At 39.3% G+C, this 72,089-nt stretch overlaps 1 protein-coding gene across 1 annotated transcript; it reads right to left on the reverse strand.

The window, feature by feature from the left end:
* Nucleotides 1–31,315: 31,315 nt before the first annotated feature.
* On the reverse strand, nucleotides 31,316–32,927 carry LOC104103512 (endochitinase EP3-like). Its single transcript, XM_009611423.3, has 2 exons — nucleotides 32,610–32,927; nucleotides 31,316–31,925 (listed from the first exon to the last, which is right to left on the reverse strand). The coding sequence occupies exons 1-2, from the start codon at nucleotides 32,899–32,901 to the stop codon at nucleotides 31,513–31,515; spliced, it is 705 nt and encodes a 234-aa protein (XP_009609718.3). The 5' UTR covers nucleotides 32,902–32,927; the 3' UTR covers nucleotides 31,316–31,512.
* Between the last annotated feature and the right edge of the window lie 39,162 nt (nucleotides 32,928–72,089).

Raw genomic sequence — 72,089 nt, forward strand, 5'->3', positions numbered from 1 at the left:
CAACCTTACCAACTTAAGTTAAAAACCTTGGAACTAAGTGTTTCAAATCATTCCAAAACCTCACCGGAGCCGAACCAATTACCCTGAAAAGTCATATAAAAACTGTAAAGCACAAATTGAGCAGTAAATGGGGGAACAGGGTTGCAATACTCAAAATGACCGGCCGGGTCGTTACATTCTCCCCCACTTAAACATACATTCGTCCTAGAACGTGCCAAGGGTTGTTTCCAAGCAATCAAATCACAATTTCGTCTTACCAAGCACGTACTTGAGGGTGATCCCACGTCACCCTATTCTATATAGGCCTGACAACACAACATAATTGAAAGTCATTAATTTAACCTTATCCTATAAACTATGGATTTAAATTCCCAACCTTCCGAATTTCTTTTCAAGACACGAATCTTACTTTTACTCACTGTATGAGTCTGAACAAACGGTATCAAGCCATAACCATAACCCTAGCTATAATCACATAACGTACTACATAGCTCGCATGCTCGCAACACCATTCCCGATCACAGTAACTACTCAAACCAATCTGGTACTGGTATTAAACCCCATATCAAACAAAACTCGTACACTGCTGAAAATGAAAAACACACACGGAATCTCATAACCCTTTATCAGATCAACAAGTCATGGAGCTCTCTCACCCCAACCAGAACCATAATTACTTTCTAAGCTGACTTTCAGTGTCATCCTCCCAAATATACCGTAATCAAACCTGATAGTACCCATTATAGGTCCAATGACCATATATTATTAAACACAACTATCCCACAGACATGCCACACCAATATAACTCAAGCCACGATTGCACAATTCATGTACCCAAAAATAGAAAATGTCTCAATAAAGAGAACCGTATTGCAAGTTCAACAAGCACCACCCCAACTGCAATGCTATAAGCTTATCATATATAATAGAACCAAGACATACGAATCTAACAATGGTGACTAGTGTTTCTATAGCTCACATTAACATCACTCGCACGGACAACTCACATGCTATAGTATCAATATCTGGACTTGCACGGACAACTCACGTGCCAATAATTTCAGTACATGGATCCGTACGGACAACTCACATGCCAATAATATAATCCACCTAGAATGGTCACAGGCCTCCAGTCCAAGCATATCATATAGGAGCAATCAAATTAGTACAGATGTATATGATAAACTAATTACTATTCTCATGCGCCTGGACTTGTATAAATAACATGCCACAGAGTAGACAGGTGCAAAGTGTGCTATCATTGCTCAAATCGGTAAGTTAACGCAGAAATAGTAACTACCCAATTTATTTAGGGAATTAGCCTCTTTGTAACCTCAAGTGTAGCCCAGATAGTTCTCGACAAAGGTACGAACACGAAAAACGTTATAACTTTATGCTTAATAGGCAACTCTAGGCATATCTTTGCCTAAGAATTCTTCCGAGTATGAATACTTACCCTGATACCCGTACATGGCTCAAACCTCACATATATACGCACTCATAGCGCGCAACTATCACAAATAATTAACGCAATTAGTGCTTCCACTGAGTTTAAATAAAATACTCACCTCAAACAAGCCACAACCCTGAAATAATTTGCTTGTGAGAACTCCCAGTCCCCCGAATTCATTGAACACATGAATCATTATAACTGATCCCAATTCTAGCATTCGAATAACTAACACATCTTTCATGCACGATCATCCCACGAGGAATACATCCATAATTCTTCCGTGCCGCATAGCAATAATTTGAATATCAGCAGTCTATCAACCATGTGAGTACTGCAATACCGTAGAACACCCGTAAGTCAAAACACAATGCCCTTTCTGAAATGTGCGCCCTTCTCATACAATACCAAGTAGTAATAGTATTCATCTAGTCATTTGGAACCGCCCATATTGTGTAAAAATTCATGATCATCCCTTCAAAACTGAACCGTATACTTGCACATGCAAATCTCAGTCTCCCTCCACGCGCCGCCTCTATTAGGCCATTACACGAAAACACAAGAACCTCATTAACACTCTGGGTCACCAGCAAATTACATATCCAGTCAGTTAGAATCCTTCCTTTTGCTTTCTTCTAGGAGGAAATCACAATACACAACATGTTCCCCACACCGGTAGAAAATATCCGGTTCAAACCATGGTAGAAACCATCAAGAACACTTTGAAATCCATTTTCACATAACCAAGCTATCATAACTGAACTCCTCTAACTCGACCAACCCACGCAGGTCACCATCCCAAGAATATTTCCACTAAAACATCCGTAGAGCCTCACCACTTAATAGGTACCCAAAGAACCGATCATACCATACTGGTCCAGCCTACTACCCAGTCGTCCTATATTTTTCGAGTTTCTTATGAATTACCCTCAAGTTAATATTTCTTCTTGTCAGAACACTACGATCTTTACCCAAAGTTCACAATAAGATACCCTAACATAAAACCACACTGCCCTATGGCCCATGAGTCATTGTATTCTTCTTAAGCACCCCATAAATACCACAACCGAGACATCCACTCTGAAAGACCTTATGTGAAAATTAAAATTGTTCCTCGTCCCTTTCTTATAATGAAATATATAATCCATAGTCATACAGAATTACCGCAAGTCCCGACATCATCCAATGTAAATAACCGATTCTAGTGATATACGAATTCGAAAAAATTTCAATTGCCACTTATACATTTTTGAATCCATTAGCACCTTCTCGAGAGTCACCCACTTTGCTCAAAACCATAGAACAAAATATTACATAACTCACAATACCCATACTCTATTACTTCCATAGTACCGCAGTCAGTTCAATAAAAAATATTCTTAAGCTCAGGCAACACCAACCATTAAATATCTCAATCATCCGCTAAACTCGCATTTATTCTCTTGACAATCAAGTCAACTTTCTCAATCGGATTCAAATCCAAATCTCAACACATACAGCCCACTGGTAGATAAGAAACTCTCCACTCAACATTATAAGGAACACACCTACATAGATTACTCCACAGGGGATAACCCATTTGCTTATCCTCGAATTGGTATCTTGTTATACCCTTTCGCAGTCACAATTACCATGCAATCACTTAAATATTTCTGAGTCCAAACTCATTAACAAGACATGAGAATTTAATTTGTCCCAAAATTTAACGTGAAAGGTACTTCAAAACACTCATACTCGAGACTGTACGTCACGTCAAAACGAAAATCAAGCACCCAATGGCCCTTTTTACATTTCAAGGAAATACTTCTCGTCACATTGAAATCGTTTTAACACATCCCGCAGTCACATCATACTCATCTCAGAGCCATTCCACCGCTCATCGAGTCACAAATTCCACTCGTAGGGACATTATCGGACATATGAGTCCAAATGTACAAGTTACAACTGAACCACCAAGCTTAAGATGTGATCTAACCCTGGCCTCAAGTCCTCCAGACTGGACCATCACCAAAACATATAATACTTATCTCGAACCTCGTTCATGAAATCATAAGAAGGCGATGCACAACTGATACCGAGCGCTCACATGCGCACACGAATGCGTGAAAGGAATTCAAAGAGTTATGTTTCAAGCTGAATCAATTCCGCACGATAAGGAAAGAAAGATGGGAAATTATCCTAAATGACTTGTAGCCCCTTGAAGATAAGTATGGACGTCATCATACCGATCTGCAAGAATCTACTAGACACTTGCTCATGACTTGTAGAACCTAAGAACCTAGAGCTCTGATACCACCTTGTCACGACCCAAACTCCAACTAGTCGTGATGGCACCTAACCTCACCCGCTAGGTAAGCCAAATAACAATAATCCAATTCAATTAATATTTAACCGACTCTAATTCACTCCCCAATGACTGGTAGTATAAATCATGAGCTTTTAAAATTAGAAATTACAAACCTGATATGAAATAGATACATCATTTATTCAAAATGTACATAAACAGAATTTTATACATCTAAGGCTACCATGAAGAAGAGGCAGCTACAACCAGAACGCAGGTACGTTTTCAAATCTAGCTCCCGTCGATCAAAACAACATCAACATCCAATATCTGCACGCAAGGTGCAGAAGTGTAGTATGAGTATAACCGACCCATGTACTCAATAAGTAACAAATCTAACCTTAGGTCAAAAGTAGTGACAAGCTAGAACAAAGGTCAGAGTCCAACTCCAATAACCAACAACAGTTCATAACAACATAAAGCAAGGAATAAATGAAGTAACTCACATATAAAAATGCTCAGCTTAATCATGATATCTGAAAAATAGTTATGCCTGACTTCCAAATAAAATTCTGATCACGCTCCTAAGTCCAAAATCACCATACGGAGCTGTTGGAATCATCAAAATTCTATTCAGGGGTTGTTTGCACATAATTCGACATCCGGCCACTCTTTGAACTTAAACTTTTAATTTTTCATCAAAATTCCATATCTTGGGCTAGGGACCTCGAAATTTGATTCCGGGCATACGCCCAAGTCCTAAATCATGATACGGACCTACCGGAACTGTCAAAACACTGATCCGACTCCGTTTACTCAAAATATTGACCAAAGTCAACTCAATTGAGTTTTAAAGCTCTAATTCACATTTTAATCCATTTTTCACATAAAAACTTTCTGGAAAATTTTACGGACTGCGCATGCAAGTCGGGTAATGATAAATTATGTTTTTTGAGGTTTTAGAACACATGATTAATTATTAACTTTAATGATGACATTTTGGGTCATCACATTCTCCACCTCTAAAACAAATGTTCGTCCTCGAACGAAGTTAGAAAAAGTACCTGAGCTGGTGAATAAGTGTGGATAACAGCTGCGCATATCATGCTCGCTTTCCCAAGTCGCCTCCTCGACCGGATGACCCCTCCACTGAACCTTCACGGAAGCAATGTTCTTTGACCTTAGCTTTCGATCCTGCTTATCTAAAATAGCCACTATTTTCTCAACATAAGATAGATCCTTATCCAACTGAACCGAACTGAAGTCTAACACACGAGACGGATAGCCGTGATATTTCCGAAGCATAGAAACATGGAATAGCGGATGAACTGCAGAGAGACTAGGTGGTAGTGCAAGTCTATAAGCCACCTCTTCAACTCTCTCAAGAATCTCAAAAGGTCCAATATACCTTGGGCTCAACTTTCCCTTCTTCCAGAACCTCATCACCCCCTTCATAGGCGAAACCTAGAGCATGGCTCGCTCATCAACCATGAATGCAACATCATGAACCTTCCGATCTGCATAACTCTTCTTTCTAGATTGGGTTGTGCGAAGTCGATCCTGAATCAACTTAACCTTTTCCAAGGCATCCTGAACTAAGTTTGTACCCAATAGTCTAGCCTTGCCCGGTTCGAACCAACCCACTGGGTAACGGCACCGCCTACCATACAAGGCCTCATACGGAGCCATATGAATGCTTGACTGGTAACTGTTGTTGTAAGCAAACTCCGCACGTGGTAAGAACTGATCCCAAGCACCCCTAAAATCTATCACACACGCAGGGAGCATATCCTCCAGTATCTGAATAGTGTGTTCGGACTGTTCGTCCGTCTGAGGGTGAAATGTTATACTCAACTCCACACGAGTACCCAACTCTCACTGTACAGCCCTCCAAAACCGTGAGGTAAACTGTGTACCCCGGTCAGAGATGATAGATATCGATACACCGTGAAGTCTGACAATCTCGCGAATATATACCTGAGCCAGCTGCTCTGAAGAGTAAGTAGTAATCATAAGAATGAAATGAGCTGACTTGGTCAATCTATCCACAATCACCCAAACTGCATCGAATTTCCCCTGAGTCCGTGGGAGTCCAACAACAAAATCCATAGTGATCCGCTCCCATTTCCATTCTGGAATTTCCAACTTCTGAAGCAATCCACCCAGTCGTTGATGCTCATACTTCACCTACTGGCAATTTAGGCACCGAGCTACATATTCCACTATGTCTTTCTTCATCCTCCTCCACTAATAGTGATGACTCAAGTCTCAATACATCTTCGCAGTACCTGGATGAATAGAGTACCGTGAACCGTGAGCCTCCTGGAGAATCAACTCACACAAGCCATCTACATTGGGCATACATAGCCTGCCCAGGGTCCATAATACACCATCATCTCCAATAATGACTTCCTTGGCATCACCATTTTCAACTGTATCCCTAAGGACAAGCAGATGGGGGTCATCATACTGATGCTCCCTGATACGATCATAATGAGAAGACTGAGAAACCACACAAGCCAAAACTTGGCTCGGCTCGGAAATATCCAACCTGACAAACTGGTTGTCTAAGGTCTGAACATCCAAGGCTAAAGGCCTCTCTGATACCGGTAAATATGCTAAGCTGCCCAAACTCTCCGCCTTACGACTCAAGGCATCGGCCACTATATTGGCCTTCCGAGGATGATAGATAATGGTGATCTCATAATCCTTAAGCAACTCCAACCATCTTCACTTCCGCAAATTAAGATCCTTATGTGTAAGCAGATGTTGTAGACTACGATGATTGGTGTAGACCTCACAATGGACACCGTATAAATAATGCCGCTAAATCTTTAAGGCATGAACAATAACTCCAACCAACTCAAGGTCGTGGACTGGATAATTCTTCTCATGTACCTTTAACTGCCTATATGCGTAGGCAATCACCCTACCGTCTTGCATCAACACTGCACCAAGACCAATACGCAACACGTCATAATACACAGTATAAGACCCTGAACCTGTAGGTAATGCCAATACTGGGGCTGCAGTCAAAGTTGTCTTGAGCTTTTGGAAGCTCTCCTCACATTCCTCGGTCCACCTGAATGGAGCACCCTTCTGGGTCAATTTGGTCATAGATCCAGCAATAGAAGAGAAACCCTTTACAAAACGGCAATAATAACCTGCCAAACCAAGGAAACTACGGATTTTCATAACTGAGGACGGTCTGGACCAACTCTGCACTGCTTTAATATTCTTCGTATCTACCTTGATTCCCTAGCACAAAACTATATGACCCAAAAACCCACTGAATCAAGCCAGAATTCACACTTTGAAAATTTGGCATATAACTTCTCTTCTCTCAATGTTTGAAGCACAGTCCTCAAGTGTTGTTCATGATCTTCCTGACTCCGGGAATACACCAGAATATTGTCAATAAATACAATGATGAAAGAATCAAGATAGGGCTGAAATACACTATTCATTAAGTGCATAAATGTTGTTGGGGCGTTGGTTAGCCCAAATGACATTACAAGGAACTCATAATGACCATACCGAGTCCTAAAAGCAGTCTTCAGGTTATCTGGCTCCCGAATCTTCCACTGATGATAGCCTGAACGCAAGTCGATCTTAGAAAATACTCTGGCACCCTGAAGCTGATCAAATAGGTCATCAATACGTGGCAATGGATACCTGTTCTTCACTGTAGCCTTGGTAAGCTGGCGGTAATCAATACACATCCATATAGAACCATCCTTCTTCTTCACAAATAAGGCAGGAGCAACCCAAGGCGATACATTGGGCCGAATGAAGCCCTTATCAAGCAATTCCCGCAACTGTTCTTTTAATTCTTTCAACTTTGCTGGGGCCATTTTTTAAATAAGAGATTAAGGGGAAGAAAATAAATAATAAATAGTTAAACAAATTCTATCTATGCAACTTAATACTTTAAAATGATAGTGGAAGATTATAAAAAATGTAGAAACTTATTTTGACATTGAATAAAATGACAAATGCAATAATGTTGTAAAATATAGGCTATTATTGTAAGGTTGTGCAAATAGCCTAAAATACTAGTGTAAAAAATGAAGTAAAACATTTGAAACAATGTGTTATGGATGCAAATAATGATTTTAGATAATTAAGTCATCACAAAATGATTTGAAGGAGTAAGGCTATACTGTAGCTCATATTAGGGTGGAGACCCTCAATAAATCTGCGAACACGCTCTCGAACAGTAGCAACTAAGGCTGGTGCATGCCTCGCCAAATCACTGAATCGGACCGCATACTCTGACACGGTCATACAACCCTGGCACAACTGCTCAAACTCTGTGCGCCATGCATCTCTAAGATTCTGAGGAACATACTCCCTTAAGAACATATCTTAAAATTGAGTTGAAGTGAGTGAAGATGCCTCAACGGGACTATCCAACTCATATGCCCCCACCACTAGTAGGCTGCTCCTCTAAACTGGAATGTCGTGAAAGAAACCCCATTTGAATCCACAATACCCATAGTACAAAGGATACAGTGACATTCCTCCAGAAAACCCTGAGCATCCTCTGAAGCTAAGCCGCTGAAAGTGGGAGGGTGGTACTTCTTGTACCTGACGAGCCTGAGCTGCTCCCTCTCTGAAACTGTTGTCCTAATCTCAGCCCGAACTGGGACAACTGGTTGCACTGGTATACCTTTGGGGCATGGTCAACTTGGGCCCGTGGTTCTGGAGTACGGGTGGCGGGAGTCTGTGCTCCTCCCCCAGCTTGAGATGTGGCAGGAGCAAGTGGAATTAACCCTGCCTGAGCTAGAGTGCCAAACATGCTCAAAACCTAGGCAAGAGTATCCTGAAGTGCAGGAGTAGTAACAGGCATATCAGGTGCCTGCTCTCCAATTGGAGCTACTGGTGGCTCTGGTGCAGTAGCTCATGCAGGCGCTCTGGCTACACCACGTGGTCTTCCTCGGCCTCTGCCCCGACCCCTGCCTCCTGCGATTCCAATATGGGGTGCGGGTGTGTCATCATCGAATCCAGTTGTGCGTGTCCTCACTATCTGTGAGAGAATAGAAATACAATGGTTTAGAACTTTGAAATCAACAAATGCGCACGATAAGGAATCAAAGAAGTGAATATTTTTCTAACAGTTCCATAGCCTCTCAAAGATAAGTACAGACGTCTCCGTACCGATCTGCCTGACTCTACTAAACCTGCTTGTTACTCATGACACCTATGAACCTAGAGCTCTGATACCAACTTGTCACGGTCCCAAATTCCCTCCGTAGGATATTGTGATGGCACCTAGTCTCTAGGACTAGGTAAGCCTATCAATGCAGAATAAAAATAGAAATTTGAAACTTTAAATAATTGCAACTCCCAAAACCTGGTAGAAATAAGTCACAAGCTTCTAAGATTTTTATTCTCAATGTCTCTATATATATCAAGGTCTAAAGAAAATAAGGAAGCAACATAATAATGATAGAAGGGGACTCCGGAGTCTGCTGACGCTGGCAGATATACCTCGAAGTCTCTGTGTACAGGTAACTCACTGATGTCGGGGCTGGTAAGGAGTACCTGGATATGCACAAAAATATGTGAAGAAGCGTAGTATGAGTACATCACAACGGTACCCAGTAAGTGCCAAGCCTAACCTCGGTAGAGTAGTGACGAGGTCAGGTCAGGCCCTACAAGAAAATAATAAATGCACGGTAAAATATTTAACAATATAATAAAATAAACGGAAAAGGGTCAAAATGCCATTGAGCTATCTGAAATAGCTCAAAAATGCCCTCCATTTATTTTTGGTACCAAAAATATCCTTGCCATCTATTTTTTGGATCACAAATGCCCTTAAATTATTAGTCTTGTCATTGAAGGTGACATGGCAGTCCAACTAGGTTAGATTTGCTTACATGGCCATCTACCTAAGCAATCCATCATGGCAAAAATATTTTTTGGGAATTTTGTTTTTCCGGAAATTATTTTAAAATACAAAATCAACACTTATTCCGAAAAAAATTAAAAAAAATAAATCTAGAAAAATTATTTTTAGAAAAAAACAAATTCCAAAAAAAATATTTTTCTGGAATTTTAAAAAAAATACAAAATCAATACTTATTCCGAAAAAAGTAAAAACAAAATTCGAAAAAATAATTTTCCGAAAAAATATTTTTTCCGTAAATATTTTACTTTTTTTCATACTAAGTGTTGATTTTGTATTTTAATAAAAATTTCTGAAATAAATAATTTTCCGGAAAGTGTTGAATTTTTGGTCCAAATGCCATTAACCCGTTATTTTTCCAGAAATAAGTTTTCCTAAAATAATTTTTCTGGAATTTGTTTTACTTTTTTCGGAATAAGTGTTGATTTTTTATTTTTTTTAAAAATCGAAAAAATAATTTTCTAGATTGTTTTTTTTACTTTTTTCGGGATAAGTGTTGATTTTGTATTTTAAAAAAAAATTCCGAAAAAATAATGTTTTCCCAAAAAATAATTTTGCCATGTTGGATTGCTTAGGTGGACTGCCATGTCACCTTCAATGACAAGACTAACAGTTTAAGGGCATTTGTGGTCCAAAAAATAGACGGCAAGGATATTTTTGGTACCAAAAACAAACGGAGGGCATTTTTGACCCTTTTCCGTAAAATAAAATGACAATGAAAATGAATCAAGTAGCATGCCACCATTTAATTACACAAAGTAATGGCAAATAATATTTCATAGAGTCAAACATAATTTCCTTTCAACTTTTAAGAAAATCACAACAAGTAATCAAAGGCAACTGCGGCCATAAATCAATATCAACAAGGGCACTCCCGAGGTACCTCCTCGTAGTCCCAAATCATAAATAAATTAATAATATCTTATTTTCTTATCTCACCGCGGGAGCCTTCACAATTTATTTTAAAGAAAATATTTTTCCCGAAATAGCATCCCTTGTTTTAGCCATCCATATCACACCGCATGACTTCTAGTAGTTTTCCCTACTAGCCACACATATCAAGCCATCCTTATCTCACCGCATGCGTTTCAACACCCAAACCTTATACCACCACATGCGTACCAATATCACAATATATCACAATTTTCACCACAAGTGCCCAAAATAATTCAACAACAATATTTTTTACAATAAATAGCTCACGGATCATGCCAAATAAATCAACAATAATATTTTCTTTCCACAAATAAGAGCTCACAGCTCCATCACAATGAGTACAAAAATCTTACAAAAATATTCAGGAATAAATAATTCAACAAAATAATATTTCAAAATCTTTAATATGTTGCTTAAATACCAAATTTAAAAATGTCAAATACTTTGCATTAATAATATTTAATTTAAAGAAAATCAACCTTCAAATAATGCACAGAATAAAAGAAAACAAGTTCCAACTAAACATGTAACAGTTAGCAGGAAAAGGTCAAGCAATTTAAATTATAAACATTTAAATAAATGATGAAGAATATAACAATGTAAAATTATTTAATTAATATGCAACAATGATCTATACAATTTAAATATATAATCTTTCACATTTAACCCGTGTACACACTCGTCACCTCGTGTACACGACTTTCAACACATTTCAATTTATCACTTCAATACCAATCCTAGGAAAAATTTCCCCCACACAAGGTTAGACAAGTCACTTACCTCGACTTGCTCCAATTTAACCAAGTAGTATGCCTTTTCCTCAATTTTCCAATTCCGATCGACTCATATCTAGTCATAATTAATTCGATACAGTCAAATAAAATTATAGGAATCAATTTCATAAGAAAATATTATATTTTTCAATAAAATTTGAAATTAGTTAATAAAATCGCCTCTGGGGACCATGTCTCGGAATCTGGCGAAACTTACAAAATCCGACAACCCATTCAATTACGAGTCCAACCATACCAGTTTCACTCAAATCCGACTCCGAATTGACACAGAAATCTCAAAAAATCGTTTTTATGAGATTTCTAAAATTTTCCCAAATTTCCATCTCAATACACTAATAAAATGGTGAAAGTAATGATATATTCGTGTATATTGACCAAATCCGAGTTAGAATCACTTACTCAAATATTTTTTCGTGAAAATTTGTCGAAAATCGCTTCTGCTCAAGCTCAAGTTCGTAAAAAATGGCAAATGGGACGATCATGGCCCTTGATCATTGCCCTCGATCATGGACCTCGGTCATGGCCTTCGATCATGGCCCTCGACCCTGGGGCTCGATCACAGCCATCGATTCTGGCTATCGATCATGGATTCGATCTTTATGGCCTTCGATCACTATGCTCGGTCATAGCCCTCGATCCTGGGCCTTCGATCATGGCCCTCAAGCCTTGCCTTCGATCATGGCTCTCGAGCCTGCCTTCGATTATGGCTCTCGAGCCTTGCCTTCGATCCTCGACTCAATTTCTGGGCTCGATTTCTAGCCTTTGATTTTTGAACTCGACTTCTAGCCTTCCATTTTTGGGATCGACTTCTGGGCTCGATTGCTCAGTAGAAGAAAATTTGCAGCAGCTTTTTGCAACAACTGTTTAAGTCAAACTTTTGATCCGTTAACCAACCAAAACTCACCTGAGGCCCTCGGAACCTCAACCAAATACACCAACAAGTACTAAAATATCATACGAACTTATTTGAAATCTCAAATCACATCAAACAACGCTAAAATCACAAATCACACCCCAATTCAAGCTTAATAAAACTTAAGAATTTCCAACATCTACATTCGATATCGAAACCTATCAAATCAAGTCCGATTGACCTAAAATTTTGCACACAAGTCATAAATGACATAACGGAGCTATGAAAATTTTTAGAACTGGATTCCGACCCCGATATCAAAAAGTCAACTCCCCGATCAAACTTCCAAACTTTAAATACCTATTTTAGCCATTTCAAGCCTAATTTCACTACGGACTTCTAAATAAAATTCCGATCACGCACCTAAGTCCAAAATAACCATACGGAGCTGTTGGAATCATCAAAATTCTATTCTAGGGATTGTTTGCACATAATTCGACATCCGGTCACTATTTGAACTTAAACTTATAATTTTTTATCAAAATTCCATATCTCGGGCTAGGGACCTCGGAATTTGATTCCGGGCATACGCCCAAGTCCCAAATCACGATACAGACCTACTGGAACTGTCAACACACTGATCTGAGTCCGTTTGCACAAAATATTGACCAAAGTCAACTCAGTTGAGTTTTAAAGCTCTAATTCATATTTTAATCGATTTTTCACACAAAAACTTTCCGAAAAATTTTACGGACTGCGCACACAAGTCGGGTAATGATAAATAGTACTTTTTGATGTCTTAGAACAGAGAATTAATTATTAACTTTAAAGATGATATTTTGGGTCATCATATGCAGCTTGTAGCCCGATCCCATAAATATCCTCACAATCAGGCGCTCGGCCTCACTCAGTCATCAATCTCCCCAGTCTCTCGAACTCTCAATAATCATAATAAACAACCGAAACAGCGATGATATAATGTATCAATGTAGAACAACAGAGACTGAGATATAATATGCAAGTAAAAACTGTGATTGAGTACAAAGTGGTAATTTTGCAGATAATTCAATATGTAACACGACCTCTGTGGGTCCCTACAATATCAACACATAGCCTACGCATGATCTCTAACATGATTTGGAACTTAATTTCTATAACACAGAGAATATACAGATACTAACAGATTATACAACTATACAGTTCCGTGGAATTGACCAAGTCACAATAACTATGGTGCACGCCCACATGCCCGTCACCTAGAATGTGCGTCACCTCAACACCAATCACATGACACAAAATTCTGGGTTTCATACCCTTAGAACCAAGTTTAGAACTATTACTTATCTCAAACCGTGAAAATCTCTACTCCAACACGCCCTAGCTTCGCGAATCGGCCTCCAAATGCCTTAAATATAGCCATAAATAGTTCGATAAAATTAACACGGGCTAAAATAATTAATTACATAAGAAAATAATAAGTTATTAATCAAAAGTTAAAAAGTTGACTCAAAAGTTGGCCCCCGGGCCCACGTCTCGGAAACTAATAAAATCACAAAATCCGGAAGCTCATTTAACCACGAGTCCAACCATACCAAATTTACCAAAATCCAACACCTAATTGACACCCCCAAATTCCCAATTTAAACTCTCCAAATCCCTAGACTCAACTCCCAAAATTACACCTCAAAACCACACAATCTAGGTAGGTAATTCAACGGGGAAACAAAATTATTGAATAATTTAACCACAAGTGACTTACCTCAAGAAACCCCTCGAAAATCCTCTCAAATATCGCCTTAGACCGAGTTTGCAAAGTCCTAAATGAGAGAAATCACCAAACCCTTCGGATTTAAACACTGCCCAGTGCTTTCACACCTGCGGGCCAAATATCCCCACTTTCGGAATCGCTTTTGCGATAGAATTTCCGCTTTTGCGGAAGCCACTTAAGTTCACAGGGTCCGCAACTGCGGAAGCATTTCTGCGGCCTATGATCCGCTTCTGCGAAGACAGCCTACGCCCCATTCTCCGCATATGTGGAGCCTTGCTCGCACCTATGGGCTTGTAGATGTGGATGACCCCTCACTCTTGCGTCCTTCCACAGGCCAGGCCAGCTCTGCACCTGCGCAACATTAGCCGCACCTATGTCCAAGAGCCTCATAGGTGCGATCACACCAGAAGGCTCCCAGCTTCAGCAATGCTCTAAGTCTCATTTTCGATCCGATAACCATCTGAAATCAACCTGAGGCCCCATGACCTCAACCAAACATACCAACAAGTTCCAAAACACGATACGAACTTAGTCTAGCCCTCATATTACATCAAACAACATCAAAGACATGAATCACACCCCAATTCAAGCATATTGAAACTAAGGAATTCCAACTTCTACAAACGACACTGAAACCTATCAAATCATGTCCAATTGACCTCATATTTTGCACACAAGTGACAAATGACACCATAGAGCTATTCCAACTCCCAGAACCCCATTCCGAGCCCGGTATCCACAAAATCCACTCACGATCAAACTTCTAAATTTCTAACTTTTGCCATTTCAAGCCTAATTCAAATACGGACCTCTAATTCACAATCCGGACATACTCCTAGGTCCAAAATCACCTAACGGAGATAACACGAACAATCAAATATCTATTCTGGAATAGATTACACATAAGTCAACATCCGATCAACCTTTTCAACTTAAGCTTTTAGCCTTGAGACTATGTCTCAATTCATTCCAAAACCTCTCCGGACCCGAACCAACTACCCCAGCAAGTAACATAACAACAATTAAGTATGGAATGAAAGGTAAATGGGGGAACGGGGCAACAACACTCAAAAAGACCGACTGGGTCGTTACATCCTCCCCCTCTTTAACAAATATTCATCCTCGAACGAGTCTAGAAACGTACCTGGAGTCTCAAATAGGCATGGATATCGGCTCCACATCTACCGCTCGATCTCCCAAGTAGCCTCCTCAACTGGCTGACCTCTCCAATGCACCTTCGCTGAGGCTATGTCCTTTGACCTCAACTTTCAAAACTGCCGATCCAAAATGGCCATCGACCCTACATCATAAGTCAAATCACCATCCAACTGAACCGTGCTGAAATCCAAAACATAAGACAGATCGCCGACATACTTCTGGAGCATAGAAACATGAAACACTGGATGCACACTCTACAAACTAGGTGGCAAGGCATGCTTGTAAGCCACCTCTCCAATCCTCTGAAGTACCTCAAGCGACCCAATATACCGAGGGCTCAACTTGCCCTTCTTCCCAAACCTCATAACAGCCATAATGGGTGACACCTTAAGCAGTCACTTCTCCCCAATCATAAATGCAACATTACGAACCTTCCTATCTGTGTAACTCTTATGTCTAGACTGCGTCGTGCGAAGCCGATCCTGAATCAATTTAACATTGTCCAAAGCATCCTGAACCAAGTCAGTACCCAATTGCCTAGCCTCATCCAGATCGAACTAACCCACCGGGGATCGATATCGTCTCCCATATAAAGCATCATACGTAGCCATTTGAAAGCTCGACTGGTAGTTGTTGTTGTAGGCAAACTCCGCGAGCGGCAGAAACTGATCCCAAAACCCCCTGAAATCTATGACACAAGCGCGTAGCATGTATTCCTATATCTGAATACTGAGATCTGACTGTCCACCCGTCTTAGGGTGAAATATGATGCTCAACTCAACCTGGGTCCCCAACTCTCGCCGTACTGCTCTCTAAACCGGTGATGTAAACTGTGTGCCCCGATCTGAAATGATCGACACTAGCACACAGTGAAGTCGAACAATCTCGCGAATTTAAATCTCAGCCAACCGCTCCAAAGAACAAGTTGTCCCAACTGGAATGAAGTGCGCGGACTTAGTCAGCCCATTCATAATCACCCAAATAGTATCAAACTTCCTCGAAGTCTGTGGGAGCCCAATTTCAAAATCCATAGTGATACGCTCCCATTTCCACTATGGAATCTTAAGCCTCTAAAGCAATCCACCCGGTCTCTGATGCTCATACTTCACATGCAATTTAGGCACCGAGCTACAAACCCCACTATATCCTTCTTCATTCTCCTCCACTAATAGTGCTTCCTCAAGTTCTGGTACATCTTTACGGCACCTGAATGAATGAAATACCGCAAAGTGTGGGCCTCCTCAAGAGTCAACTCACGCAACCCATCTACATTAGGTACACAAATCCGACCCTGCATCCTCAACACCCCATCATCCCCAATAGTAACATCTATGGTATCACCGTGTTGAACCGTGTCCTTAAGGACAATCAAATGAGGATCATCATATTGGTGCTCTCTGATGCGATCATATAAGGAAGACGAGAAACCACACAAGCTAGAACCCAGCTGGGCTCCGAAACATCTAATCTCACGAACTGGTTTCCCAAGGCCTGAACATCAACTACAAGAGGTCTCTCACCCACAAGAATGAATGCAAGGCTACACATAGGCACCACCTTTCTATTCAAGGCACCGACCACTATATTGGCCTTCCTGGGATGATACAGAACGGTAATATCATAGTCCTTTAGCAACTCCAATCATCTTTGTTACCTCAAATTTAGATCCTTTTGTTTGAAAAAGTGTTGGAGACCCCGATGATCGGTAAATAACTCACAAGACACACCGTTGAGACAATGCCTACAAATCTTCAATGCATGAACGATGGCAGCCAACTCCAAATCATGAACATGGTAGTTCTTCTCATGAAGCTTCAACTGAAGTGAAGCATAAGTAATCACTCTACCCTCCTACATCAAGACACACCCAATACCGATCTAAGAAGCATCACAATACATTGTATAAGAGCCTAAAGCTAAAGGCAAAACTAGAACTGGAGCTATGGTCAAGGCATTCTTGAGCTTCTTGAAACTCTCTTCAAACTCATCCGACCACCTGAAAGTATCACCCTTCTAGGTCAATTTGGTCAAAGTCGATGCAATAGACCAAAAACCCTCCACGAAGCGACGATAATAACCGGCCAAGCCGAGAAAGCTCTGAATCTCTGGCCAAGCCAAGGACGGTGTGGTCTAACTCTGAACCGCCTCAATCTTCTTTGGATCCACCTAAATCCCTTCAAAAGACACCACGTGCTTTAAGAACACCACCAAACTAAGCCAAAACTCACACTTGGAGAACTTGGCATAAGGTTTCTCCTCCCTCAACCGCTGCAACACAATCCTCAAATGCTGGGCATGCTCCTCCTGGATACGAGAGTATACCAGGATATCATCAATAAATACTATGACAAACAAGTCGAGATAAGGCTGAAATACACCATTCATCAGATGCATGAATGTTGATGGGGCGTTGGTCATCCCAATGGATATCACAAGGAACACATAATGTCCATAATGGGTCCTGAATGTTGTCTTTAGAATATCCTAGTCCCGAATCTTCAACTGGTGATACCCAGACCTCAAATCAATTTTAGAGAACACCCTCTCTCCCTGAAGCTCGCCAAATAGATCATCAATGCGCGGCAAAGGATACTTGTTCTTGATTGTTACTTTGTGCAACTACCTATAGTCGATGCACATCCGCATAGTACCATCCTTCTTCTTCACAAACAAAACCGGTGCACCCTAAGGCAATACACTAGGCCTAATAAATCCCTTATCAAGAAGTTTCTGAAGCGGTTCTTTCAATTCCTTTAACTTATCTGGTGCCATACGATACAGAGGAATAGAAATGGGTTGAGTGCCTGACACCAAGTCGATACCAAAGTCAATATTCCTGTCGAGCGGCATGCCCAGCAGGTCTGCAGGAAACACATCCAAAAAGTCTCGCACCACCAGAACAGAATCAATAGTAGTAGTATCAGCACCAACATCCCTCATAAAGGCCAAATAAGATAAACAACCCTTCCCAACCATCCGTTGGGCCTTCAGATATGAAATCACTTTGCTGGGAGCATAATCTAGAGAACCTCCCCATTCGATCCTTGGCAACCCCGGCATCGCAAACGCCACGGTCATAGCGTGACAATCCAGCATAGCATGACATGGAGATAACCAATCCATACCCAAGATCACATCGAAATCCACCATACTAAGCAATAAGAGATCAACTCCAGTCTCCAATCCCCTAATAGTCACTACACATGACCAATATACACGGTCCACAACAATAGTATCGCCCACCGGCATGGATACATTAACAGGTGAGACTAAGGACTCACAAGGAATAACTAGATTATGAGCAAAATATGATGATACATACGAATAAGTGGAACCAAGGTCAAATAATACAGAAGCATCCCTGACTGCCACCTGATCGGCCTCGCCCTCTAGGGCGACCCATAGCTTCCTGGGCTCCACCCTAAAATGGCTGGGCGGGTGGTGAAGTAACTAGTGGGGAAGTCATAGCCTGACTCCTCTGCTACAATGGACCTCCCGGGCGATGAGGACACTGTCTCCACATATGCTCAAACTCCTTGCACTCGAAACAACTCCCCGGTGGTGGTGGGGATTGAATCGGGCACCGAGTGCTAGTGTAACTTTGAGCTAGAAGGGCACTGAGAGATGATTGACCTTGACGAGCACTATATGAACCATGGATGGATGATGCACCATGATGAACTGGAAGAGCCATTTGGCCGTGCCTATAAGGACGATCCATGTTTTGGTAGAACTGACCCCCAGATGAAACACCACTAAAACCACCTGATCCACGGGGTCTCTTGGCCTCCCTCTCCTTACTCTCCTGGCTAGAACCATATCTAGACACCGGGCAATATCAACCACCTCATTGAACCAAGCACTAGATACACTCTCCCTAGTCATAGATAAATGCAACTGATAGGTGAGTCCATCAATGAACCTCCTAATCCTCTCCCTCTCAGTGGGAACCAACCAAACTGTGTGATGAGTAAACTTTGAAAATCTCATGTCATACTGGGTCACAGACAGGCCATCTTGACGTAGTTGCTCAAATTGCATGTGCAACGCCTCCTTACGGGTCGGTGGAACAAATTTCTCCAAGAATAGAATGAAGAACTCATGCCATGAAAGTGTTGTAGCACTGATCTCCAGAATACCCGCGGTATGAAGGATCCGCTAACACATATCCAAGAAGTCCTAACCATCATCTGACTCAACCCTACTGAATGATGGAGGATGGAGTCTCCTAAACCTCACAATTCTCTTATGCTCATCCTCACTCATAAAGGGACCCACCTGGGCCTGAGCAGCTGCAATCGGCTGGGCTGGTAATACCCCTGGCGTCTAAAGCCCTTGCATCACCTGATCTGGAGTACGGGCAGCTGGAGTCTGAGTACCTCCCCCTGCCTGAGAAGTGGTTGGCGCGGTCTGAACAGAAACTGCCTAAGCAAGGCTAGTGCACACCGTCAAAATCTGAGCCAAAGCCTCCTAAATGCATGGAATCACAATGGGTACAGTTGGTGCCTGAGCTGGCCCAACTGGATCAACCACCTCTAGAACTTTCTCTTGAGAAGTGGTTGGCGCGGTCTTTACATAAACTGCCTAAGCAAGGATAGTGCACACCGTCAAAATCTGAGACAAAGCCTCCTAAAGGCATGGAATCACAATGGGTACAGTTGGTGCCTGAGCTGGCCCTATTGGATCAACCACCTCTAGAACTTGCTCCTGAGGTAGAGCAACTGGTAGATATACAGGTGCTACTCTAGTTGTTGTACGAGCTGAACCTCTTCTCCTACCGCAGCCCCTACCGCAACCTCGGCCTCTCGTGGCCCTAGATGGTGGGACTGGTGGTTGTCCATCCTATCTAGTAGCATATGTCCTCACCATCTATGAGATAATATAATAACAGAAGTTTAGTTCCCGGAATCAACAAATCCGCACGACAAGAAAACATGAATGTGAAGTTTCCTAAGGTTTCGGCAACCTCTCGAAGATAAATATAGACGTCTCCGTACTGATCCACAAGACTCTACGAAACCTGCTCATGACTCGTGAGACCTATGTAACCTAGGCTCTGATACCAGCTTGTTACGACCCAAAACATAGCCTATCGTGATAGCGTCTAACGTGGTACTAGGCAAGCTGACACCTCAAAACATTTCCAATACTTTTAAGTGAAAACTGAAATAACACAGGTTTAAATAATTAAAGATTTCATAAACTGGATATGAATTCAAAACTCAATATGAAAATTCCCAAACCTAGGGTGTCACTGAGTACATGAGCATCTATATAACACGAGTCTAAAAATAATGTCTATGAAAAACTCAAACTAAATACATAAAGCTGAAAGATAGGAAGGGAGAGTCAAGGTCTGCGAACGCCGAACAGCTACCTCAAAATCTCCGAATGATCTAGCTGCTCAGATAATCAACTCCCACCGTGTCCGGTAATACTTGAATTTGCACACGAAGTGCAGGGTGTAGGGTGAGTACAACTAACTCAGTAAGTAACAAGACTAACTATTGGAGTGAAAGTACTGATGAGCTTTACAGAGACAGTTCAGTTACAGAAATTTACAATAAAGGAAAAGTAGGAATGCTTTCACGTTCGACATTTGAACCAAAACAGTTAATTCATGTCAAGTTCAATTGAAACAGGATATGGAATCTCTCAGAAACTACATGACAGTAATATATGCCAGCTGATGTACACAGTAATGAAGTCAATTGCATATTCTCAAAGTAATAGTCACTCAGTCCTCACATTCACTCCAACCTCACAGTCACTCATTACACACAGTCTCTCACTTCTCCCAGTCGCTCGGCACTCGCACTCAGTAGGTATATGCGCTCACTGTGGTTGTGCAGACTCCGGAGGGGCTACTTCAGCCCAAGCGCTATAATAAGCCAATCATGGCATAAATCAAATAAATATGTTGCGGCGTGCAGCCCGATCTCATGAATATCCTCACAATTAGGCCCTCGTCCTCACTTAGTCATCAATCTCTCCAGTCTCTCGGGCTCTCAATAATCATGATAAACAACCCAAACAACGGTGGCATATTGTATCAATAAAGAACAACATCGACTGAGATATAATATGCAAGTAAAAATTGTGACTAAGTACAAAGTGGCATTTTTGCAGATAATTCAACATGTAACACGACCTCTGTAGGTCCCTACAGTATCAACACATAGCCTACACATGATTTCTAACATGATTTGCAGCTCAATATTTATAACACATGGAGAATATACTGATACCAACAGATTATACAATTATACAGTTCCATGGAATTGACCATGTCACAATTACTATGGGGCACGCTCACACGCCCGACACCTAGCATGTGCATCACCTCAATACCAATCCCATGACACAAAATTCAGGGTTTCATACCCTCAGAACCAAGTTTAAAACAATTACTTACCTCAAATCATGCTAATCTATACTCCAACATGCCCTTGCCTCTCGAATCTGCCTCTAAATGCCTCGAATCTAGCCACAAATAGTTTGACACAATCAACACGGGCTAAAGGAATCTATTCCATAAGAAAATACTATGTTATCAATCAAAAGTCAAAAGGTCGACTCAAAAGCCGGCCCCCGAGCCCACACCTCGGAATCCAATAAAAGTCACAAAATCGGGAATCCCACTTAACCACGAGTCCAACCATACCAAATTTACCAAAATCCAACACAAAATGGACACCCAAATCCCCAATTTAAACTCTCCAAATCCTTAGCCTCAACTCCCAAAATTACACCTGAAAATCACACAATCTTGGTGGGGGAATTCAATGGGGAAACAAAATTATTGAATAAATTTAACCACAAGTGACATACATCAAGAAACCCCACGAAAATCCTCTCAAAAATTGCCTTAGACCAAGTTTACAAAGTCCTAAATGAGAGAAATTACGAAACCCTTCGGATTTAAACATTGCCCAGTGCTTTCGCACCTGTGGGCCAAATATCTGCACCTGCGGAATCGCTTTTGCGATAGAATTTCCACTTCTGTGGAAGCCACTTAAGTCCCCAGGGTCCGCACCCGCGGAAGCTCTTCTGCGGCCCATGATCCACTTCTGCAAAGATAGCCTACGCCCCCTTCTTTGCATCTACGGAGCCTTGCACGCACCTGCGGGCTCATAGATGCGGATTACCCCTCGCTCCTGTATCCTACCACAGACCAGCCCATCTCCGCACCTACGCAACATTAGCCACACCTGCGGCATCGCACTTGCGGCCAAGACCCTCGCAGGTGCGATCACACCAGATGGCTTCTAGCTTCAGCAATGCTCTAAGTCTCATTTTCGATCTGATAACCATCTGAAATCAACCGGAGACCCCCCGGACCTCAACCAAACATGCGAACAAGTTACAAAATATGATACGAACTTAGTCAAGCCCTCAAATTACATCAATCAACATCAAAAATATGAATCGCACCCCAATTCAAGCCTATTAAAACTAAGGAATTCCAACTTCTACAAACGATGCTGAAACCTATCAAATCACGTCTGATTGACCTCAAAGTTTGCACACAAGTCAGAAATGATACCACAGACCTACTCCAACTCCGAGAACACCATTCCGAGCTTGGTATCCACAAAGTCCACTCTCAGTCAAACTTTTAAATTTCCAACTTTCGCCATTTCAAGCCTAATTCAAATATGGGCCTCCAATTCACAATCCGAATACTCCAAAATCACCCAACAAAGTTAATAGAACCATCAAAACTCTATTACGGAGTCGTTTACACATAAGTCAACATTCGTTCAACCTTTTCAACTTAAGCTTTCAACCTTGAGGCTAAGTGTCTCAATTCATTCTGAAACCTCTTCGGACCCGAACCAACTACCCCGGCAAATCACATAACAATAATTAAGTAGGGAATGAACAGCAAATGGGGGAACAAGGCCATAACTCTCAAAACGGTCGGTCGGGTCATTACAAATATAATACCATTGTAGTGCGAACTATTACAACTTAGTAGTATCAAGAGACTACGAGATCGAAAAGCATTTTTAAGTATTGCAACTGATCTTTTAAATACGTATTTATGTGTTTGGATAGACGTGTAAAAATAAATAATAAACAGTTGAAGTGTTTGGTAGAAAGGTATTGACAAGTTGTTATTTTGTTAAAATAACTAAAATAAACTTAAAATAATTACAAAAGATTATAAATTTAAAAGTTTCTTTATAAAGAAAAGGATGAACAATGAATATGGAATGAAGGGAAAGTTAGGAAATTTATTTTGGAAATTTTTTTTTTGAATTAAAAAATATTATTTAGGATAAACTAGTAAAAGCTTTGGTCAAACTAAAAGTGTGTGTAGTGTCATCAAAGTGGAAAAATTGGGAAAAACAAGGCATCGCGCTCTCTTCTCTCTTATGCAAAAATCCTAAACTTGATGCCAAAGTCTTGCTTCTATGGCCTCTCCGACCATTGGCCAGCTGCCAGATGGGGCTGGTCAGTCGTCTACACCTCCCCCATAACCTACTACATCCAATAGAACTACAAATCCAATCCAAAACTACGCGAATTTATTACAACCAAAAACCTTAAATACTCCCATGCAAACCCTACCCGTCGTTCCCGTCAAAACTGTTGAATATCTCCATGGTGAGCATGTGATTAGATGGAAGAAGGCAGAAGTAAGGCAATCCATCATTCAACAAAAGTTAACATTGGCAGTCATTGGAAAATTTTCATACGGCAAGCTAGTGATTCAAGAGCTACGTAAAGCAATACCAATCCAGCATGAATTAGAAGGAGCGTGTTCAGTAGATCTCATTGAGGACAATCATGTGTTAATTAGACTCCCATTGCTTGAAGATTATGTACACTTGCTATCAAAATCTGTTTTCTATTTGAAAGTCCTAACTGAGATATGGCAGATGCGATGCACGAAATGGAACCCTTGGTGGACTTCTGATGAAGAAACACCTATTGCAATAGCATGGATAAGCTTTCCTGAGCTGCCTCCAAATTTCTTTGGTAAGGAGTTTGTGTTTTATTTGGCAAAGGCAGTAGGTAATCCACTTCATTTAGACTTGGCTACTCAAAATAGAACACGGCCTAGTTGTGCAAAAGTGAAAGTAGAGGCGAATTTACTTACAAAATTCCCTCAACGAATTACCATAGTATAAAAGGAAGATGAATCTCGGCCAGAGGAGTCTAAGTGGATTAACATTAAATATGATCATATGCCAAAGTATTGCAGGAATTGCAAGAAGCAAGGGCATAATGAAGTTGAGTGCTGGTTGATTTACCCAAAACTACACAAGAGGTTTAAAGAGAATGATGTTAATCAAAATAATGGTAAGGATATGACTGGTACTGTAGCTACCTCTACAAAAGTTCTTGCAAGTGGCAAAGTTCTGGGCAAATCATGCTAAACAGGAGTGGATACAAGCAAGAAGGAACAAGTATCAACGAGATAATAGAGGCCGCATCAATGAAAATACAAATGAGAAGGAAGCTGACAATGGGAATGGGAAGAACAAAGTTGAGGCAGTAGCTACAAAAACACAATTGATGCGTTAGAAGTGGAAGAAATTGCTCAGGCACTTCGAGGATCACTAATGAAAAAGGAGATGATAAGGGCAATGACATGATTGAGCAACAACTGGCCAATGGATCCAAGAAAATACATGAAAAGTAGTAGTTGAGGCAAGCTAATGCCTCCATCTCTAATCCTAAGCACACTGGGATTAGACTTGGTATGTCTGGTAAGGAGTTGGAGAAGCCCAAAAATACCAATATCATTCCTAAGGAAATTAGGGTTCATAATGTTGATAATATCTCTTTAAAGAGAGGAGATTAGGAAGCCAAATGAGTTAAAAAAGAAGTTCTACTGAATGTGGAGAATAAGAAAAAAGATGAGGCTTATAAAGAAAAAGGTTCGAATCCTAGTTCAATGGGGATAGTGAAGTCAAGAAAGAATGGGGCTAATGCCAATTCACCTAATCCCAATGATATAGGGATTGAGGAATAGGTTAGAAGAGAATCTACTATTGAATGGGTACATAGAAGATTTGGTACCAATAAGGATGAATTAAGGTAACTCAATGTTACAATCAATCATTCGTGTCATGAAGGCCCTTCTCAAACGTACGAGGATTATGGTCAAAAGGAGGAGAATATTAATGTTAATTATGGGAAATCACTATGGAGTGATGAAGTTGATAATATGGAAGATCAAACACACAACAATGAATACAGGAAGCAAAGAAAAATAAGACGACATGCAAGAGCAAACAAGAGACTTAATTGAAACAGATCAAAAACCTAGGGTTGATGATAAATTGAACTCCAGTTTGCATCAATCAATTGTACCAGTTGGTAGTGATATAGGAGCAACAATAGAAGTCAGAAATCAAGGAGGATCATCTACTGCTGCATCAGCTAAGAAGCAATCCAATGAAACAGTAAATAATAGAAGTGTAGAGGGGGTTTTGATTAATGTTGATGGTGTTCCGGTGGAGATTTTAGGGAATAATCAAGCTAAGGCTGTTAATTTGGATGTTTTGGAGATCACAATTGGGTAAAAGCTTCACACAGCTGGTGGTAAGACTTGTGATTCCAATGGAACAGTAATTCATGGGAATCCTACCACAGTGAACCCTAGCTTGGGCGCTATCTATGAGCTTCAATTCAGAGCTATACAAGAGTCTTTAGTTGTTCAAGGAAATGGTTATGAGGTCTTGAAGGATTCATCTATGGAGAATAAGCAGCTGGAGAAGGCTATAGTACCCAGGGAATCAGGTGCAATTGAAATTGTACCCATGGCATGTGCTTCAAGTACTGGTTCTCCAATGCAAATTCAGATCAATGTACCATTTAAATCTTCGAATCAGGTGCTTCACGATATCATTACACATAATGTACTGTATGAGGATATTCATAATGCATTAGTGGATCGACAACAATTAGAAGATGAAGGTGATGGTAAGTCTACTGTTGGAAATTTTAAAGTTGTATCAAGGGAAATAGATTTGTCACCTAGGATTTCAGCTAGAAGTGGAAAGAAAGGAAAGAAGCAAACACAAGATAAGGAGCCACTACCACCTACAAGAATATTTTCCAAGACGGCAGTCTCAACAACAAGATGATGATTAAAATATTAATATGAAATATAAGGTATGTTAAGACACAACAGGCCTTTAGAGAGTTATCAACATGCAAAGGGAACATGGTTTTTTCATTATAGCACTTATGGAGCCATTTCAAAAGTAGAGGTTTATTCAGAACTACATAAGGAGGCTAGGTATGGAAGCTGCAATATCAAATGTTAATGGGAAGATATGGTTATTCTTTGATGCTATGGTGGAATAGGATCTATTGATTGATACTGAGCAGTAGTTAACCATCAAAGTGTACCATCAAGATATTGGTAAGTACATTATAATGACCTTTGTATATGCAAAGTGCTCATCACTGGAAAAATTAGAATTGTGGGATAATCTATACTACCTTGCTAGTGATATGGAATTACCTTGGGTGGTTGGAGGGGATTTTAATATGATTCATAGTGAAGAGGAGAAGATAGGAGGACCCAGTGTACACCTCAGAGTATGAATATTTTTCCTTTTGTGTTAACTCATGTGAACTCTTTAATCTTGGATACAAAGGCAGCCCCTTTACTTGGTGGAATGGGAGGCCTAATGCAAAAAGTATATTCAAATGTTTGAACAGAATTTTAGTGAATTTGCCTTACCATTCCCTATTTCCAAGTATAGAAATTGACCATATCAGTAGAACATGATCATATCATGCTCCACTTTTGATGAGTTGTGGTGATCAAGCCTTACAATTTGTTAAACCATTCAAGTTCTTGAACTTCTGGACCAAACATAAATCTTTTATGGAGGTGATTACACAGAATTGGATGGCTGACTTCACTGGAGATCTTTTTTTGATGTTCAAGAAGAAACTAAAAAGGGTTAAGATTGATCTCTCTAAATGGAGCAAGCTTACCTATTGGGATATTTTCAAGAAACTAGCTATTAGAGAAGATGTGGTTAGAGTGAAGGAAATGTTGTTTGAAGAAGACCCAACAATGGAGAATAGAATAATACTATAATAAGCTCAAGCTGAATTGAAGAAGTATTTAAGCATTGAGGAGCAGTATTGGAAACAAAAAGCAGGAATGACATATTTTGCATAAGGGGACAGAAATACTAGATATTTCCACAACCATGTCAATGGTAAAAAGCAAAAACTCCAATTGAAGAGAATTCAGAATAATGATGGTGCATTGGTTGGTTCACAAGATTTTATGGCTAATGCTACAATTAAATTTTTCCAGAAGCAGTTCATACAAGAAGATGATCCAACAAGCTATGAACTCCTAAACAATGTACCTACAATGGTATCTAGTGATCATAATTTAGAACTTTGTAGAAGTCCTACAAGAGATGAGGTGGAGGCAGCAGTGTTTACTTTGAGTGGTGAGAGTGCAAGTGGTCCAGATAGCTTCACTAGTATTTTCTTACAAGTATGATGGGATATAGTAGGGGAAGAAATACACAATATGTTGAAACTATTTTATGGAGGAAGTTCTTTGCATAAGTCTATAACTCACACAAACCTTATCTTGTTGCCAAAAAAGCCAATGGTCCAAACTTTCTATGATCCCAGACCTATAAGTTTGAGCAATTTCATAAACAAAATGATCTCGAGAGTGGTTCATGATAGGCTGGAGAAGGTACTACCTGCTTTGATCTCTTCCAATCAATCAGGCTTTGTCAAGGGGAGAAGTATATTTGAAAATATTTTGTTAACTCAGGGGATTATTACTGACATATGATTATGGGGAAAACCTACCAATATAGTCATCAAACTGGAGATGGCAAAGGCATATGATAGGGTGTTGTGGAAGTATTTGATGCATGTGTTGAGGAAAATGGGGTTTGTAAAATGCCTCATCAACATGTTGTGGAATCCACTTGCCAACAACTGGTACTCAGTTCTGATTAATGGTCAAGATTCAGGCTCTTTTCACTCAACAAGAGGTGTCAAACAAGGGGATCCTCTGTCTCCAGCATTTTTCATACTTTCAGCAGAAGTATTGTCTAGGTCTTTGAATAAACTTTTTGAAGACAAGCGGCTTAAAGGCTTTGGCATGCCTAAGTGGAATGATCCATTGAATTATTTAGCTTATGATGATGAAATTATAATCTTTGCTTCTGCTGACTCTTACTCCTTAGAAATGATTATAGAAGTTTTGTCCAAGTATGAGAACACTTTTGGCCAAATGATCAACAAGGCAAAGAATTCTTTTTATATGCATTCTAATATGGCTGAAACATTGTTTAATTATGTGGGGGAAATTACTGGATTCACATTGGGTGAATTTACATTCACCTATCTTGATTTTTCAATATTCTACACAATAAGAAGGAAGGATTACTACAATGATCTGATAAAGAAAGTGAAGGCAAAATTACATTCTTGGAAGGGGAAGTTACTATCCTATGGAGGAAAAGCTACTTTGATATCTAGTATCATATAAAGAATGGTTACACACATCCTTTTTGTACTTGATACACCTAATAATGTACTTGAACATCTACATAAAACCTTTGCTAGGTTTTTCTGGAGTAACAAGGAAGAAGGAAGAAGCAGACATCTGACAAAATGACAAAATATGTGCCTACCTAAGGAGGAAGGAAGAGTAGGTTTTAGATTACTAATTGATGTCTCCAAAGCATTATTTTCCAATCTATGATGTATGTTGAGGACTTAAAAGTCCTTATGGTCTAATTATATGTGGAACAAATACTGTAAGAAGGAGATGCCAACGGTAATTTAATTTAGAAAAGGGTCTCATGTATGGAGAAAAATGTTAGAGACTAGGGAAGAGGTTGAACACAAAATACTATGGGAAATGAAGAGGGGAGTAACTAATATTTGGCATGAGGATTAGACTGGATTAGGAGCTCTATATCATGTTGTTCCTCCATACTTTCCAATCAATGAAGAACTGCAGGAAGTATCTGAATTGAGAGATGATGATGGATGGAATGAGCAACTCCTGGAGCAGTACTTCCCAAGGGATACTGCTGATCATATTAGACTGGAAGTACGTTTTGACAATACAAATGAATACTGGGATACTCCAAGATGAATGCCTACTCCTTCGGGTAAATTCTTAGTTAGTAGTGCTTGGAGAATTTTAAGGCATAGGGAACCACCTAATCCTGAGTTCAACAAGCTGTGGACTAAAGGTTTACCTTTCAAGATCTCCTTCTTCTTATGGAGATTATGGAAAGGTAAGATCCATACTGATGATTTGTGGAGGAGAAGTGGTTACATGGTGGTGTCAAAGTACTGGTATTGTTTGCAACCAACAAAAGACTCATTTCACACTTGTTTTTAACATGTGATACTGCAAATAAGCTATGGAAGATTTTCCTTCGGGCAGCAGGATTGGTAGTGAATTTGGTGCAAGTTCATAAAGTAACAAGGGCATGGTGGAATGCACCATGCTACCCAAAACTTAAGCCATTGTTTCAGCAAGCTCCAGCAGTCATTACATGGGAAATTTGGAAGAGGAGAAACACTATGAAGTATGGAGGTGAAAAATACATTATATTATCTAGCAAGAGTGAGGTATCGATGGCTCTCAAACATTCCACTATTATGGTCAGATATGATCAGATTCTTTGAAGGTTACAAACCATATATGGTAACCAAGAGATTAACATAGCAGCTCCCTTATGAAGGTTGGTTCAAATGCAACACTGATGGTGCATCTAGAGGAAATCCTAGACCTAGTTCCTATGGATTTTGTGTGAGAGATGCTGCTAATGTGGTATATGCCAAGGCTGAGGTGATAGGGAAAACAACAAATATAGTGGCAGAAGCTAAGGCAATATTAGAAGGGCTGGTATATTATGTGGAAAGGCGGCTGCATCCTCTTATTATGGAAACTGATTCTTTGATGATGAGGAAGATCATTGATACAGAATGGGAATCTCCTTGGTGTATAGGGCCGAAAGTAAGGAAGATAAAGGAGATCAAGAGCAACTACAATGTACTCTTTCAGCATGTGCTGAGGGAGGGCAATGCAGTTGCTGATTTTTTAGCTATTCTTATTAGAGCTTCGTACTGTCTATTATTTGATGAGACCAATGCAAGAAAGACAGTCATTACTACACATCCTGTGTATGATTATATTGTGTGGATGTAGACTGGAGAGTGGCATTTATGCTAAGGCACAAGGACTACTAATGCATATTGTTATAGACTTCATTTGGGGTAAATTGTTCTATCATTTTTCAGTGGTATTAATGCGGTTTCATGCACATTCTGGAGATGAGAAGGCAGTATATACCTCTATGGTGTTAAGCTGGCAGTTGGTGTGTTATATTATTGTATGTACAGGTTTGAGAGGCTGTCCTGCAAGTGTCATGACTGAATTTAAAGGTGACTTATTTGCTGTAAAATGGAGATCAAGATGGAAGAGATCAAGCTGGATCAACACACTGATTTGTAAGTTTGGGATTGCTTCTATACAGTGGTGTATGTATCTGGAATCCACATTAGCCTTGTCCATTGGAATTTTGTTCAGTGGAATGCATACCCTGGCTCCTGGTGAGAGTATTATAGGTGATACTTGGTGTTTTTCCTTGGCTATTGGATACACTTACACTACTTGGAGATGGAAGCATTAGTAGTAGATTTTTCTTTCATAATATTAGCTATTAGTAGTTTACTTGTTTTACATTGGCTTAGACATCTTGTAAAGTTTGGACCTATTTTGGGATTATACTTATATATTAACCACTAGGCAGCTAGCCTAGTGATATATTTGCTAAAAGAACTAAAAGTGCTTATAAGCTAAAAAGTCATAAGCTGGGGGTGACTAACTTATGACTTATGACTGATTTTAGCTTATAAACACTTGGCTTATAAACACTTTAGATATTTACTAAACGTGTAGATAAGTCAAAATATGCTTATAAGCCAGTTTAACGAGCTTATAAGCTTAGCCAAACACCTTCAAAAGAAATAACACTCTTTATTTTATAGGCATCACTATAATATTACTCTCATTCTATATTTTCTTTCACGGACTATATTTTCATTTTTCTTTTTATTTCTTTTATTTAGGAACCCCACAGTTGTGGTAAAAACCAAAATGCAGCAAAAATAATAATATAAAAAAGAAGCACATTTTGCTCAGTTGCATCTCCAACTGTGTAATATAATCGTATATTCTTTTTAAAATAAAATCATGTATAGTGGAGTCTTATTCAATTCTCAGAACATATATATGTCAGCCTCACTACCGTGGAGCAACTAATAATTAATATCTTTGGTTATTCTTTAATTCAACTTCTTTAATTACTTACGTCCTAACATGTGAGATTATCCCCAGTCTCCACACCCAGTTGTTGACAATACTCAGTATAATACTCAACCCTTCTGGCAACAGTCTGAGGGTTGCCTCCGTCACATTCAATCTGGCCATTAATGGCTCGAATGGTTGGGCCAAAACCTTGGCCAGAAGTAATGAGAGAATGGCAATTGTTCATCCAATACCACAGGGCAGTCTTGAAGGAAATAACAGCATCTCTAGCCACAATGTCAGGGTCATTTAAGCCATCGAATCCTATGGATTTTCCGGCAGGTCCATAGTTGAAGTTCCATGATAATTGGATGGGTCCTCGACCGTAGTAGTTCTTGCCTGAGACACAAGGGTACTCTGTGTTGTTCTCATCACAATAGTCGAGTGAAGGACCATTTATCTCATTTATGAAGCACATGTCTGTATAAACCAAAACAGGAAACATCTATTGTTAAAAGATTTAAGTAATAATATATGTTAGATGATGTAAAGAAACAGGAAACCTCTATATATATTGCAGCTTAATTAATGATTATAAGAAATTTTATCTTTAATACTTAATAAATGACCTGATAGTATAAATACGTTCTAACATTGCATAAAACGTAAACTCGATATACATAGGGAATATTGAATATTTTTATAACACGAAAGAGATTATACGTACACGTCCATTTTATTTTAATGAAAAGTGGATCTAAATTTGAAATTGGTACATGTGTACAATAAATAGCACATTTTATATTTTCATATTTACCAAAACGGATTTAAAAAAAACATACTTTTTTAGTTATATTTAGACCTTATTCTTCTTTTTGGTCCATTTCAAAAGAATTATCCCTATTTAAATTTGATAACGAATTAATGTATACTTTTCATTTTAATTTTAATGATAAATTTTTATAGTTACACAAATGTTATAGTATAATTAAGATTATAAGTTTCAAAATTTTTTAAATTCTTATTTTATTTTTTAAATAACATTTCAATCAAATAGATTGATATAAATTGAAACAGAAAGGAAGTATATTAAAAGGTCCAAGAGAAATCACAAAAAAAGAAAGCACAAAAAAATAAAAGCAAGCAATTAGTAAGAAAGCTTACGTCCAGTTTCATGAGTGACGTGAGCAAAGAAAGCAGCAATCTCACGCTTAGAATCATCGGTAGAACCCATAGTACCAAAATTGGGATAAGATTGAAGAGCTTCAAGGAACCTAGCCCTTGTATAAAACCCTTTTCCTTCACAGGTAGAAGCAGCTTGATCTGCTATTCCATTGAAGAATGCATTAGAAACAACATCAGCAACTGATTGTGCCAAGATTGTTCTTGGAACAACAACTACTACTATAGCTAATGCAAAGAGGAAAATGAAATGTTTTCTTGAAGAGAAATTCATCTTTTCTTTAGTTTAGTTGTGTGTGGAGGGAAGTCTAAGAATGCAGAGGCATTTATAGATGGGGAATTAATTTCTACTTTTTTTTCTTTCTTTCTTTTTTCTGGTGAAGAGCCACTATTGTTGAAGTGTTCAACGTTAGAACAATTTTTTCTTATGGGTTGACTTTTGACTTTTTTGAGTCGTATGTTTATTGTCAAAAGGTCATTTATTAGCAAGCTTTTTCCTTCCTTCTTTCTTTATGTCTTTCAGAAAGGGAGGGTTTTTCACTTTTGAACTCATAATTTTCCTTCTAGTATTGATCATGACAAATTATGCATGATACTTATGATCTGAAATACATCTTTGTGTGGTTCTAAAATTTTGAAATTTATAATATTAAATATATAATACTAGTAATGCAGCTATAAAGTAAATTAATTATTTTTATTTTTTTGAAACAAACTAGTTAAAAAAAAATATGATCACATAAATTGAACTGATAGGAGTATATACCACCAGATTGGATGCATTGAAACATAAGTTTAATTAACTTGTACATTCTGATAGGTAATCATCACAATCTATGCAAATTTTCCATGTAAATGTTACTCCCAAAACTTGTTTAATATATTTGGGTGACCTCTAGTCACGTCGAACTAGTATACCTATTTTCCCTCTGCGCGATCCTGAAAAAGATAATGAAAATGTAGTTGATTATTAATGTTATATTTTTATTAAAAATTCATATTTTTGAATCTTCCATCTTTTTATGATTTTATTAAAGTTACTTGTATAAATTTAATTGACCAAAAATCTATGAAAAACTTTCTAAATTAATTATAAAACAACTCTTTAAGTTAATATATGTAAATATGAATAAGTAGAAAAACTTGATTAAAAAATAGAAAATAAAAAATAATGAAAAAATAAATAAATGATAGTGTAAAGATCTGGAGGAGGAACACCTAAAATGTCATCAGCATTTTTCTTCCTATACGATCTTTTTCTTAGTATTTTATCTCAATATAAATTGTTGACACTTACCTGTCGTACTCATAAGGTTGCCCATTTTTTTTCTTTTGACCAATAAAAACAAAGGGGAAAATAAAAAGGCAAAACAAAAACAAAAATCTACAAAAAGTACTCCCTCCGATTCAATTTAGATGAGCTAGTTTGACTCGCCACGGAATTTTTTAAAAAAAAAACTTTTGAAACTTGTGGTCTTAAAAGCTTAATGGGTAAAAGCTTTATGGAGCCATGATATTTGTGTGATTATAAAAGCTTTCATTAATAGTAAAATAGGTAAAATGAAGAATTTAAAGTTAAATTATTTCCAACTTTAGAAATGTGTCATTTATTTTGGAATAGATTAAAAAGCAAAATATCTCATCTATTTTGAAACGGATGGAGCAGTAAATAACAAACAATCTATATTTCTTTTTGGCAAAACTCTTTCTTTCTTTCACTCTTACCTCCCATCCAGTTCATCTAATTTTTCAGACATTTCCCTTTTTTTTATCTTCCTAAATTTTTTAAAATCCTAAAAATCTTTTTTTTTTGTCAACTCCTTTTACCATATTATGGTAGGTGAAATGTGTTTCTTTCTTTATTATTATTTTGCTTTCTTTTTCTCTTTCATCCCATCAATTGCATTTAATCAAACAGTGTTACCGCCCAAAAACCTCATTGGCCGTGATGACACCTAAACCACTTGCTACGAAAGCCAAACATAAAATAATATCGAAACATGATAATAAATTACAGAATAATAAAGCTTAGAGTCCAATAACCATAGATAAAGATTGTGTTGATATATAAATCCCCCTGAACTGGTAATACTAAGTCATGAGCTCTATTACAAGAGTACAAATATAATAATAAAGTACTGTCTGAATCAAATATAGTAAACAGATGATAGAAGGGGACGTCAAGGACTGCGATCAGGGTGTAGCTCTATCTTGGTCTCCACAACAACAATCACCAAAAGATCAGCTCGGTCCAACTCCTGGATCTGCGCAATTAAGTGTAGAGTGTAGTAAGAGTATAACTTATCCTGTGTGCTCAGTAAGTATCATGACTAACCTCATAATGGTAGCTGCAAGAATCACCAATGATACTCACGTGATATATCTGCATAGGTTATGAATACAAACACATGCATCAACAATAATGGAATCTACGCATAAAATACAGATAAGGCCTACGGTGCAATGGAGAAGATATGCACTAGCATCAAATGGAATAACAGTTATATACAGAGAAGATATGTATAAATGGATAAGTCAATTACATAGAGAGAGACAGATAGAGAAGATATGTACTAAGTATCCTTTCATCAATATATAGAGAGGATATGTGTAAAAAAGGCATCTATACAGTTCTTGAGCGAACATATGGAGGAGATACGCAGTAAATATTATGTATACACCCAAGGAATTTGCATATAGAGGAGATACACAAAAGCCAATTATTGATCAATTTTCCATAACGGTGTTTGCGTCATCAAGGAGAAATATGAGCGGACGACCCTAGAGGGATGGATCCTTATCCATACTCTACACGTACAACTCACGTGACATAAATACACGGACTACTCAGGTGCCACAATCACTCAACCCGCATGGACAATTCATGTGATGTCAAGCCAGTTCATAACATAGAAAGCATATACAAGGATCCATGTATGCATCCAGTGGATACCACATCACATATACGGGGACTGATAAAATAGTATGCTAAGGTGTATATATATGCGAAATGAATAACTATGACTCAAATCAGGGAGGATACACCACATAACAACATATCAAGTTCAATCTAAAAAGTAAGCTTACACATGATCTCTAGCATGATTCACGAAGTCATGTAGTCGTTCAACATATAAATCGTAATAGCAAGAATCACAAATATTCAAAACAAGGCATAATATAGCCTAAAGACTACCCTGAACATGGATAGACCTGGTGTACGCACATGGGCTCGACCCCTCGCATGTAGGCCATCGTAACACGTAGCCAATATCAACTATTCAAGCAGCTAGTCCTTCAACCCAAAGTTAGGCAATATATTTACCTCAAACAAGATAAATCAACACTCCAAAAATAATTTCCCTCGCAAGTCAGTCTCCAACGGCTCAAATATAGCTCAAATGGGGGTTGGCGGCTGTGACTTAGAGAAAATGAGGAGATAGCTAGGGTTTTTCCTTAAAAACCTGGTGGCGGTCTCTTGTTTAGTGTGTGTAGAATTTTTATATAGTGATATAAAGAAAGTGTGTTGACACAATCTAAACAAGAAAATAAATGTAAAATATAAAGAAAAATTTATGGTAAAAAATGAAAAGATGTTGTAACGACCTGACCTGTCGTTTTGAGGATTATTATCCCGTTCGGTGGATTTAGGTCTTGATAATCTTGTATTATGTGTTATGATGTGCGTGCGTGGCCGAGTTCGGTTTTTGGATGTTTCAGGATCAATTTGGAAGAAGGATTCATGTTTTAGAAGTTTAAGCGGTAAGAGTTGACCGGAGTTTTGAATTTTGTGTAGACAACTCTGAAATGATGTTTTGATGATTCCAATAGTTTTGTATGGTGATTTTGGACTTACGCATGTGTCTGGATTTGGATTTGGAAGTCCGTAGGGTAATTTGAAGCATTTCGGCGAAAATTAAAAAGTTGAAGTTTTTGGACGGTTGAGGGGTTTGACCGAGAGTTGACATTGGTGATATTGGGGTTGGATTTCGATTCTGAGAGTTGGATTTGCTCCGTTATGTTATTTAGGACTTGCATGCAAAATTTGAAAGTTCATAAGTTCGATTCATGGTATGATTCATAGTTTCGACGTTGTTTGATGAGATGTGAGACCTCGAGCGGGTCTGTGGTATGTTATGGAACTTATTAGTATATTTCAACGAGGTCACAGGGGCCCAGGCATGTTTCATATGGGCTATGGGACATTCTCTTATGTTTTGGAATGATGCATTTCTCGTGTCATTCTTTGAGATCGCGTAGGTAAAGCCGCGATCACGAAGGCTATTTAGTGGGCTGGTCCTTTTTCTTCTTCACGTTCGCATGATGTGGCTCACGATCGCGTACGTGTGTATCCTCCTTCTTCGCGTTCGCGCTCATATCTTCGCGTTCCCATAGTACAACCTTAGCAGCTGGTATTTTTCTTCTCCTTCTCGATCATATGTACTCGTTCGCGATAGCGTAGTGCACTTCTTGGGGCAGCCGTTGTTCCCTTCTTCGCGATCACATGCATTCATTTGCGATCGCATAGTGCATTTTTGTGCCAGTCATTATTACTTCTTCGAGATCGCATGTGTTTCTCCGCAATCGCGATGTGCAAATACCTGGGCAGCAGAATATATTTTCCAAAATCGAGGGTTTGGCCATTTTTATCATATCTTGAGTTGTAGACCTCAGATTTAAGTGATGTTTCGTGGGGTTTTCAAGTAAATCATTAGGGTAAGTGTTCTTTACCCAAAATGTATTATATTTCGTGATTCCATCTTTATTTTTATCTTTTATTTAGTGGTTTGAGTTGGAAAAATAAGGATTTTGAGAAAAACTTTCAAAAATGTAAAATGACGATTTGAAAGATGAATTGATATCGGAATTTGATAATTCTTGTATGGTTGAACGTGTATCAAAATGGGTGTTCGGGTTTTGTGATTTTTATCGGATTTCGATGTGCGGGCCCAGGGGTTGACATTTGGGTTGACATTTTAGTTCTTGTTAAAGATTGAAGCTTTATTAGCCAGAATTATTTCTTATGAGTTTTATTTATAATTTGAAGTTATTTTGGCTAGATTTGAGCCGTCCGGAGGTCGTTTCACTCGAGAAGGTCATTTTAGAGTAACGGTCTAACTTCTTTGAGGTTAGTATCTTGCCTAACTTTGTGTGGGGGAACTACCCCTTGTGTCTTTGGTGCTAATTGTGTCATGTGAAGGCTATGTACGCAAGGTGACGAGTACGTGCTCGGGCTTATTTGTAAAAATTTGACCATTTAGGGCTCTTAGGTTCTTATGTCCATTAAATATGAAGTTTTTTTGCCATGTTAAATTTCCCATTTACTAAATTCACCCTGACGTGTCTTATTTGGAATTAATTTCTTCATGTTTTACCCTTATTGCCGATTAAACTCTTATGTGCCTTAACTGAAGTTGTTGCCTCTTTTATTGACATGCTATCCTTTCCATAATGTTTTATCCTTGATTGAAGTTATTATTATCTTTTCCGTAATTGCATATCATTAGTTGAAGTTGTTATTATCTTTTCCATAATCTGTTGTCCTTAGTTGAATTTGTCATATCTCTTCCGTAATTGCTCAACCCTATAGAGTTTTGTCATCCCTTATCATTGTTGACTTGTCCTTATTTGGAATCATTGATTCATGTTATCCCTCTTATCGTTGAATTATACATTTGTGGAATCATTGCTACACATTACCTCTTCCTTGTTGAGTTATTCTTGTTGAGACTATTATTCCCTATTGTGTCTTTCTTTGTGAGCTAGTTCTTCCATTTCTTTATGATTTGAAGTTCCTGGGTTGATTTACTTACCGTATTTTTGTATTATTGTCGTTGTTGCTATTGTATTCAGTGTTGTTGAGCTAAGGGCTATGCGTGGTTGTGATATAGAAATTGTTTTGAGGAAATGTTGTGGCATGTGGGCACATATTGTGAAAGCCATTTATTTGAGTTGTTATGTTTTGGCATACGTGTTATTGTTGAGATAATTGTTATGTTGTTTGCACAATGTTTCTGCTGTGCTATTGTTATTGTGTTGCATGAGGTTTCTGATGTTCCATTGTTATTGTGTTTGTATGAGGTTTCTGCCGTGTTGTTGTTAGTGTGTTGCATGAGGTTTCTGCCATGTTGTTGTTAGTGTATTGCATGAGGTTTCTGCCATGCTGTTGTTATTATTGATACGCATGCGGTGGTATAAGGTCTGGGTGTTGAAACACATATGGTGAGATAAGGTGGGCTTGAAACGCGTGGCTAATAGGGGAACTACTAGAATCTATGCGGTGTGATAAGGTGGACTAAAATGCGGGATGGTATTTTGGGAAAAATGATTTCCAAAACTAAATATAAAGGCCCCCACGGTGATATAAGGAAAGTTTGTAATTCATTTTATTATTTGAGACTACGAGATGGTACCTCGGTAGGGCTCTTGTTGTCATTTCCCCATTCTTTTGTACTTGTCTTTGATTGTTGTCTCCTTAATATACTATTAATTGTCTTCCTCCGTGTTGCACTATTTGCTTAGTTCTATGTAGCTAATCTTGTTGTGCTAGTCGTTGCTCCAAACTTCATTGCTACCTTTATTACACTGTACATTGCGTGGTGATCGTTTCTTATGTGCCATTCATTGCCTCTGCTCTTATTTGTTGACTTGAATTGTGGTAGAACACTTGCACAAGCATACACGTAGTTAAATCACCCATATCAGTTTTAGAAGATGAATCCTAACGTCATTGACCATTATATGTACTCTTGTCTACTCGCATTTTGTGTGAGGATTTCCTATTTATATGTGAGTCTTCCGCGTGGTTATGAGTTGTAATGTGGGCACAAGATGCCAAGTGATTAGCATTCATGAATTGGGACTCGTGAGCTGTGATTATGAGGTTCGTACCTCATGGAAATGCTTGAAAAGATCTAGTGTGAAAGCCATTGTTCTTATTGAGTTGTTGCTGGTTTTCCTTTATTTGGTTTCACCGGATTTAGATTGTAATCAGCTTACTCTACAATATTATTACCTGACTGCTTCATGTTAAATAATCAGTGTATCATTCCAAGCATTATTTGTACTTCGTATCCTACTTAGCTTTATATTAATATTGTTTTCTCTGTTAGTTCACCTTCACACTTGTTCAGGTTGTTTAGTCCGGTAGGTGTCTTGACTGTCCCTCGTCACTACTCTACCAAGGTTAGTCTTGATACTTACTGGGTACCGCTATGGTATACTCATACTACGCTTCTGCACATTTTTATGAAGATCCAGGTGCCTCAGATGTCGTTGATTATTAGCTAGTTGGTCGAGCATTGCTGTGGAGACTCAAGGTAAACCTGTCATCGTATTCGTAGGCCTCAGAGTCACCTTGTGATATTGTACTTGTACTATTTAATTGTTTTCCAGACAGTTGTATTTAGGGATTTTTCTAGTAAACTCAATAAAGCTTATGACTTGTACTACCAGTTTTGGGATATTATTTCATGTTGTAAATGTTGAGTTCATTTAGAAATATTCGGTATCTGGTTAATAGTTCTGTTGGTTAATTTCTGTGAGTTTATTCAATAAGTGTTAGGCTTACCTAGTCGTATATACTAGGTGCCATCACGACATCCTACGGAGGGAAGCTGGTTGTGATAAGTTGGTATAATAGATCTAGGTTTATAGGTTCTACGAGTAATAAGCGAGTTTAGTAGAGTCTTACGGAACAGTACGAAGATGTCTGTACTTATCTTCGAGAGGCTATGGAACTATTAGGATAGTTTCAGTTCTTTCATTTCTATCGTGAGAGTTTATTGATCTCAGAGTTTGAACACTTGTGATTCTATTCTCTCACAAACGGTGAGGACACGAGCTGCAATTACCGACGATGCTTCCCCAGAGCCGGTATTGCAAGGGGCCGGGGCAGAGGAAGAGGTCGAGGAGGAGCACATACCACAAGTAGAGCACTTGTCAGAGCATCAGTTGAGGAGTCGCCAGTAGCATCAGTTGAGCATCAGTTGGCATAGTTCCCGAGCATGATTGGTACATTGTCTCAGTAGGGATTTATTCCGGTTACACCAGCTACTTCACAGATTAGGGGAGGAGCTCAGACTCCTGCTGCCCGTACTTTGGATCTGCGAGTCCACGTTGGTCAGGTTCCAGGTGTCATGCCGACACAACTCGTTATCCCAGTTCAGCCCATCGTTAGAGCAGTTGCATCTCTAGGATGAATAGCTTAGGCTTGCAAGGTTCAAGAAGTATTACCCTCCTACTTTCAGTGGTTTGGCTTCAAAGGATGCACATGGGTTTCTAGGGGAGTGCTACCGTATTCTCCGCACTATGGGTATTGTGGAGACGAGTGGGGTTGCTTTTACTACATTCCAGCTTAAGGGGGCAGTATATCAGTGGTGGCAAGCACATGAGTTGGGTAGTCCGACTGATGCAGCGTCACTTTCATGGACTCAGTTTTCAGAGGTGTTCTTGAGAGAATTTGTTTCCTAGACCCTTCGGTAAGCGTGGTGTGTGGAGTTTGAGCACCTGTATCAGGGCACTATGTCGGTGTCAGAGTATGCCGCTAGATTCAATGATTTGTCCAGACATGCACCTGTATTGGGTTCTACATTAGAGAGCGAGTCTGCAGGTTCGTTGAGAGGTTCAGTCAAGATATCTGGTTCAGCATGGCTCGAGAGTTGGAGTCAGATGTTCCATTTTCGGCAGGTAGTAGAGATCGCTCGCTGATTAGAGGGCATACGGGGTCAGGAGAGAGTGGGCAGTGAAGCTAAGAGGCCTCGTAGACCGGGAGGATCTACTGGTCCCTAATTTGGAGGCAGGGTACGACATGGTAGAGGTTTTATGGGTCAGCCAGTTCAGTTTTTACTTCAGGCTTCGCACGGTGTTCAAGATGCCCATGGGTCTTAGGGTACCCGTGTCGGACAACTTTCATAGCCACACTAGCGGAGGGGTTGCTTTGAATGTGGAGATACCAACCACATAGTGAGATATTATCCCAGACTCTGGGAAGATGTGTCATAGTGGGGTATTCGGGCTATGCGTTCTGCTCCAGTTACTAATATCCCTGCACCACCAGCTTGGGTGCAGGCCAGGCAAGTAGAGGCCGCCCAAGAGGGGGAGGTCCGACCCGTTGATGTGTTGTCTATGGTAGGGCTGAGGCCACTGCACCAAATAATGTTGTACGTGTATGGTTTTGATTTGTTATAGAGGAGCGTCAATCGTATTGTTTTTCGATTCTACTTAACGGGGTGAGTCCTCATATGTTACTTCACATACAGATGAGTTTAGTGATTCGATACTCTACTTATGTGTTTGACCCTGTTGGGAGAATCTATAGTGGTAACCCGTGTCTATCATTTTGTTTTTATTCATTATTGAGAGCTATCAGACTAGAGGTGGCCTTCATGTTACTTATTTCAGTAGTTTTGATATGATTTCTGGATGATGGGTTACGACTTGGGATTTAGATGCTCTACTGGTGTGGGAGTTCAGTATGTGTTGTGATTTTGTTGGCGGAATTGAATTAGACGAAGGTTTCGGTTGGTATGATGTGTATTCTACTCGTGATTCAGAGTTGAGGGTGAGACCCTTGCTATTTGATGTGATTCGATGTGTTTGAACTGGCCTGCGTGCAGCGCTGGAGTTATATCACGATGAGATCCTTGTGATTAATTCATATGTTTTGATTCTCCCTTGTGAAATTTATTTGTAGTATGATACCGATAGGGAGTGGCGCCTGTCGGAGTTGTTTGATAGTTCTCTCATATGTTGCTCCTTGCATATTTAGTCATATTCGTGTTGTGCTTATAGGGTTTTAGCTTACGAGGTGTGTGCCTAGGTGGAGTTAGATGTGACTTAATGATTCGGGTGTATAGTTATGAGGTCTTCATGTTTCTTGCATCGTTGTTAGAGTTGAAAAGGTTTGGAACAGGGTTCTAGCAGATATGAGGTTAATTGCCAGTGTTGGATTTGATTATGGACAGCTATTGTGATCAGAAATGTTGTTATGGACTTATGTGTAGTGTGTTATGTCGTGTAGTTGTACGTTGTGGGTGTAGGCATAAGTTGTTGAAACTGGTTGAGATTGGAACCGTATAGGGATGTAGGAATCGGGTCTTCTGGAAGTAAACAAATGGTGAGAATTTTGTTTTGAGGCCTATCAGTATGGGTGGAAGGAATAATTTTCAGTTGGGATGGTGTCGTCTGGACTATGTGGATTGGGGTGACATGGGATCACCCATGGGATGTATGTATGGTAGTTCATTTGGTGATTTGAGGACTTCGAAATGGTTCTTGGCACGTTCGAGGACGAACGTTTGTTTAAGAGGGGGAGAATGTAACGACCCGACCGGTCATTTTGAGGATTAGCATCCCGTTTGGTGGCTTCAGGTCTAGAGCAGCTTGTGTTATGTGTTATGATGCGCGTGCATAGCCGAGTTCAGTTTTCAGATAATTCGGGATCAATTTGGAAGAATGATTCGTATTTTAGAAGCTTCAGCGACAAAAGTTGACCGAAGTTTTGACTTTTGGTGTAGACAATTCCGAAATGGTGTTTTGATAATTCCATTAGCTTCGTATGATGATTTTGGACTTAGGCATGCCTCTGGATTTAGATTTGGAGGTTCGTAGGGTAATTTGAAGCATTTCGGCGAAAATTGGAATGTTGAAGTTTTTGGAAGGTTGAGAGGTTTGAGTGAAAGATGACTTTGGTGATATCGGTGTTGAATTGTGATTCTGAGTGTTGGATTAGATCAGTTATGTCATTTGGGACTTTCTTTGAAAATATGACGTCATTCCGGATTAATTTGATATGTTTCGGCGCGCACTTTAGAAGTTGGAACATTTGAAAGTTCGTAAGTTCGATTCGTGGTGCGATTCATAGTTTTGACGTTGTTTGATATGATTTGAGACCTCGAGCGGGTCTGTGTTATGTTATGGATCTTTTTTGTATGTTTCGACGGGGTCCCAGGGGCCCCGGGCGTGTTTCGAATGGGCTACGGGCCATTTTCGTATATTTTGAAATGCTGCATTTCTGGTGTCTATTGGCTTTCTCTGTGGTCACGTAGGTAAAGCCGCTATCGAGAAGGCTGTTTGGGGGGCTGGTACTTTTTCCTCTTCGTGTTCGCATGATGTGGTCCCCGATCGCGTACGTATGTAGCCTCCTTGTTCGCGTTCGCGCTTATAGTTTCACGTTCGCGTAGCACAATCTTAGCAGCTAGTATTTTTCTTCTCCTTCGTGACCGCATGTACTCGTTCGCGATCGCGTAGTGCACTTCTTGGGGCAATAATTGTTCCCTTCTTCGCAATCGCATGTATTTGTTCACTATCGTGTAGTGCATTTTGTGGCATTCATTATTTCTTCTTCGCGATCGCATGTGTTTCTCCGCGATCGCGATGTGCAAATATCTGGGCAGCAAAATATAGTTTCCAAAATTGAGGGTTTGGCCATTTTTATCATATCTTGAGTTGTAGACCTCGAATTTGAGCGATTGTTCATGAGTTTTTCAAGTATATCATTGGGGTAAGTGTTCTTCACCCGAAATATATTATAGTTCGTGATTCCATCTTTATTTTTATTTTTTAATTAGTTGTTTGAGTTGGGAAAAATGAGGATTTTGAGAAAAACTTTCCAAATTGTAAAATGACGATTAGAAGGATGAATTGATATCGAAATTTGGTAATTCTTGTATGGTTGAACTCGTACTGGAATGGGTGTTCGAGTTTTATGAATTTTATCGGGATCCGAGGTGCATGCCCGGGAGTTGACTTTTGGGTTGACTTTTTAGTTCTTGTTAATGATTGAAGCTTTATTATCCGAAATTATTTCATATGAGTTTTAATTTTGATTTAAAGTTATTTTGGCTAGATTTGAGCCGTCCAGAGATTGTTTCACTCGAGAAGGTCATTTTAGAGTAACGGTCTAGCTTCCTTGAGGTAAGTATCTTGCCTAAGTTTGTGTGGGGGAACTACCCCTTAGGATTTGAGTCTTTGGTGCTAATTGTGTCATGTGAAGGCCGTGTACGCGAGGTGACGAGTACGTGTTTGAGCTTATTTGTGGATATTTGACCGTTTAGGGCTCTTAGGTTCTTATGTCCATTAAATATGAAGTTGTTTTGTCATGTTAAACTTCCCATCTACTAAAGTCACCCTTATGTGTCTTATTTGGAATTAATTGCTTCATGTATTGCCCTTGTTGCCGATTAAACTCTTATGCGCCTTAACTGAAGTTGGTGCCTCTTTTATTTCCAAGATATCCTTTCCGTAATTCTTTATCCTTGATTGAAGTTATTATTATCTTTTTCGTAATAGCCTATCATTAGTTGAAGTTGTTATTATCTTTTCCATAATCTACTATCCTTAGTTGAATTTGTCATATCTCTTCCGTAATTGCTCAACCCTATGAAGATTTGCCATCCCTTATCATTGTTGACTTGTCCTTATTTGGACTAAATGATTCATGTTATCCCTCTTATCGTTGAATTGTACTTTTGTGGAATCATTGCGACACATTACCTGTTCCTTGTTAAGCTATTCTTGTTGAGACCATTATTCCATGTTGTGTCTTTCTTTGTGAGCTCGTTTTTTTGTTTCTTTGTGCTTTGAAGTACCTGAGTTGATTTAGTTACTGTTGTATTCAGTGTTGTTGATCGGAGGGCTATGCGTTGTTGTGATATTGAAACTGTTTTGAGGAAATATTGTGGCATGTGGGAACATATTGTGAAAGTCATTTATTTGAGTTGTTATGCTTTGGCATACGTGTTATTGTTGAGATAATTGTTATGTTGTTTGCACGAGGTTCCTATCGTGCTATTGTTATTGTGTTGCACGAGGTTTCTGCCGTCCCATTGTTAGTGTGATTGCACGAGGTTTTCGACCTGTTGCTGTTATTTTGTTGCACATGATTTTTGTCGTGATGTTGTTATTATTGATATGTATGCGGTGGTATATGGTATGGGTGTTGAAACACATGCAGTGAGATAAGGTGGGCTTGAAACGCATGGCTAGTAGGGGAACTACTAGAAGCCATGCGGTGTGATAGGATGGGCTAAAACGTAGGATGTTATTTCGGGAAAAATTATTTTCCAAAACTGAATATAAAGGCTCCCGCGGTGATATAAGAAAAGTTTGTGATTCATTTTATGATTTGAGACTACGAGGCGGTACCTCGATAGGGCTCTTGTTGTCATTTCCCCATTCTTTTGTACTTGTCTTTGAATTTTGTCTCCTTAACATACTATTAATTGTCTTCCTCAGTGTTGCACTATTTGCTTAGTTCTATGTCGCTAATCTTGTTGTGCTAGTCGTTGCTCAAAACTTCATTGTTGCCTTTATTACACTGTACATTGCATGGTGATCATTTCTTATGTGCCATTCATTGTCTCTTCTCTTATTTGTTGACTTGAATTGTGGTAGAACACTTGCACAAGCATACACGTAGTTAAATCACCCATATCTATTTTAGAAGATGAATTCTTAGGTCATTGAGATTTATATGTACTCTTGTCTACTTGACTTATGTGCGAGGATTGTCTATTGGCACGTGAGTCGTCCGTGTGTGCATGAGGTGTAATGTGGGCACAAGATGCCAAGTGATTAGGATTCATGAATTAGGATCCGTGAGCTGTGATTATGAGGTTCGGTACCTCGTGGAAATGCTTGAACATATCTGGTGTAAACGCAGTTGTTCTTATTGAGTTGTTGCTGGTTTTTCTTTAGTTGGGTTCACCAGATTTAGACTGTGATCATCTTACTCTACAACATTATTACCTGACTGCTTCTTGTTAAATATTGATGTTACCAGTGTATCATTTCAAGCATTGTTTGTACTCCTTATCCTGCTTAGCTTTATATTAATATTATTTTCTCTGTTAGTTCACCTTCACACTTGTTCAGGTTGTTTAGTGCTGATATAGGTGTCTCTGTTAGTTCATCTTCTTGTTTAGTGCTTAGCTTTATATAGGTGTCTTGACTGTCCTTCGTCACTAATCTACCGAGATTAGTGTTGATACTTACTAGGTACCGCTGTGGTGTACTCATACTACGATTCTGTACATTTTTGTGTAGATCCAGGTGCCTCGGATATTGTTGATTATTTGTTAGCTGGTCGAGCATTGTTGTGGTGACTCAAGATAAACCTGTTGTCGCATTCGTATGCCTCATAGTCACCTTCTGATATTGTACTTGTACTATTTAATTCTTTTCCGAACCGTTGTAGTTAAGGATTTTTTTAGTAAACTCAGTAGAGCTTATGATTTGTACTACCGATTTTGGGATGTTATTTCATGTTTTAAATGTTGAGTTCATTTAGAAATATCTGGTAGCTACTTAATAATTATGTTGGTTAATTTCTGTCAGTTTATTCAATAAGTATTAGGCTTACCTAGTCGTACAGATTATGTGCCGTCACGATATCCTACCGAGGGAAACTGGGGTCGTGACAGATATCATGTCCCATCTTGTCACATCATGATGTCTTGTCACATCACGTGTGTTGTCACGTTAGATGTTGACGAGACATTGGGCCTGACTGTATTTGATCCATATTTCGAAATAAAATTCTACTGACTTCTTTGTAATTAATGGACTGTGCTATAAATTAAAATATAATTATTTAATTAGAAAATCTTGTATTATTTATTTTAAAATATAACTTCTATAATTGTGTTGTAATGACTATTATTTTATTTATGAATAAACAATAAATTGATAAAATATCCTAATATTTGAAAAATAGGACAGTTATCAATAAATTATTTAAAATTTATAAAAATGCACAAAAATGGTAGTATTTAACCAAATGCAATAAAATGATAAATTTTTTTGTATTTTGTGAAAAGAGGAGTAATTATTAATAAATTGCATTAAAGTCAAATAATGTGCAAAAAATTATATTTTTATCATTTTTGACCGGGAAGCCTGCAGAAGTTAATTTTAAATATAGAGGGTCAAAATTGAGTGTTAACACCACTGACTCCTCGTAAGCCAGATTCTCATCCAACTGCACTGTGCTGAAGTAAAAAACATGTGACTTATCTTCATGATACTTCCGAAACATAGAAATAGGAAACATCGAATGAACTCCCAAAAGACTTGAAGGCAAAGAAAGTCTGTTTGTCACCTCGCCAACTCTCTCCAGCACCTCAAATGGACCAATATACTGAGTGCTCGACTTGCCATCCTTTCCAAACCACACTATGCCCTTCATAGGCGAAACTCTAAGAAGAACTTTCCCATCCTCTATAAAAGCCACATCACAAACTCTCTTATCCGCATAAATCTTTTTTCTGGATTGATGTAAGACCCCGCTGAGTTTGAGAGCTTAAGGCAAGGTAGCCTGAGTGTGTGGGAGTACCATATGAGATTCGCATGCCAGTCCAAGTATGTTGTATACATGCTGCCCACTATGGAGGCGAGAGTGCGCCGGTTTGTGCAGGGCCTTAGCCCCTTGGTTATTAATGAGGCTGCTACAACTGCCATGAATTCTGATATGAACTATGGGAAGATGGTGGCATTTGCTCAAGCTACAGAGAACCGTAAATTGAAGAATATGATAGAGCGAGAAAGTAGAAGCAAGACCCGGTCCGCGGGCAATATTGAAGGTTCTTTGGGTGGTAGTGATGGTAGGTCAGCATTCAGGGGAGGGTCATCAGGGCCATCCCAGTCTTTTGCTCAGTCTTCAGTTAGTGCACTGTCGTTAGGACCCAGTCAGCAGTAGCAGAGTCGTTTTAGGCCCGGTCAGGGCAACATGGGATCCTACCAGCAGGGTCGAGCTGGTGGGAGATTCCAACAGCAGTAGAGGGAGATTCCAACAGCAGCAGAGGCCCCCATGCCCTAGGTGCGGAAAGATGCACTTGGGAATCTACTACATGGACCTACCCATATACTATGGGTGCGGATTGATGGTTCACATTCAGAGGGATTGTCGTTTGTCCCACCAGGGTGCGGACAGGGGTACGACACGGATAACCAGTTCTTCAGCTACTACATCTGCAGCACCTCCTCCAGCTCGAGACACTACAGCACTCACACGGCATGGTGTAGCTAGAGGTGGCAGACAGAGTTCGGGGGGACCCATCCGTTTCTATTCTATGCTAGGTCGCCATAGTTCAGAGGCTTTTCCAGATATTGTCACAGGTATATTGACTGTCTAATATCATGATGTGTATTCTCTTATTGATCCCAGTTCCATTTTGTCCTATGTCACACCCTATGTTTCTATGGAATTTGGGATAGAACCGGAACAACCCCATGAGTCATTCTTATATCTACTCTGGTTAGTAAGTCTATTGTGGCCATGCGGGTTTATAGGGATTGTGTTGTCACAATGCGTGGTCAGGACACTATGGTCAATCTCATTGAATTGGGGATGGTTGATTTTGATGTAATAATGGGTATGGATTGGCTTTATTCATGTTTTGCCAAGCTTGATTGTCGAACCAGAACCATAAAGTTTGAATTCCCAAATGAATCAGTGATTGAATGGAAGGGGGAGGATGTGGTTGCCGAAGAGTAGGTTTATTTCTTAAATTAATGCCACGAAGATGATTAACAAGGGCTGTATTTACCATTTGGTCTGGGTTATGGACACCGATGTTGAGGCACCTACACTTGAGTCCGTGCCGGTTGTGAATGAATTTCTAGAGGTCTTTCCGGATGAGCTCCCTGGGATCCCACCAGACAGGGAGGTTGATTTTGGGATTGATGTAACACCATGCACGCAGCCTATATCTATTCCTCCCTACAGAATGACAATGGAAAAATTGAATGTGCTAAAGAAACAATTGAAGGATTGGTTAGAGAAAGGTTTCATTCGGGCGAGTGTGTCGCCTTGGGGTACACGTGTTCTATTTGTAAGTAAGAAGGATGTGTCGCTAAGAATGTGTATTGACTATCGGCAACTCAACAAGGTTACTATCAAGAATAAGTACACACTGCTAAGGATAGATGACTTGTTTGACCAATTGCAAGGTGCTAAGTATTTCTCCAAGATTGATTTAAGATCCGATATCACCAATTTAAGATTAAGGGGAAAGATATTCCGAAAACAACTTTCAGGACCCGATATGGTCACTTCGAATTCCTGGTAATGTCTTTTGGGCTAACAAATGCCCCCTCAACTTTTATGGATCTTATGAATCGAGCCTTCAAGCCTTTTCTTGACTCCTTCGTGATAGTATTTATTGACGATATCCTTGTATATTCGTGAAGTCGAGAAGACCATGCCGATCATCTCAGGGCAGTTTTGTAGACCCTCTATCAACACCAATTACATGCGAAGTTTTCAAAATGTGAATTTTCGCTTGAATCGGTCATGTTTTTAGGTCATGTTGTCTCTAGAGAAGGAATTAAGTTTGATCCCTAGAAGATTGCAGTTGTGAAGAATTGGCCTAGACCTACTACCCAACTAAGATTCACAGTTTCTTGGGCTTAGCTGGATATTAAAGGAAGTTTTTGGAGGGGTTCCCTACCCTTGCCTCTCTATTGACTAAATTGATGCAGAAGGCGGTTAAGTTACAATGGTCAGATGCTTGTGAAAGGAGCTTCCACGAGTTGAAATCGAGATTGACTACGGCACCGGTATTGACTCTACCAGACTGTACATATGGGTTTGTGGTATATTGCGATGCTTCAAGAATCGTACTTGGGTGTGTGTTAATGCAACATGGAAAGGTGATAACGTATGCTTCTAGGCAAATCATGAATCATGAAAAGAACTATCCAGAGCATGACTTAGAGCTTGCGGCGGTGGTATTTGCATTGAAGATTTGGCGTCATTATCTATATGGGGTCCATGTGGATATATTAACGGACCATAAGAGCCTTCAATATATTTTCAAACAAAAGGAATTAAATCTGAGGCAAAGAAGATAGTTGGAGTTACTCAAGGATTACGACATCGATATCCTATATTATCCGGGGAAGGATAATGTTGTGGCGAATGCTCTTAGCTAGGAATTTATGGGTAGTTTGGCTCACTTGAAGGCATATCAATCGTCGTTGGCCAAGGGGGTTCATCAGTTGGCTAGTTTGGGAGTTTGTTTTGTGGACTCTAGTGAAGGACGGGTGATTGTGCAAAATAGTGCTGAATCGTCCTTTTTGGTGAAAGTCAAGGAAAAGCAGTACAACGATCTATTGTTGGTATAATTGAAGGAGGGGATTCATAAACATAAGACCATGACCTTTACTCTTGGAGTGGATGATGGTACACTAAGGTACTAAGGGCGACTATGTGTTCCAAATGTAGAGGGTCTCTGGGAAAGAATCATTACCGAGGCTCACACTTCTAGGTATTTCATGCACCCGGGCTTTACAAAGATGTATCACGAACTTAGATAAGTCTACTGGTGGAAAAATATCAAGAGGAATGTAGCAGACTTCGTGGCAAGATATCCAAACTGTCAGCAAGAAAAGGCCGAGCACTAAAGGACCGGTGAGGTTGAACAGAACATAGAAATTCCAATGTGGATGTGGGAGATGATCAATATGGACTTTGTGGTGGGACTACCTCACATGCCTCGCAAGTTCGCCTCGATTTGGGTAGTTGTATACCGACTCACAAAATCAACACACTTCTTACCTGTTAAGGCTACCGACACAGCAGAACAATATGCTCAGTTGTATATTAAGGAAATAGTCAGGTTGTATGGCACTCCAGTTTCTATTATCTCAGATCGGGAGGCACAGTTCACAGCTAAGTTTTGGAAGAAGTTTCAGCAAGGTTTGGATACTCAGGTGAATTTTAGTACAACATTTCACCCGCAGACTGACGGGCAAGTAGAGCGGTCTATTCAGACGCTCGAGGATATGTTGCGCGCTTGTGTTATTGACTTCAAAGGTAGCTGGATGATCATTTGCCGCCCATAGAGTTTGCCTACCACAACAGTTATCATGCTAGCATTTAGATGGCACCGTTCGAGGCTTTATATGGCAGGAGATATAGATCTCCCATTGGGTGGTTCGAGATTGGGGGAAGTAGAATTAATAGGGCCGGACCTCGTGCATCAGGCTATGAAGAAGGTTAAGATCATTACAGAACGGTTGAAAACTGCTTAGAGTCATCACAAGTCCTATTCATATGTTCGTCGTAGGGATTTGGATTTCAAAGAAGATGATTGGGTATTCTTGAAGGTTTCCCCTATGAAGGGTATAATGCGGTTCGGTAAGAAAGGGAAATTGAGTCGGAGGTATGTCGGACCGTACAGAATCATTCAGAGGATTGGTCAGGTGGCTTACAGGCTAGTACTACCTCCACAGATGTCTTTAGTGCACTCAGTGTTTCATTTATCCATGTTCAAGAAGGTGGTTGGAGATACGCCGCTTATTATTCCGGTTGTGACTATTCAGGTTAATGAAGAATTGACTTATGAAGAAATCCCAGTTGCCATTCTTGACAGGCAAGTGTGTAAGCTGAGATATAAAGAAATTGCCTCTGTGAAAGTACTATGGCAGAACCAGCAGGTTGAAGAGGCCCCCTGGGAGGCCGAAGAAGAGATAAAGAAGAAGTACCCTAATCTATTTTAATAGCTATGTATTTGTTTCCATGATGTTAAGAGCTTTTCTGCAAATTATGATTTCTCCTTGTACAACTCATGTTAAGGATACTCCTTCTTGGTAATGCAATGTTTATGGCGTTGTTGCCGGTGTTGTTTCCATATTATTGTACATCGTTGTGTTGTGGTTGTGTTGTTTGGGTTGGTTTTTGCGATTCTCTGACATGTGGATAGGCCCAGTTACAGGGGAAACTCTGGTGACAATTTTAGAAATTTGGGGAGTTAGTCAAAAATTTGGAACTTTTGGTGTGTGTTATTGCAGTTGAGTCACATTGGTTTCTAATAGTGGATTTGGGACCTCATGTGTTGATGATTGAAGAGAGTGACAATGAATTGGGGAGTTGAAGAACATTTTTGGAAATGCAGGGCATTTCACTATGCGGTCGCAAAACTGATATGCGGACCGCAGATCTACCGCAGACTGAAGCAGAAATCTCGGCAAATGTTTGGACCATTATGCGGCCGCACAATCATTTTGCAGGCCGCATAACCCATCACAGGCCCAATACAAAAATTTCCGGAAGGAGGTTTTGCGACGTATTATGCGACCGCAGACCGGTGGCAGAGTGAGACAGAAATGCCCAGTTTCGGAGGGCCAATATGCGGTCCATTTTGTAGGCCGCAGAAGCATTATGTGGTCGCATATGTGACCGTAGATCTACATCGGGGCTTTATTTTTTCTAATTTTCGACCCGACCCTATTTTGATATATTGAGGCAAAGGGTCACTTTTGATGCAAAAATCTAGAGGTAAGATTTTACTCCCTAGCCCTGAATGTGATTTTACTGAATATAGGTAATGAGAAAAGAGATTCTTGGGTGTGGGAGTTGTCCATTATGCATGCATATACTATCAAGGGTTGGGGGAAGAATGTTGAGCTAAATTGGACTGAGTTTGGGTATAGGGATGGAGGAATCCATCATAGGAGGACCTTGAACTCATAATACCCACCTAGTGTTTGATAAAATTCTCAAATGAGCTGGAACCATAAGCTCTCTCCTAATTTGTGTTGAATTTTGCTATATTTCTAAATAGATCAAAGAGGCTAAGAATTCCGGAACATTGTAGTAATTTTAAAAGCTCAAGGCAAGGTATGTTGGCTAAACTCATCTCTTAGAATTGAACTCCATTATGTCCTTCTAAGTCCCAAGTTGTTCATTATGAATTGATTATTCCGAATAAGCCTTGTGTTGAAAGATATATGTTCAATATGTATTCCAATATTCTTGTTATGTTATATTCTATTTGAAAATGTACTCGAAGCATGTGTTGTATATCAAAATGTTATATCTTTAAGTGGGGATTCAAATGAAGGCTATTATGCCAAATTGTGTAAGAAATCTCAATTTGTTTAACATACTTATTTGCTCAATATGTGGACTTAAAATTTTGAATAAAAATGCTCTGTTGTTGATTATCCGTGATAATGTTTGAAAGTGAAAGAGATGAATATAAAGTGTGAAATACGGCCAACGTGCCAAGAGAGACATTGTCTTATGTCCATTTGTGCCAATGAAACGAATAGTATATAAAAGATAATGAAATGAGTTGTCAATCCTTTAAATAAATAAATGCCCTGGGAGTGTCGTTAGTCACCGAGGAAGGGTAGGTTGAAATGACCTAACTCCGAAACTACATGTGCCGGTGTAATAGCGAAGTGTGATTGTACGCCTTTATGGGGATGATATTGATGTGATGAAAATATTTCCCTTTATTGGGATGAGATGATTGCTATACAAGGGTGATGTCGATCCACACGACATTGTGGTGAGAGGCCCTAGCCGGTTGGGTCGTGATCAGATGCCATGTCGCACACATGGTGGTGATTATGCTTGAGATTACGAATAAAACAATGATTTGGACTGAGATAATGACTATGATTATGGTTGATGTCTTTGGGTGAAACTGCCTAGCCGATCGGGCCGTGATCGGACTCTGTGCTCAAGATCACGGTGGTATATTAGTGCTAAGATCTCCCAAACTTAAAATATGGTAATTTACTTGAAAACTTGTCTTGCTCCTAATTTGATGTTTTGGTATTGTGTGAGGATCCTATTGATTTTATGATTGTCCATACCTGTGTTATCATTCGTTCTATTGAGAGGGTGTTTAGTTATTCATACTAATACTATTCCACATGTACTAACGTCCCTTTTACCGGGGGCGCTGCATCTTTAATGGATGCAGGTGGTTCCGCAGCAGGTGTCATTGATCATTGATAACAGTACACCCTCTTCTCAGTAGATTTGGTAAGCCCCACTTCATTGGGGGTCGTGTATCTTTTGTCCCACGTGTATTATGTTCTGAGGTATAGCCGGAGCCTTGTTGCTGGCGCTATCTTAGTATTTTGTATCCGTAGAGGCTCCGTAGACATAGTGTGGGTTGTATAGGGGTGTTGGGAAAGTCAAACTAGCCTTGTTATATTTGACTCACTTGTGCACTTTAACTATGATTGTGTATGTATTTTGAGACTATAAAAATAAAGCGACTAATGGTAATGTAATTGGCATTGTTGATAGAATCCACTTAATGTTTAGTTAATGATATAAATGTATTTTCTCTTTATTCATGGGCGAGTTGGGTAGAAGGCATTGTAAAGTCTTGCTTGACCGGGGTATCTTGGTTGAGCGTCGGATGCACTCCTCAAGGCCGGGCGTGACAACTGAGTTGTGCGAAGCCTCTCTTGAATCAACTTCACCTTCTCCAATGCATCACGAACCAAGTCTATGCCCAACAACAGAACCTCCACATGCTCAAACCAACCGACCAGATAACGACACCGACTCCCACATAATACCTCATACGGAGCCATCTCGATACTAGACTAGTAGTCATTGTTGTAGGAAAACTCTATGAAAGGTAGAAACTGATCCTACATGACTCCGAAGTCAACATTGTAGGCCTTAACCATATCCTTCAAGATCTGAATGGTCCGCTCAGAGGATGAAATGCCGTACTCAACTTAACATGTGTTCCTAACTCACGGTGAACAACCTTTCATAATGTGAAGTAAGTTGATTGCCTCGATCCAAAATGATAGAAATAGGTACACCATGCAAGCGGACAATTTCCTCAATATAGATCTTAGCCAACTGCTCTAAAGCATAGGAAGTCATAACCAGAATGAAATGTGCCAACTTGGTCAGCCGATCCATAATGACCCAAACAACATCGAACTTCCTTAAGTTCCATGACAACCCTACCACAAAGTCCATAGTAATATACTCCTACTTTTACTGCAGTATATCAATCTTCTGAAGCAAACCACCCAATCTATGATTATCATACTTGACTTCTACATAATTCAAACACATTGCAACATGCCCAACAATGTCCTTCTTCATTTTTCTCCACCAGTAAGGCTGCTGCAAATTACGATACATTTTCTTAGCAACAAGATGAATAAAATACCGTGAACTATAACCCTGCTCAAGAATCAGCTCTCTCAAGCTATCAACTCTGGGAATACAAACTAGACTCTAACGTTGCAATACACCATCATCACCAATAGTAACCTCCTTAGTACTACCGTGTTTCACCATGTACTTAAGGACAAGAAAATGGGGATTATCATACCGACGCACCTTAATACGCTTAAATAGAGATGACTATGAAACAACACAAGCAAGGACTCTGCTCAGCTCCAAAATATCCAATCTCACCAATCTATTGGCCAACTCTTGAACATCCATAACTAAAGGCCTCTCCCTAGCCGAAATGAACGCTAAACTTCCCATTTTCTTCGTCTTTCTGCTCAAGGCGTCTGCTATCATATTAGCCTTCCCCGGATGATAAAGAATAGTGATATCATAATCCTTGAACAACTCCAACCATCTTCGCTGCCCCAAATTCAAAATTTTCTATTTAAGCATATGCTGGAGACTTTGATGATCCATATACACCTTAATAAGACACGCCATATAAGTAATGCCTACAAATCTTGAGCACGTGCACAATTGCTTCTAACTCCAAGTCATGAACCGAATAATTCTTCTCATGGATATTCAACTAGAGTGATGCATAGGCAATCACCCTATATCCTGCATCAACACACAACTATGACCAACACACAAAACATCACAATAGACAGTATATATCCCTGATCTTAAGGCCAATACCAAAAATGGAGTCGTGGTCAAAGCAACGTTGAGCTTCTAAAATCTCTCATCACACTCGCCCAACCATCTGAATAAAGCACCCTTATGAGTCAATTTAGTTAATGGAGATGCTATATATAAAAACCCTTCCACACCAGCCAAACCTAAGAAACTCCTTATCTCCGTAGCGGTAGACGGTCTGCGCTAACTTTGAACTGCCTTAAACTTCTTCGTACCCACCATGATCCTATCGCTAGACACCACGCAGCCCAAGAATGCCCCTGAATCCAATCAAAACTCATACTTGGAGAACTTAGCATACAACTTCTTCTCCCTCAATACCTGAAGCACCATCCTTAAATCATGCTCGTGTTCCTGCCCTCTACGGGAATATACCAAGGTATCATCGATGAACGCAATGACAAAGGATTCCAAATAAAGATAGAACACAATGTTCATCAAATGAATGTTGCTGGGGCATTAGACAGACCAAAATACATCACCAAGAACTCATAATGCCTATAACGGGTCATAAAAGCAATCTTAGGAGTATCTGAAGCCCTGATATTCAACAAATGATAACCCGATCTCAAGTCAATCTTTGATAACAGCCTACCACCCTGAAGCTAATAAAATAAATCATCAATTTATGTTACTGGATCTTATTCTTTATGGTACGCTTGTTCAACTACATCCTTGTGAAACCATCTTTCTTCTTCACAAATAGTATTGGTGCACTTAAGATGAAACACTAGGCCTGATGAAACCCTTATCCAACAACTCCTGTAACTATTCCTTTAATTATGTTGCTGTCATATGATATAGTGGAATATATATGGGCTGAGTGCCTGACACCAAATCAATACCAAAATTAATAGCCCTACCGGGTGGCATACCTAGTAGGTCTGCAGGAAATACAACTGGAAACTTCCTCACTATTGCAACAAACTCAACGGTAGGAGTAGCAACATTAACATCTCTCATAAAGGCCAAATACTCCAAATATACCTTCTCAACCATCCATTGAGTCTTCATAAATGTAATCACCCTACTAGAAGTGTGACCAAGTGAACCCCTCTATTCCAACCTTGGCAACCCTAGTATTGCCAACGCCACGGTCTTAGCGTGATAATCAAGAATAGCATGATACATAGATAACCAATTCATACAAAACATCACCTAAAAATCAACCATATTGAGCAATAGATGATCAACCCTAGTCTCATTACCCAATACACAAGAAAGATGCACACGATCTACCACAATAGAATCACCAACAGGCATAGACACATGAATATGAGTATCAAAGGAACCACGATGCATATCCAAATAAGGAAAAACGTATGATGACATATAAGAATAAGTGGAACTAGGGCCAAATAATACTGAAGCATTCATGTGGCACATTAAAACAATACATGTGATCATGGCATCTGAAGAAACTGCCTCTAGCCTGGCCAGAAATGTGTAGCAATGGGCCGATCCTCTACTTGACTGACCTCCCTATCTAGAACATCCTCAAAAAGACTAAGATCCACCCCTAGCTGGTTGTATGGGTGGTGTAACTGCTGACGTTTGAACCATGGGATACATGCCCTAATATGGTACATTACTCAGAAACCTGGAGAAATCCTTCTTGAGATGACTAAGTCTCCACACTGAAAATAACCCCCCCTCCCCTTTTGAGATGACTAAGTCCTCACACTACCATAGAGCCATGATCATATGGAGCACATATGTACTCTATGCTGGTAGTGTACTAAAAGATGTCTGGCATAGGCGAGTGTTGTATCAACCGTGCCTGGCTGATGAACCACAAGAAACCTGATGAGCTACTTGAGCAGTCCTTAAAGGATGGGCTCTATTGTGATGTTCCTGGTCTCCCTATGAGGCACTACTAAATCCACCTAAACCACAGAACATCTTCGCCTCCCGCTCCTCTCTCTCCTATATGCGAACACTCTCTAAGCGCCTGACAATCTCAACTACCTAGTAAAAACTAGTATCAGTCTCAACCTCTCGGGTCATACCATATTGGATATCATAGTTGTCTCAATGAATTTCCTAACCTTCTCCCTCTCAGTATGGTTCAAGAACACTGCATGACGTGCCAACTCTGTGAGCAACGTCTCATATTGAGTCACGATCATAACCTACTAGCGTAGATACTCAAACTCACCATTTAACTCATCTTTGCGAGTCTTTGGGGTAAACTTATCTAAGAAGAGAATTGAGAACTGATGCCATGTAAGTGGTGCTACACCCACTGGCTTACTCAACCCATAGGTTTTCCAACATTCGTAGGCTCATCCTGCCGACTGGAAAGTAGTTAAGTCAACCCCATTTGAGTCCACTCGACCCAAAGTGTATTGAATCTGCTGACACTAATCAAGAAAACCATGTGCTTCCTCAGTAGGCTCTCTACTGAAATAATATGGCTGAAGTTTATAAAATCTCTCTAGCCTATTCTGCTCCTCAACAGTCAAGAATGGTTTAATCTCGGGCTAAACCACATCGACTAGTTACACAGGCAAACCCTTTGGAGTTAGATAAGCATGAGCCAACTGCTCTAGTGTGTGTGCGGCGGGAGTTTGGGTCCTCCCCAAACCTATGAGGTAGCTTGTACAACTGGAATCATATCTTCCTGAGCCAAAGTCTGCTGAAGACTAGGTGTGGAAATGGGTCCCTCCAGAGCCTAAGTTGGTCCCACTGCTCAACATAATTCGGAACCTGATCCTCAACAGGAACAACCAGTGTCTCCATAGTAGCTACTCTAGCGGGGCCTCTAATTGCGGTGCATACTCCACCCATACCTTTGTCTTAGCCCCGTCCTCTCGCGACCCTGACCAGGGGTACTGGCGCTGTACCAGAAGAATGTGTCCCCACTATCCGTGAAAGAATAGAAGAGCAAAAATTCAAACTTTAGGATAAACAAGTCCACACGATAGAGAATTAAAGAAACAAAAGTTTATCTAATAGTCCGGTAGCCTCTTGAAGATAACTACAGACGTCTCCATACCGATTCACAAGAGTCTACTAAACTTTCTCATGACTTGTAGAAGCTATGATCTTAGGGCTCTGATACTATGTTGTCATGACCTAAAACCCTCATTGGTCATGACGATGCCAAAACCACTTGCTAGGCAAGTGAAGCATAAAACAATATTGAAATATGATAACAAACTACAGAATAAATAAGTTTGAGAGTCAAATAACCATGATAAAGACTTTGATAATACATAACTCATCCAGAACTGGTAATACTAAGTCATGATCTCTATTATATGAGTACAAATTTTATAATACAAAGTACTCTCTGAATCAAATACAGTAAATAAATGATATAAGTAGATGCTAGGGAATACGATTAGGGTGTAACGCTGCCTCCGTCTCAGTAGTAACAACCACTCGGTCCAACTCCAAGAACTGTACAATTAAGTGCAGAGTGTAGTATGAGTACAACTAACCCCATGTACTCATTAAGTATCATGATTAACCTCGGAGAGATAGCGACAAGAATCACCAATGAACTCAAGTGATAAAACTGCACAAGTCATGAATATAGATATACACAACAACAATATTTGAATCTACGCATATAATACAGATAAGGTTTATGGTGCAATAGAGAAGATATGCACTAGTATCAAACAGAACATTAGTTCAATATATAGAAAATATATGCATAAATGACAAGTCAAATGAGACATATAGAGAAGGTATGTACTGAGTATCCTTTAATCATCTAAGCAACATATAAAGAAGATGTATTAAACGATCATGTATACAGTTTTGGAGCTAACATATAGAGGACATATACAGTAAAGAGCATGTATACTCCCAAGGAGTTCGCATATAGAGAATATACACAAAATACTCAACACTAATCAGTTTTCCATAATTGTGTGTACGTCATCAAGGAGAAAGATGAACAAACGACCATATGGGGATGAATAATTATCCACAATCTACACGAAAAGCTCACGTGGCATAACCGTATGGACAACTCCATGTGCCACAATCACTCAACCCACACAGACAACTTACATACTGTCAAACCAGTCCATAACACAGAAACAATAAACAAAGATACATGTATACAATCAATAGATACCAATTCACTTACTCTTAGACCACTAAAATAATATGCTAAGGTGTATATATGTGTAAAGGGTATAACTACGGTTCAAATCAGGAAGATACACCACACAACAACGAACATCATGTTCAATCAGAAAAGTAAGCATACACATGATCTCTAGCATGATTCACGAAGTCATGTAGTCGTTCAACATATAAAGCATGATAGAAAAAATCATCAATATTCAAAATAAGGCATAATATAGCCTAAAGACTACCCCAAACATGGATAAATCCTGTGTAAGAACATGGGCTCGACCCCTTGCATGTATGCCACCCCTAGCAAGTAGCAAATATCAACAATTCAAGCAACTAGTCCCTCAAACCAAAGCTAGACAAGATACTTGCCTTAAACAAGCCAAATTAAAACTCCAAAAATGCCTTCCCTTACAAATCGACCTCCAAACGACTCGAATCTATCCCAAAATAACTAAATAACATCGAATAGAGCTATATGACTCAATTAAAATTAATAAATATTCAATATTTAATCAAATTCCCAAAATTCAACCCGAGCCCAACATGGTCAAAACCCGAGTCAAGAGGTAGATCCCTACTACCCATAACCACACGAGTCCGAATATGTTATTAGATTCCAAAACCAAGTCCAACTCGACCTTCAAATGCCTAAAATATACCGTCTTAAGTTGTAGATTAAAAAAACCCAAAATTTACTTAAAATTTATGTTTTGGGCATTAATAATTTATGAAATAACATAAAAGTATATATAAATTACTTACCCCAAAGTCTTGTGTGAAACTTTCCTTCAACAATCGCCCCTCTCCAAGTCTAGGGTTCAAAATATGTGACAATTGGCTAAAATCACGTACAACTCTTAAATATTATGCCCTTTGGTTCCATTCATGAACGTGGCTTGTGACTCGTGCTCGTGAAGCACAAAAAGTCACTTCCCAGAAATAACCCTTCATGTTCGGGGCACCTACCTCACGAACGCAATGACAAAAATGCCTTCCCTTAGTGAACGTGGCTTGGACCTCGCGAATGCGAATGTAAATCCACCATCTCCCAACTCTCAAATGCGAATGTGATGATCAAGTCCCCCAAATACTGAGAATGTGACCACCCTATTGTGAACGCGAAGAAAAAATCCCAATCTCCTAAAATACACTATGCGATCGTGATCGCGACCCTGCTTCTGCGATCACGACGAAGACCTAACACCAACAAAGTTTTCGCAATACTAACAATGATTCGGATGGTCCGAAACTCACCCAAGCCACCCATGACTATGTTCAATCATACCAACAAGTCTGTAAACACGTCTTGGACCTATACAAAGCCTCCAAAAAAATACAATAATATCACATCGATGAATCGAAGGCTAAAACACAAATTGAACTTCTCTTAAGTTCATTAACTTCCAACTTCAAACCAAATGCTCGATTCAGGCCTAATCAATTCATATTAAATCCAAACTTTGTACATAAGTTCCAAATAGCAAAATGGACCTATTCCAACTTTTGGAACAATAACATGAACCTGATATCATCAAAGTCAACTCCCAGTCAACATAGGAACTCTCTAAACCTTCAAATTGCCAACGTTCAATAAGTAGAACTAAAATACCCTAGGAACCTCTAAATACAAATCCGAATATACTCCCAATTCCAGAATCATCATACAAATCTATTGGAACTATGAAATCACCTATCTAAGGATTTTATATTGGTAAACTCTTACTACTTCAGGTTCCAACAAAGGAACTAAGTATTCCAATTTACTCCAAAACCTCTCCGGAACCAAACTAACCATCTCTGCAAGTCCCAATATAATGAACAAGCATATAAAAAATATCAAATGGGTAAATAGGGCCCAAATAGACAAAATAATTGATTGGGTCATTACATTCTCCACCAAGATGACTCAAAATCACCACACTCAAAGCAACCCCTCCTGTGGCGAGGCTACTTGCTTTGTGACTGCCCTTAGAACCTGAATACCTGCTCGAAGAACCCTAAACACATAATGCACGAGGTGAACTCTGCACTGGCAATGCATGACTGACCTGGGCAAGCACTGTATGGACCGTGGCTAACTAAGAAACCACGATGAATCTACTGCGTTGACTGAACACGGTCGAAAGGACGACCTCTACTGTGATTTCCCTGGCCTCCAGATAAGGCACCACCAAAACCACCTGAACCATGGGCCCTCTTGGAATCCCACTCCCTTCTCTCCTTCCTGCAAATATGCTCCAAGAATCTTGCAATCTCAACAAACATAATAAAAAGTAGTATCAGTCTCGGCCTCCTCATCCCTCCCATGTTGGATACCAAAGTGGAGGTCCTCAATGAACCTTTTAACCCTCTCCTTCTAAGTATGGATCAAGAACACTACATGATATGCTAGGTCCATAAACCTCATCTTATATTGAGTCATGATCATAACCTCTAGGCGTAGATTCTCAAACTCACTGCTCAACTCATGTCTGCAAGTCTGTGCGATAAACTTCTCTAAGAAGAGAACAGAGGCCATGTAAGTGGTGTTGTGTCAGCTGGCCTACTCAACACATAGGTCTGCCACCATCCGTAGGCTGACACTGTCAGTTGGAAAGTAGTTAAGTCAACCCTATTTGAGTCCACTAGACCCAAATTGTGCAGAATCCGTTGACATTGATCAAGCAAACCATGTGCATTCTCACGAGGATCTCCACTGAAGTAAGGAGAATAAAGTCTCAAAAATATCTCTAGCCTTTTCTACTCCTTAGTAGTCAAGGATAGTCTAATTTCGACCCGAGTTGTAACGATTAGCTGCAGCGGCAAAACCACCTGCTTGAGCCAAACTCGTGTTCAGTCTTAGAATCCAAGCCAGAGTCTCCTAATTACTAGGTCTATAAATAGGTCCCTCTAGAGCTTGAGTCGGTCCCACCAGCTCATCTTAATTCAGAACCTACTCCTCAACGGGAGCGACCAGTGGCTCCATAGTAGTTGCTCTATCAGGGCCTCTAGCTGCGGCGTGTGATCCATCCCTACCCTTACCTTGGCCTCAGCCTCTCGTGACCCTAGACTATGGTACTACTCCTGCAGTTGTATGAGAAAAATGCATCCTCACCACCTGTGAGAGAATAGAAGAGAAAAAATTCAAACTTCAGGATAAACAAGTCCGCACAATAACGAATTAATGAAAGAAATGTTTTCCTAGCCGTCTGGTAGCCTCTCGAAGATGAGTACATATATCTCCGTACCGATTCGCAAGAGTCTACTAAACTTGCTCATGACATGTAGAACCTATGAACCTAGGGCTCGAATATCAATGTGTCACGATCAAAAACTCTCATTGGTCGTGATGGCACCTAAATCGCCAACTAGGCATGGCAAACATAAAATAATATCGAAACATGACAATAAATTATAGAATAAATAAGGCTAAGAGTCAAATAGCTATAAATAAAGATTGTGATAATGCATAAATCTCCCACAATTAGTTATTCTGAGTCACGAGCTCTACTACATAAGTATAAATCTGATAATACAAAGTATTGTCTAAATCAGGCGCATTAAATAAATGATAGAAGGATATGCCGCAATCAAGATGTAGCTCTACCTTGGTCTCTGTAGTGACATCAATAACCAAAAGCTTAGCTCGGCCCAACTCCGCATGTTCTTTCTTTCTGAGTTTGGTTGTGAAAAATGCTATATTTAGTGTGAAAATATGTTCTTTAAAGGTACCGATTGAAGGTGAATAAATTAGTTGTTGGAGCAACAACTAGTTTTTCTTTTATGGATAATGAAATGGGGTTAGATGGTATTTTGAAATCCTCGAGTGTGCTTCAAGTTGTATTTCAAGGAAGGTATTGCTCTACATGGTGAATGATTAGGAGTTCCTAGAGACAGATTTTGTAGTTAATTTATGGGTCTCATTGAATAAATTCTACTTAAAATATGGTGATTTCACTTTAGTATGCAATGTGTTTGATTTAATTCACAAGAGAAAACCTTGCAAGGAACACGTAGTAAATTTTAATCTTAGATAAGATTTTCAATCTATTATATAGCTATAGTTGTAACATAGTTCTCAAAACTCAAAAGGCTTGATTCTTTCTTGAAGATTGAGCAGAATCAAGCACAAAGGCACAAAAGAAAATGGTTTAAGTTCACCCGATTCTATAAGCCCTTATTATTTGAAAAATAGGCATATCGTTAATAAGGAACTTGAAAACAAGCATGAACAAAAGTATGCCCCTCATTTTGATGGTGAATATCATAAATTCTCTTCCCGGATCACCTTTAATGGACATTCAAAAGGATCTAATTTAGTCCATACATGCCCTAAAGCTAAACAAAAATTGGATGAAAGTGGTTTGGCTGAGTGTCCTAGTTCTGATTAGGACCGATTAATGGAGTGGTATGGTTTAGTATCATAGTTCGTACTTACTGTAAACCTTGCAAGGTGCTCTTCTATCATTTGTTATTATATGAATATTCGTTTTTTAGTGCTTATCCCTAAAGTTGATTCACCGACTGATTTTGGAAAGCTAAGACCTATAGGTCTAAGCAATTTCTCTGCTAAGATTATTTCAAAGGTCTTGAGACCCCCAATACTTCTCTCGGAGCCTCTCTAATGCAGGCCGCCATCCTCGACCACATACCATTCGTGTTTCCACTACTCCTCCAAGCCCATATAGCCAGCAACGTCTCCTGCAGCTCCTGAGAAATATCCTTAGTGAAGGTTCCCCACCTGATCTTCGATTGATTCCACCCAACCCTCTTCTTTCTCTTCATCAAGATGTCTAAGTCCATCACCAAAAGCCTATGCTGGGTCACGAGGTTCTCACTCGAAATAACCTTGCAATCAGTGCATAAACCTTTATCACACCTCCTAAGGAGAAGATAACCAATTTGGGTCTTGTCTATCTTACTCTGAAAGGTAACCAAGTGCTCCTCCCTCTTCTGAAAAAACTAGAGTTTGCTATCACCAAGTCAAATGCCTTAGGAAAATCCAAAAGCATCGTACCTCCTCCATTCCTAATCCCAAATCTAAATCCGCCATGCATCATATCATACCCCACAGTAGATTGCCCGATATGCCCATTAAAATCCCCCCTATGAATAACCTCTCATTGGGTGGAATACCACTCACCACATCATCCAAACTCTCCCAAAATTGCCTTATAACCTGCTCATCCAGGCCCACTTAGGGTACGTAAGTGCTGATCATATTCAAAGTACGCCCTCCAACCACTAGCTTAATTTCTATGAGACTATCATTCACTCGCCTACCATCTACCACTAGCTCCCTGAGATTCCTTTCCACTAAGATGACAACTCCATTTGTACCCCTCTAACTTCAGTTTAAACCCGTCCGCTTCCCGCATCCTTGACCCAACCCACGTAATCTCCTGGACAAAGGCTATATAAACCTTCCTTTTCTGGAGAATCTTAACCAATTCTATAGACTTCCTTGTTAAAGTCCCTATATTCCAATATCCAAGTCTCAACCTAATGGCACCTTTGTTGCCCTTGCCTCTTTTACCTCCTGCCCCCTGCCATGCCTCCCACCCTACTTGAGGACACGTCCTTAATCTATCATCATCAACCACAACCACTATAACCTATGGAACACTTAGGGTCAAAAAGAAGTAAAATACGCTATAACTACTAGATCGATATTGAATTAACAATAAGCACACTAATAGAGTACCTAGACTAACACAAAAACAGTTTAACTAACCTACGTTACACTAAGGGCCAAAAAGAAGAAAACAAGCTGCAACTACGAGACCGATATCGTGCTAACAATTAAGCACACTTATAGAATGCCTAAACTATTACAAAAATAGTTTGAATAGCATGAAGGAAAAGAGTGCATCGACAAGTGGACATGAGGTTCCAACTCCCGCGAATAGAAGACGTTGTTGCGGCACCTAAAGTGTTCACGTCCTACAACCTTTTCTTGTGCCTTCCCCTCTTCTCCAGCAACCTATGAATATTACATGAAGAATAAACAAAAACATTACAGGACCAAAAGATTTGGGAGTAGGGGAGGGGGCCTGTCACCACTACCACTAGTGGCTTGAAGACCTAAAATAATCTTGGACACAAGTAAGAAAAAGGGGGGGGGGGGATGGGGGGAGGGGGAGGAACAGCGCTGGACATACCTAAAAGAAAGAACAAGAAAACAGACAAAATGAAAGAAAAAAGGGGGACGGGCTTCCAGACTTGTCTCTCCGACGCCAACCGCCGGTGCTAAAAAAGGTCGAAGGGAGCAAAAAAAGATAGAGGGTGGTAAAAGAAGAGGAAAAGAAAGAGGTACAACAGTCGATTTTTCGGTTAGAAATATTTTGGGTTAGGAAGGGCGGAGGAGAGAGGGTAGAAGGGTGGGGAAGGGGGCGAGAGAAGGGATAAGAGATAGGGGATAGATGGCGGAGACTTACCTGGTGGTCATCGGCGTCAATGCTCATGATTTGTCCGATAAATTTATCGTTAACATGAAGTCAAGGAGAGAGAAAGAGAGTGGTGGAGACAGAGATAGAATGAGGAGAGAGTGAGACAATAGAAACACACAATGCAATATAAATTAGATAATTTAGTTCATATTTCACCTAAGAAGATTCTGATTTGTAGAATTGGTCCAGATAAATATAACAGGATGTCAGCTTGTAGAGATGCAAATGCCATATATGATACTTTGTAGTGTGCTCATGATGGTACCTCTCAAGTAAAATAGTCAAAAATTGATTTGCTAACTAGGCAACATGAATTGTTTAAGATAAAAGAGGGGGAAACTATCCTAAAGATGCATACTAGGCTCACATTAATTATTAATGAACTAATATCTCTTGGAGAAGTTATTACTCATAATAAAATTATGAGGAAATACTGAGCATATTTCCCCGTTCATGGGACAGTGAGGTCAATATAATTAGTGAAGCAAGAAACTTGAATAAAATGACTCTTAATGATCTCATTTGAAACTTGAAGATTTATGAGTTAAAGATTAATCAGGATAGTTTAGATTGACCATCTGATGAACATCGCTAGGCCATGAATCTTATTCTCAAGAACACTCAAAAGAAGGACATTTAATAAGACGATATGGCATTGCTTTCTAGTCGTTTCTAGCGAGCAATAGGGAAAAGTGGATTTCTATAGAAAGATAGTTCATCCAAACCAAAGGCAATAGAGAAAAACAACACTGATGGATGTTACAAGTGTAGAAAGAAAGATCACTTCATCAAAGTATGTACCTTGTGAGAAATTGAGTGGAAGAGGAACAATCCTGAAAAGAAAAAATAGCAGAAAAGATACTAGGTTCCTAAACGAAGGATAATAAATAACGCTATGAAAATAATTATGAAAAGAGCTATGTCTATCATGCAATTATCTTCAACTAATGAGTTTGATAATGATGAAAGGGAAGATGAATATCAATCATTGATAGACAGGGAGGATATTGATTCAGAACCAGAAGATCTCCTGGCATCGATGGCACATTCAGACTCGCATGTTGATAAGGAAGAAGAACATGAGGTATGTTTTTAAGATATCAAAAACAAAATTCACACCTACTCTAAAAAAAATTGATTTATTTATCTGATATTTTGATTGATGCATCTCAAAAGGTTTCTGATGGAGAGGAACAATTAATGAATGACTATGTATCACTTAGGTTTCAATACAAAGATCTGAAAATAAGTAGAGAAAATCTTGAAATTTTTGTAGTTGATCTCAAGGACCAGATTTTTGTGTTAGAAGATGAAAAGGTTGCCTTAGAAACTGAGAATAATAAATTGCTCAATACTCCCAATAAGCTTAAAGATTTAGTCATTGATATCTAGGAGAAACTAGAGAGTGAACTAAAAGAAGCTAATAAAAACATGTAGTTCAATCTAAAAAGGGTAGGATGCTTCAAGAAAATCTTGATAAGGCCATTGTTTGAATTAGAGAAGAAATCAAGATGGACCAGGTTTTCCCAAATAATGCTTAAGATGCATGAAAATTACAGTAGTAACAAAAAGGGTCTAGGACATACTAAGTCTAAAACTCCATACAATCCTCATTGTAAGTATGTAGACATTCCTGACAATCACCTTTGCACTCACTAAGGTAATAACATACACTTCAAAGAAACATGCACATTTAGAATTCAAGCAGGCCTGAAAAATATACATATGTTCAGAAAAAGGAAGTGATGAAACCTGTCCTTCACTGAAAAGTAAAAAACTACCAAGATAGAATAAGAAGAATATTATTCATCCTTTAACTCAAAGAAAGGGACCCAAGTTTTTCTAGATTCCTAAAACTAACCCCTGGATATTTTTGCAGGCTAAGGTGAGAGGAAGCAAAAAATGATGGTATGTTGACAGCACTAGCTCCCGCCATATAACTAGAAATAGAGATAATTTTATCTCACTGAATACCTACCAAGGAGGGAGTGTGGGCTTTGAAAATGGAAAAAAGGGAAATATAATTGTCATAGGTAAGGTTGGTAAGTCCCACTCTCACGCTATTGAAAATATTTATTTTGTTAAAAGTCTGAAGCACAGCTTGTTGAGTGTTTCTCAATTGTGTGAAAAAGGAAAACAATTCTCTTTAATTCTATGAATTGTATGATTACAAATGAAAACTCGGGCAACTTGGTTCTCCAAGAAAAAAGAAACAAAAATGTATACAAAGTCGATATTTGTGCACTTGATACTGACTCTTTGCTGTGTCATAAATGAGTAGGGCATGTCAATTTTTCTATATTGAAAAAATTAATTTCCAAGAACCTAGTCCTTGTGTTGCCCAAGCCAAAATTCAGGGAGGATAAAATTTGTGAAGCTTGTGATAAAGGTAAGCAGGTCAGATCATTATTCAAATCCAAGGAAGTGGTAAGTACCCCGCGACCTATGGAACTCCTTTTCATGGATTTATGTAGACCAATGAGAGTTTAATGTAGAGGTGGAAAGAGGTATATATTTGTAAGTATTGATTATTATTCTACGTGTACCTGAACTATATTTTTGGAAACTATGGATGAAACATATGATATGTTTGTGACTTTTGTGAAGAAACTACAAAGAAAAATGAACAGTTAAACAGCTAGCATTAGATTTTATTATGGAACTAAATTTAAAAATATTAACTTTCTGGAGTTCTGTGCTGGAAATGGTATAGATAATAATTTCTCAGCACCTAGGACACCACAACAAAATGGTGTTGTAGAAAGAAAAATTTAAACTCTAGAGGATATGGTCAGAACTATGTTAATCGACAGTGGACTTCCTAAAACCTTTTAGGCTGAAGCTATAAACATTGCATGCTATATCACAAATAGCTGCATGATTAGGCAAATAACTGATAAGGCCCCTTATGAATTACTTAAGAGCAGAAACCCAATGTAACCCACCTAAGAGCCTTTGAAATCAAGTATTTTGTGCACAATAATGGCAAAGATGAGCTAGGAAAGCTTGATGCAAAAAGTAATGAGGGTGTATTTCTGGGCTACTCACCACACAGTAAAGCTTATAAAATTTATAATAAAAGAAATAAGTGTGTTGAAGAAAGAATACATGTAATTTTGATGAATCTAACCATCTTGCTGAGAAAGGTACATAGGTTGCTGATGATAGTGAGTTTTCTCCTATAGAAAACAATGAGGAACAGACAAACCAAGGACTCCCAGAGGTTGCTGTTGTACCAGAGCAAGAATCATGTCCTCTAGAAGATGAGTAGGATGTACCACAAATAAAGGGAATATATCAAGATAATCAGACAAAAGGTATTGCACCAGGTTCCACTGCTTAGGATGAAGAAAACATTAGCACTCAAGGTCTACACACAAGGGCTTGGAAACATCAGAACTCCCATTCACTTACCAATATGCTTACGCCAGCTGACTCTAGGATGGTAACCAGATGAAAATTCAGAAATATAATTGCAGTCATAGCTTATATATCTATGCTAGAGCCTAAGAACATTAAAGAGGTTCTTGAAGAAGCAAATTAGATAGTGGCTACTCAGGAGAAACTAAATCAGTTCGACAGAAACAAAGTGTGGCACCTGATTCCTAGCCTAAAAGATAGAACAATCATTGGAACTGGGTGGGTGTTCAGGAACAAGATGGATGATTAAGATAACATTACTAGGAATAAAGAAAGATTGGTTGTAGACGACTACAATCAATAAAAAGTCATTGACTTTGATGAAATATTTTCTCTTGTTGCAAGGATGTAGGCAATACACATACTCTTTCCCTTTCCATTATACACGAGTTTCAAATTATATCAAATGGATATGAAGAGTGCCTTCCTAAATGTGTATTTGAAAGGGTAATTGTTTGTTTGATAGCCCCCAGATTTTGAAAGTCATGAATTTTCAGATCATGTGTGCAAATTGGACAAGGCGTTGTATGGCTTAAAATAGGCTCCAAGGGCTTGGTATGAGAGACTGTCAAAGTTTCTCATGAAGAACAGGTTCTCACGAGGCAAAATTGATAAAACACTATTCCTGTTGAAAAGTGGCAAGAACCTGTTGATAGTGCAAATATATGTGGATTGCACCATTTTGGGAGATACTAATGAAGCTTTACGCAATGCATTTGCTGAACTAACAGGTAGTGATTTTGAAATAAATATGATGGGAGAATTAAATTTCTTCCTAGGGCTTCAAGTTAAGCATACAACAAAAGGAACCATGATACACCACATAAGTATATTAAGGAGTTACTCAATTTGATATGGACAATGAAAAGACAATTGATACTCCCATTGCCACTAGGACTAGGTTGTATATAGATAAACTTGGTAACTTCGTTGATGTAAAGTAATATAGAGATATGATTGGTTCGTTGCTCTACTTGAATGCAAGTAGGACTGATATTGTGTATAGTGTGGCGTTTTGTGCGAGATTCCAATCATGTCCAAAAGAATTGCACTTGATATATCTTAAGGGTACTCAAGACATGGTTCTTTGGTACCCAACTGAAGACTCATTCGAATTGATTGGATATGTATATGCTGACTATGGTGGATACTTGATTGACAATAAGAGCACATCAAGGATGACTCATTTTTTTGGGTCATATTTAATCTCATGGGTATAAAAAAAACAAAAACCCTATCAACTATTGAAGCTGAGTAGGTAGCAGTTGCATAATGTTGTGCTCAACTGTAATGTATTAAGCAACAACTTGAAGACTATGGGTGATGATTGAAAGGATTCCCGTATTTTGTGACAATACAAGTGCTATGAACATGGCCAAGAACCCGATTCACCACAAGAAAATCAAACATATTGATGTGAGGTACCACTTTTTGAGAGATAGTGTTGAAAAAGGTCATATTTCTATGGAGTTTTCCAAGACAGAGGAGCAGATTGCAGACATTCGTTTGATCAAAATAGATTAAGACGTTGTTGACTTCCCTCAATGATTGGTTGTATCTTAATAATATGTCTAGTGCATAGATGTGAAGAATAATGCTTCACTCAGTCTTATATTGAAACAGGTATGCACGCATGAAATTTATTTAATGGCATGGATGCTTAATCTAATGATTAAAGCCTGGACCAAAAAGTTCTATCAACCAAAATTGAGGAAATTTTGTCAAGGAACCTGGTTGTATGAGACTTAGGTATGTATCCCCTTTCCAATTGATAGTTGTACTTTATAGTAAAACTTCCACATTATTAAAACCAGGTTCCCACTCACCTTGCTGGTGTTCTATAACCCATTCTCTCTAACCCATAAA

This window comes from Nicotiana tomentosiformis, chromosome 2 (genome assembly GCF_000390325.3).
Source record: "Nicotiana tomentosiformis chromosome 2, ASM39032v3, whole genome shotgun sequence".
Classification (NCBI taxonomy): domain Eukaryota; kingdom Viridiplantae; phylum Streptophyta; class Magnoliopsida; order Solanales; family Solanaceae; genus Nicotiana; species Nicotiana tomentosiformis.

What these genes read in the sequence shown, in the direction of transcription:
- LOC104103512 (XM_009611423.3), bottom strand. Translation starts at nt 32,901, where the DNA reads ATGAATTTCTCTTCAAGAAAACATTTCATTTTCCTCTTTGCATTAGCT. An exon ending in CGTCACTCATGAAACTGGAC is followed by an intron (nt 31,926 to 32,609) that starts GTAAGCTTTCTT and finishes TGGTTTATACAG; the next exon opens with ACATGTGCTTCATAAATGAG.